This window comes from Silene latifolia, chromosome 8 (genome assembly GCF_048544455.1).
Source record: "Silene latifolia isolate original U9 population chromosome 8, ASM4854445v1, whole genome shotgun sequence".
Lineage (NCBI taxonomy): Eukaryota > Viridiplantae > Streptophyta > Magnoliopsida > Caryophyllales > Caryophyllaceae > Silene > Silene latifolia.
Window position 1 is genome coordinate 92,959,092 of NC_133533.1, and position 72,089 is coordinate 93,031,180.

Consider the following 72,089-nt stretch of genomic DNA (forward strand, 5'->3'; position numbering starts at 1 on the left):
TGAAGATGTTAGAGAGCCAAATTGCTCAATTGGCAAGAAAGAATACAACTCGAGCTCCGGGACAATTACCGACGCAGACTGATCAAAAGGAGATCCTTAATGCCATTACTTTGAGGAGTGGGTCTACCCTTGATGGGCCCGCTATGGTCGAGGACATTGCTGAAAAAGATGAGGCGGAACCGAGTCAGAAGAAAGCTGGAACGAACAGTGGAAGAAAAAGACGATTACCAGGTATATCAGTCGATCGACTGATATACCCAGTCGATAGACCATTTCGCGATATACAGTAGCTTCTGGTCCTGTAGAAGTCAGTCGATCGACTGACATACATGGTCGATCGACTGACAACGCTGCTGATGGTGAGTCTTTTCGTCCTCCAATGCCCAATAACTTGAGGGACCACTTGTTTCGGGATGCGACTGCTCTGAAAATAATGAGGCAAGACCCAAATGTTGATGGGTCAGTTCCGATTCCGAAGTACGACCCGATGTCGATTAATGGTTCATATTTGAGACGGTCTGAAGAAGGGTCAAGCTACAACAAAGAGAACGTGGTGGATTTTCAGCCTAAGTCCACTGATGCCGGAATGAGAGACCTAGAGGAGAGGTCTAAGTTGCTTCTTACAACCCCTTATTGTAGATACCCAGTATCTGCTGAGACTCCAACAAACACCCGATGATTATCGGACTACAACATGTTTTGGGATCGCAGCGTTTGATCGACAGTTTGTGTACGACTTTACGTCGGAAAACTTAAAACGATTTCGAAAACAAAACATTTCAAAACATTTCAAAAATACCTGGAGTGTTTAATGCACGACGACGGGGTCGCAATGACACTAACTAGAGTCAAAACCGACACCGGACCAAAAAACCGACTCAAAAATTCAAATCCTGACTCCAACAACGAGTCAAACCGAGTCAAACACAAAAACCAAAAATATCTCAAGCCTTCTATACTAAGTTTTCCCGGATTCATGTTGGTCAAGTACCAAATATGTGACTACAAAACCTAGGATAGAACAAATCATGATTGCGTTTGTTGTGATAGTGACAACACAACTCGAAGTGCCGCGACGTGGCTCGCGCCTCTTTGAGCAGCCCAGGTGGCCACGTCGCTCAAAACTCACACAACCACTCATTCTCCTATAAATACCCCTCAAATGCCACCCATTTGAGATTTACGCGAGTGTCCGCCCCCTCTTTTCTCCCTTAAAATTCTCGACTCGACTTCTTAAGTCACAACCCGACGCGTGTTTACGACCTACCGATCATAAACACAAGCCTTACACATTGTTTGGTACCGTCATCGTGCATTAAATAACTTGTCCAACCACTTTGACCACTACACCATCACTAAACTTTTAAAACACTCTTTTACTTACCAAAATGGTTTTAAACCGAGTTTTTTCCGATCAAACGAGTTATTACACTTACGTCGGTCACTCGCCATAACCAAACATGTAAGTATGAGGGTGTAAAATCTTATTTTATTATGTTTTCATTTGTTTCATGACTCTAACATGCTAAAACATGCATAACATGAACCAAAACATGGAATAAACGAGCCAAAACTGTTTTTTGGTCTGAGGCAGAAGCCCCTTAGGTCGCCAACTGGCTCGCGCCTAAATGGGGTGATCAGACCAGAGATCAACCGTGTGTGTTCTCGTCACTTACCTTAAACCATTTTTCATATTTGTAATCGGTTTTTACCATTTCAAGTATTTTCGAAACCCTTTTGTTTCATTTCACATGTTTTAACCATAAAGCATTCTTCACCCTTGGTTCTTCATACCATGACGGTTAAATCCGTGTTTCGGTGATAATATTTGGTTAATGACATTTAAGAGGTATTTTAAAGCCTTTTATTTCATTTCTTTACATTTTCAAACAAACATATTAGTCACCAACACGAAATCATCCTTGGTTCTATATATTATGCCGGATTTTAACCCGGGTACGATGATGAGTACCGACTAATTACATTCAAAATGGACTTAAAACAATTAGTCCATAATCATTTTCAAAACTATTCATGTCAAGCTTGTCAAATCGAACCCGACATCGAATATTATCAAACAATGATGATTATTCGAGTCTAGTTCTCCAAATCAACAAATGCGGTCTAAACGACCCTTTCAAAATCAAACCGGGTTAAAATACCCATTTTCAATACGTTTCATAACGTTTTCTAAACAGTCAGAACACGGCATACAGCCGTTGGCTAACCCGCGCCTTAAGCAGACCTTTTTCTTCTCATTTTCAAAACCGAGGGGAGGCCCCTTACACACGCCGGTGGCTCGCGCCTCTTATAGCCGTGCTGTGCAGGGCCTCCCCTTCCAGCATTAGTCTAGGACGATCCCGACTCCGGTTAACCCGGATATAGGACGGATCAGATGACTATTCGATTATTCAAAACCATATTTGCAAAATGCCTTACTAAGACAAATGGATCATGTTATGCACCCTAAACCTAATACGGTAAATGGATGTTTAATTTCCGTCTTGCATGCAAATCAACCATTAATCCAACTCGACATCTTATACTTGATACTTGGATTAAATCAACCGACTTTGAAAGCTCTCACATGTTAGGTTTAAAACATTGGACGCGCATTCATGCATTTAAACCATTTTATCAACTTTTGCATTCAACCAACCAAGATCGATCAGTAGAGGCCGCTAAACGCAGGCGGGATTGGGTGTCTGATTAAAGGGCTTCCCAATATGTACCTTCACCTCTTACTCAGAAACTTTGGATAGTGGACGACCTTATCCGGGCGTCGACGAGTCATTCTAGAGATAGGATGCTAAAGAGGGACGATTTCCTTATCTTTAGTACCTATGTCAAACGCTGCTTTGTGCTTCGATTTGACCGAGGTATAAAGTGGAATTCGAACGGGTTCCAGGCATCCCACAAATGCTTGGTTGCGACTCCGAACATCTCTAATCGTTTCGAGACCCTTACCGAGACGAAACCGACCGATCTAAAAACGATCCGGTCGAAAGCACCTTTACGCCGCCGAGCGTGGCTTTCAAAAAGACCGTTGCGCGTCCGCAGATCGAACCGGACCCGCAGGTGAGCCATGTCCACAGATTGGCGACTCCGCTGGGGAAAACTAGGACACTTACTTCTTTGTGATCCCTAGATGGTGAGACTCGAACGAGGTCTTGGTTGGAATGCATTAATTGATATTACGGTCACGGTCGGGTTCCTTGTCCTGGCCCACAACCTAACCTTTATCGACCAATTGGCTCGTCTCGTCGGCGTGAGTTATCTCATCACCGCGTTTTGAATCCCGATTGAGTCAAGCATACCATTGCCGTTACACATTTTTGTTTCGTCAAAGAGCTTTCATCACTCTCGAGCACGAGGCTAGGGCACCCTCCTTACACATTTTGTTTGGATTGGTATCCCTCTCGCAAATCGGGGTTTGATTGCTTGGTGTGTAACCCACCCTTTTAAGCCAAAACCCGTGTCAGCATGATGCATAATATAATGAAACTGTGAGTGCTTATGTGCTACTTGATCATAAGTCCTTCCGTGTCATTTTCAAACTTTCAAAAACACATTTTGCGCCGTTATAATGGCCATTTCAAACCTTGGTCTTTCGCCAACCGATGCACGCCTTTCTAGGCCGTCGTAATGACGATTTTCAAACTCGGTTTTGTATAACCATTTCCACACGCCTTTCTAGGCCGTCGTAATGACGATTTTCAAACTCGGTTTTGTATAACTATTTCAACACGCCTTTCTAGGCCGTCGTAATGACGATTTTCAAACTCGGTTTTGTATAACCATTTCAACACGCCTTTCTAGGCCGTCGTAATGACGATTTTCAAACTCGGTTTTGTACAACCATTTCAAAATCACCTTTTTACGCCGTCATAATCGTCGCGTCTAGACACGGATTTTAACTCGTTTCGCGCCGACAATGGCTCTTTCGAAACCCGAGAAAAGCACACGCCCTTTTTCTCGAAACACTTTCGGGATCCCGAGGACCATGCACCGTCCCCGAGACCTCTTCAAACATTTCAAACTCGATTTTCAAAACATACAATTTTGAATTTCAAAACCGTCATGGGAAGCAACACACCGATTTCCGAGACGACCCCAAACTCAAACCGTCTTTTGCAAATAAACTTAAGACAACCCTTTTTCAACTAATCGACTTGCGGAGATTTCTATCTTCGGAAGCCGCCCATTAAAGCGACAAATGAATCTTTTGAAAATTTCTATTTTCGAAAACTTCAGTCCACCATTCCAATTCCGCCTCGTGTCTATCGAGTCAAAGCAAACGTACTTATGGGTCTTTACTTATGAGTCGTCTCGCCACGAGACCCGTCCAATGGCGTTACGCCGTTATGTTGGACTCGTGTCTATGTTAGACTCGTGTCAAAGGTTCGGTCAAAAACCGTCACGTTATAAATCGAGTCAGCACCGAGGGACCACACATGGTCGCCCCGTCTTGTTGAGTCGATCTTGGTCTCGTCCTCTGTGTTGTCTGCGTTCAGTCTTGGAACCGTGTCGGATTGAGTTGTAATGTGAGCCGTTTTTCTGCCTCAGAGCCATGGCCCCGTCTTCAGCTTCGTCCAACAACAACAATGATAACAACGGAGATGTCACAACTGATTAGCTAGCCAGCCTACTTACCGCTCTTAAGGTCATCTTGGATCGCGTCGAGACCCGTATCGACGCCCTGGAGAACAAGGAAGTTGGGGAACATAATACCCCACCTCCCGACGAGACCGAGTAGAGGTGAAACTCTTGCGCGAACAACTCCTAGCCCCGGGTAACAACATCCACCTTGAAAATAACCGAAGGTTCGAACTCGTTGGGGACCGGTTACTGACAACTTCACCCCGACCGATGTGCCTAAGTTCAAGGGAGTGGAGGACCCACTCAACCACATCCGTGCTTTCAAAGACTACATGGCCATTAAGGGGGTCAAACAGGAACTTTTTACCAGGATCTTCCCATCCTCTTTGGAGCCAATTCCTCGCCAATGGTACTACTCCTTGGACCCGAAAAACCTTACCACCTGGGATGAAATCGCAGTTGAGTTTGCCAAACAGTATGCCGACAATGTCGAGATCCAGGCCAACACCCGTACTCTCGATGTGTTAACCCAAAACGACAAAGAGGGGTTCACTGAGTTCCTAACCCGTTGGAGGAGGGTGAGCACTCAGTTGGTTAGTAAGCCGAGGGAATCAACTCTGGTGAAAAAATTTGTCAACAACCTCCGCCCGGTTTATGCCAACCTGCTGAGGTATCAAAATATCAAAACTTTTCAAGATCTGCAGATTCTGGGGACACGTATCGAGGACGACCTCCTAAAGGGTGTCTTAGCAAAGACCACAGGCAGGGGTTATCAAGGATCCACCTCAACCGGATCTCGCCCTTACGGTCAGACAAACAAGATTGATGAGGTCAACCTCGTCGAACCATCTGCCAAGAAAATTGAACGCCCCTAGAGAGTGTTCACCAACATAGGGTCAACTTATGCGAGTGCCTTGAAAAGGCTCATGGACCAAGGAAAGCTACAACCGATCGGGCCCACCCCGGACCCGGCCGACGCCAAGAAATCCCGATTTTGGAACCCCAACGCCTACTGCCAATATCATCGAGGGAAAGGGCATGATACCGAAAATTGCTTCAAACTTAAGCACCTCATTCAAGACATGATTGAGAAGGGAGATTTGCCTATACCCCCACCAACTAAACCAAACAACAAGACGAATCCTCTGGGAATTCACGCCATCTCTGACGATGAGCCGACCCTAGACTGCTCTCATCTAATCTTGCCAATTGACGATGAGGTGAATGTTCTGGAAAAGGACCCTTTAGATGGAGTGTTCGTATTCAGTGCTGCCACTATGGTCACTATGTTTCAGGAAGTTGAGGAGGCCATTGCCAGCCTTTCTGAGAGAATCACCCGACTCGACGACGCCTACCGTCGACTCATCTTCAATCCCCCTAAGACCACGTCCGCGGAGAATTCCCCAAGCATTCAAAACTACCCACCCCAGGATGGATTGCTCCCGCGACCATTCTGGCATAGGCCCCACGAAAATCACCTTCAAAATAACCACCTTCATGAGAATTACCCTCAAAATAACTACCCTCAAAATAATTACCCCCACAAAAATCGCCCTCACAAAAATATTCCCCACAAGAACTACCCACCGAGGAATACCCCTCCGAGGTATCCTCGAGACCCTGAAATTAACGGCATATGGCGGGATGATGTTGAGGATGTCTATGTCGTCCCGGGAAAGGAGGAGCGGACGAAGGAAATCGGACATCTCACCCGGTCCGGACGTCCCTATCAGAATCCGAGCAACCCAGCGGTCGTTCCAACGACGAATGACCAAATCGTCCCAGAGGTGGACACTCAACCAAAGGCTCCCGAGAACTCAATCCTGAAACAGCTCCAGAAAGCAAAGGCCGAGATCTCAATTTGGCAACTGATCGCAACGTCTTTTGAGCATCGACAGGCCTTGCTGCAGGCCTTGGGAAAATTAACCGTGCCCTCCACCTCTTCCCCAGAAGAAATAGTGGCACACATGACGAGAGACGCCCCTGATATGAGCAACCCGGTCGTCTTCTCCGACGAGGATATCCCCCTGTTCGGAGCCAACCATAACCTGGCCCTGTACATCACTGTGCAATGCCTCCAAAAGAACATACCAATGGTCCTCGTGGATGACGGTTCCGCCGTGAATGTCATTCCTCTCAAAACTACCCACAGGCTGGGTATTAAGGAATCTGATTTAATCCCAACGAATCAAGGAGTACGCGCCTACGACGACACTCGTCGCAAGGTCGCTGGGCTTATCACTCTAGCCGTCGCAACCGGGCCACTGGAAAGACAAACCAGTTTCCAATTGGTCGACATCGACGCATCCTTCAACATGCTCCTGGGACGTCCCTGGATTCACGCCGTCAAGGCGGTCACATCAACACTTCACCAAAAGATCAGGGTCCCCTTCAACGGGAAAACGATCACGATTCCCGCTTCCCCAATCAAAGCGGTCATGAGAAGAGGGGTAGCCTCCCAAGCCATTGAGGAGGACGACAATGAAATTTGGGGTTTCCAAGCCGTGAATGCCATAACTGATGAACTAACAACCTCTGAATGTGACCCGTTCGCCAGCCTCACGATCAACCGTATCATGATGCGCCAGGGTTATTTCCCAGGTTTGCCGCTCAATCCGCTAAAGGACCCATTGCCTCCCTTGAAACGGGCTAAGGTCCCCAACATTCCCTTTGGACTGGGATACGAACCTACTGACAAAGATATCTAGGAGATGAACCTCCTAATCCGAAAACGCAAGAAGCACGGAGTCATCCTCCGTCCCTACCACCTGACTCTCAACGGATACTTTGTCCCCGAGGGAGAGTCCGAACTCTACCACGGCTTTCCGGAGCCTATCTATAACTCTGTGGCGAAGGCTAGATACCCGGGAGTGGAAGTCTTCCAGGACTGCTACTTTATTCCCGACAACATCAAAGCTGCATCAACCGAGTCCAAACCGTCACCATGCCTCGACGGACAAGCTGTCACACTACTCTTTGGGGAAGATAACATCAAACGCCTCGACTATGAGGACATCATCAACATCGCCCTGAAAGACAATCAGTTTGATCCAACTGCCTTGATCTCCGATACTGACCCGGAGAAAGCCACCTAGGGCTGGAGGAAGACCATCAAGTGGACCGATCGCCAAGGCCGCATTCTCAAGATCACAACTGGAGAAGGCCCTATGTTTAAGGAGGAAAGTGAAGAAGGATCTGAGTCTGAGTCGGAGTCAGAGTCTGTTATAGCTCCTAACACTCCGGAAGTCTCAGTCAAGGTCCCCTTCCCACTATTTTATCACAAAGTCGTGGCTGATTCAGAGGCTGAGTCCACTAAGGTCACCCCCACTCCAATGAAAGGTGACAACCTGGAGCCTGTTCCAGGGGCCACTTCTTCTGTCGTGTCGCCTCTGACTGGCCACGAGATGTCTGTCCTTTCCGAGCTTCTCGCTCGTGTCAACTTAATGAACGCTAAGTTTGCTTATGACTCGTCTCATTTTAACTGCAATGCAATTCTGAATGATTATGAGGAATTTGACGTGAGTGACTACCCACCTCACTTAGCCAAAGAAATTGCCAAATGGGAAGCCAGAACCCCCATCATTGAGGAAACTGAGCCTATTAACGTAGGAACCGACAATACACCTCAAGAACTTAGGATAGGGACAACCATGGACCCCTCGGAAAGACAACAGATCATTGACCTCCTCCACGAATACAAGGACGTGTTCGCCTGGTCTTACAAAGATATGCCTGGGATTGACAGAGAAATTGCAGAGCACCGGATACCCATCAAACCCGGGGCTAAACTCAGAAAGCGAAGCTACGCCGGATGCGTCCTGAGTGGGCCTTAAAAATCAAAGAAGAGGTGGACAAATAGTTCAAGGTCACTGGTTCATCAAAGTATCTGAATACTCTGACTGGGTGGCCAACATTGTGCCGGTACCAAAGAAAGACGGACGAATTCGGGTTTGCTTCGACTTCAGGGATCTGAACAAGGTGAGTCCAAAAGACGACTTCCCTTTGCCACATGTTGACATTCTGGTAGACAACACTGACGAACATGCTCTCCTATCATTCATGAACGGGTATACCGGGTACAACCAGATTAAAATGGCTCAGGAAGACATGCACAAAACTGCGTTCACTACACAGTGGGGTACATATTGCTACACGGTCATGCCTTTCGGCGACATCAACGTCGGAGCGACCTATCAAAAAACCGCTACCACTCTCCTACATGATATGATGCACAAGGACGTAGAGGTATATGTCGATGACATGATCGTCAAATCAAAAGAACGGGACGGCCACATCAATGCCCTCCGGAAATTCTTCGCTGGTCTGCGGAAATATAACATGAGACTAAATCCTCAGAAGTGTGCATTCGGGGTCACCTCCGGAAAACTCTTGGGACATGTCGTCAGCAAAAGAGGCATTGAGATTGATCCAACCAAAATCAAAGCCCTTCAACAAATGCCTCGGCCTAAGAACGAGAAGGAGATTCGGGGATTTCTCGGTCAGGTCCAGTACATCAGCCGGTTCATCGCCAAGCTCACTATGATTTGTGAGCCGATATTCAAGAAGCTTCGCGCCTCCGATCACACCGATTGGGAGGACGACTGTCAGAAGGCGTTCGACAGGATAAAGGAAATCCTATCCAAACCTCCCGTCCTCATGCCACCTTAACCGAGGATTCCTCTATCCATGTACCTGACCGTTACTGACACAGCCATGGGAGCAATGCTAGCACAAACAGATGGCAACGAGGAGCGAGCCATCTACTACATCAGCAAAAAGTTCATTGAGTACGAGACAAGGTATACCCAGCTGGAAAAGACATGCCTTGCCCTAGTATGGTCAACAAAGAAGCTGCGGCATTACATGCTCAGCTACTCGGTCCACATCTACTCCAAGATGGACCCGGTTAAATACATCTTCGAAAAACCCGTACTAAACGGAAGGTCATCTAGGTGGACACTCATGTCAGTCCGAATTCGATCTCAAGTTTGTACCTCTCAAGGTTATCAAGGAAGAGCAGCGTTCGATTTCCTAGCAGAAAACCCCGTCAACGAGGATCCAACGACCGACACATGGTCACTTCCTGACGAAGACATCCTTTGTGCCGACTCCGACGCATGGGACCTATACTTTGATGGTGCATCAAATCTGAGAGGCTTCGGGGTAGGAATCCTTCTAATATCACCGGAGGGAGAACACGTTCCGATCTCGGTCAAGCTAGACTTCGCCGTCACCAACAATGCCGCTGAATATGAAGCATGTCTCATCGGCCTACAAGCAGCCATCACACTTGGCATCAAGAGACTGAGGGTCCATGGCGATTCCTCACTCATCATCAATCAGGTATCCGGATCATGGAAAATCCGATCTGACAGCTTAGCTCCCTACCGAGCAAAGATCAATCAAGAGGCCGAGTTCTTCGACCAAGTCGACTACTTCCACTTGCCGCGAGAGGAAAATCAATTAGCTGATGCCCTGGAAAAACTTGCCGCGCTCGTCAACATACCTGACGGCATGACATCGATGCCCCTATGTGTCGAGAGACGGAGCGAGCCAGCTCACATTTGTGCCATTATCGACGACGAGGAAAGCCATGATGAACCTTGGTACCACGCCATCCTCAATTACAAAACCAAAAATGAATTCCCTCCCAACTCTGATCAAAGAGTACAAAGAGCCATCCGTTTACTTGCGTCACAATTCGTGATAAACCAAAATCAACTCTACAAAAGAACACCCCAAGGAATTCTCCTCCTTTGCATCAACCATCACAAAGACAAGAAGGTCATGGGAGAGGTTCACGACGGAGAATGTGGCCCTCACATGAGCGTAATGATGCTTACACGGAAAATCATGCGGCTGGGTTACTACTGGACAACCATGGAAGCCGATTGCCGTAACTACGTCAAACATTGCCACAATTGCCAAATCTTCGCCAACGTACAACACATACCACCATCCCTTTTATACACCATGACATCACCCTGGCCTTTCTCAACCTGGGGCATCGACATCATCGGGAAAGTCAACCCGATAGGCACCAAGGGGCATTGCTTCGTCCTCGTCGCCATCGACTACTTCACCAAATGGGTGGAAGCGCAGTCATATGCAGTCTTGACCGCCAAACAAGTGGCCAAGTTCATTCAAAACAACCTCATCTGCCGATATGGGGTACCCCATGAAATCATCAGCGATCAAGGCTCTCACTTCCGGGCGGAAACTCAGGCTTTGATGGACAAATACAAGATCAAACGACATCGATCATCCCCCTACCGTCCCCAAACTAACGGAGCGATGGAGGTAGCGAACAAAACTCTTGTTACCATTATCAACAAAATGCAAGACAACTACCGCGATTGGCCGAGCAAACTCCCATTCGCACTCTGGGGATACCGAACCTCCATCCGAACACCGACAGGCGCCACACCCTTCTACCTAGCATACGGTATGGAGGCGGTTCAACCGGTGGAGTTAGAGGTCCCATCTCTACGCATTCTATTGGAGAGTCAAGTCCCTGAGGCGAAATGGACCCGGCGAAGGTAGGAACAGCTCACTCTTCTAGACCAGCGGCGACTCAACGCCTTGCACAACGTCCAGCTATACCAACGACGTATACAACGGGCATTCAACAAGAAGGTCAAACCCCGAAACATCCGGGAGGGCGACTTGGTCCTCAAGTCAGTCCGAGCACCATTACCCGTCGATCCGAGGGAAAAATTCAAACCCAACTGGGCCGGGCCATACCTGGTCAAGAAAATACTTTCGGGGGGCGCAGTGAGACTGAGTGACCTACATGGGGAGGACTTTACAAACCCGACCAACCTAGACCAACTCAAGAAATACTACCCTTGAACCCTATCAACCAACAACCATTCCCACAATAAAAAAAAAACATCCCCATCAAAAAAGAAAGGGAAAATCATTCCCTTTCCCCACAAAAATACAAAAAATGAGCCTTTCTCCCTTTCCACAAAGTACCACTGTCCCAAGTGCAATTGTTTAGGACGATTCAAATCGAATTGCCTTCGCAAAATGGATGGAAGAAACAAACGTTCACAATATTCGACACGAGCAATCCTCTTATTTAATTAATAATGGAAGGGATTACAATTTCGACAACAAATAAAGCCCGACGAGTCTACAACTTGTCAAAGCTAAGGTGTCCACTAACACACCTCACATAGTAAAACTAACACAAAACACACAACAACTAGCTAGTACCACATAATAAAAACTCACAACAATAATACAACATAATAATAAAGTGGGTAATGGAGGTCTTCACTCTTCCATTCCACCCTTGCCTTTTCCTTCGGGGTACATCTTCCCCTTGTTCTTCTTGTTGGCCCGCCTAGCATGGACTTCCTCCTCGGAACGGATCCTAAACGGATCTAAGACGGCGACGGCCTCCGGTCTAGCACAAGACCCCATATTCGACCCAAGACGAGCCAATGCACGGCCCACCATACTCTTGGGGCCGGAACTCCTCCTCTTCGGTGGTCTCATCAGATCGGGAGTAGCTCCATCAACATACTCTTCAAAGAAGGCACGGTTGGCCTTGCCAACCTCTCGGTACTTCAAGTCGACAACCTCGTCCTTACGGAATTTGGATCTCTCTTCCAAGGACGGAGCACGTGACCATTTGACATAAGCGGGAGTCACCCATGTCGTGGCAACGGGGTTTGGTACCTCCCAAAGCGGCCGAGTGGCCCACTATCTTTCAAAGAACTCCACAAGCTCGAAGTTCCGGAAAACATTCTCATGGACAAGAGTATCTTGAGCAGGCACCTTTTGTTGACGCCCCATTTGCCTCATGAGCCTTTCGGGATAAATGAAGGAAACAACCTTTAAGCCCACCACCATCAAAGAACGAGGACTAGCACCCGAAGCGGGCAACCCCGTGAAGGACCTCAAGTGCCACCACGGCACCACCCAACGGATATGAGGACCACCCTCCTCCGCCAGTCTTGCGGCCCAATAGGCCTCGGTGGAAGCAAAACTATCCGGGTACAACTTCTTCCTCATAGTAAGGTGACGGAAGGAGTAAGAAGAAGGATTAACCGGAGGCTCTACATACCTTAGCCTCTCCAATAGCCACACTTGAAGGATCCTTGGCGATCCAAAAGAGGGAGCTTCTCCACAAGAGCCTTCCTTGTCCAAAGCTTGGATAATCTCTCCAAGCACCAACCACGATGGATCTCTACCATGCTCCATTTGCTCAATCACATGGATAAGGGTCATGCTACCATGGCATCTCGCCCCTCCTTCTTCAAGACATCAACAAAGAGGTACACATGGACAAGGCAAAATGCAAGAGCCCTTCTCCTAGCCACCTCCGAGACATTAGCATCTAACCGATTCGAGAAGATGTTAATAAGAGCCAACATATCCACACCATGTGGAGCAAGAAGAAAGTTGACTTGGCTTGTTGATAAGCCCAACATGGAACGGAATTTCTCCTTGTAGCACAACCGAATCGGAGGAAGCACCGGAGTACAACCCGGCCACCCACCAATGGCTCCAACTTCTTGGCAAAGAGGACAAATCTCGCCCTTCGGAAAACGAAAACATGATGTTTCGAATCCCAAAACCGAGAACATGCTTCAAGAAACGAAGGTTGAACCTTGACTTGACGAAGCACCAACAATTGACCAACTCCCATGCAATCGAGTTGATACTTCTCGGGAGGCGACAAATCCCGGCACCACTGTCGCAATGCGTTCTCCAAAGCATCCATGAAATATTTTTTTGGAAGAAGAGGAGGTTTTGTAGAGATGTTTTTGTGTTTGATCTTTGAAACAATGAAGCGCAAACGTCCCTATTTATACAAAATGATCGTGCGCACTTTTTCGGAAAAAAGGGAGAGTCGGCTTCCATCACCGAGCAGCTCGCGCCTCTTTGAGCCTTCTCCAGGATTCCCGCTGTTGAATTGTCTCTTTCAACATGTGTTTTCTCCTGACACCTCAAACCTCCCGCCAGGAACTTCGCGCCTCTTCGGGATGATCCGGGAAATTTTGTGTTTCTTTACACTCACATTTCTTTGTTTTTCGCGTTTTACGAAATCCGACACGGTTTCCATAACGCAGCTTTAAACATACGGGTTTTTCTTTCTTTTTTTAAGGGGGGAAGGGCTAGTCGCCCCGATCCGCGACGGTTCGTTTCCATGTCAGTCGAAATTCCGAAATTTTTTTTTTTCGTTTTTTCGCAAATCAAAAATCAAAATCGAAAATTGATAACACGAAATCAATTTTTCCTCAAAAATTCAAGCACTCACAAATTCGAGTCTTGACCTCAAAAGCCAAATGTACTCGCAAAAATCATTTCCGAAATTCTTTCCTGACGGTTTGAGTTTGAATTTTACGAGTCAATTTTCAAAAATTTCGATGCAATTTAATTCACGACACGAGTTAATTGCTCAAATTTTCAAATCAATTCCTTTTGAATTCCGAACGTGACGATTTTGTCACGGAATTTTCAAAATTTCAATTTTAACTTCAAGTCATCTTGGTTAATTTTGATTTTTCAAACAAATGCTTTACGTGATCAAATGCTTCTACGTGTTTGCGTTCATGCGTATATGCTATCTGTTGCTTGTTTTCTACACTAACGATGCAGGAACTGGTGCAAAGCAAAAGGAGAGTCGACAGCCAACAACGCTCCTCCGAAACATAACACAAAAAAGAAGCCAAAAATCACAAAACAAACCACAGTCCAAACACACATATATACAAACCGCCTTACGCAAAATACATCAACAAACGTCTATCATACAGACACTGGCCTAAAACAAACGTCTATCATACAGACACTGTCCTAAAACAAACGTCTATCATACAGACACTGGCCTAAAACAAACGTCTATCATAAAGACACTGGCCTAAGACAACGAACTGGGGGCTATCCGCCACCTACCGAACTAAGCACCCCTATCCTCTCAAACAGAAAGGAAAGGGAGCAACAGGGGAAACAGAGGAGCAACAGTGAAAGCAGAGCAGGTTACCATGACGATAACCCCTCACTCCTGCTCCGTGACAAAAAAGAAGACAATGTCTTGCAGATTTCGGACGATACGACAACCAGGGACCGTAGCTTAGCATGCTACCCCGATGTTGGACCTACTCAGCTGGACTCAACTGCAATCAAGGTCAACAACAGGGGATAACACACTCGTACTGACCCCCAATCATCAGTCATCTTGTCCATGAGCCACGACGAAAAGGACAAACCAGCCATATTGGCCGCCTATCCGAATCTCTACAGACAACGACCAACAATCGATAACCGATCGTTGGCCGGACTAAGGCCGCCAGGGAGAAACACAACCAAGCCTGTAACAAAAAACAGTCGGCTCTTCCCCTCCGGGATCGACTTCCTCCTCCAAAGCCTCAACAACGGACCCCATCGGTCCCAAATGATATCCTGCAATCAAAAAACAACGAAAAAAACGTCAGCCGAAATTTCGGCATTACGACGGCATGAAATGGACGAATCCAAAAACAACAAAAAACAACCTGCAATATAAAAAACAAGGGGCAATCCCGCCCCGAACCATTCACAAAAAAAAAACAACACAAAACGACTCGCCCCTCTTTTCAAGCAAAATACGAGTCAAAATCACAAAAATAGCATTTGAAGACCCATACAAGGTCTGCCAACAACCCAAAATACAGTCCCGACACAATGGGGATTTTTCTACGGTTCAAAAAGGCAATTCATACGCTAATTTGAGCCCAAACCGGTCAAAATTCAAAAACGACCGCAAAAAGGCAAACGTGATTTTATCACGCCTCAAGGTGACCTAAAATACCAATAAGGTCCATTTCAAGGCGAGATCGACTCAATTCAAGCCCGAATGACGCTTATTCCGGGACGTAAGACCGTCGCAAAAGGCAAAAATTCAATTTTGCCCACAAACATCCAATGAAGGTCCTTAAATGGCAAGCGCGGGTTTTCCCAACTACAATGCAACCTAGTGGGGCCCACTACCCAAGCAAATAAACTTGGCATTGTGAAATGAGACGGTTTCTCGCCTCAATCACGTTTTTCGAGCATAGGGAGCGGGAACGGGGACCAAAATGCAAACTAAAAGCACTCCTATACTCCTAAACAGGTTTCTAACCTAATGCAAACATCAATTTCACTCGAAATTGGCTCAATCAAAAACGCCCAATTCGATTTTTAGGGCAAAATCCGCCCTAATTCAATCTAGCTAACAATCAACAACTTTGAAAGGATTCAAGAGGAAATACTTACCTTGAGATGACATTTGTTGACAGAGGCACGGATGAAAGCAAGCTTTAAAGATCCGTCAAAGGCGATTTTGGGCGAGATTTCGAGGTTGAAGATGAATATTCACCCGCAACTCAACCTCGCGTCTTTTTAACAAAAAATAGGGAAGCCGGCTTGCATCGCCAGGTGGCTCGCGCCTAAACCAGGCCTCCCCTTTTCTTTTTCAGCGAAATTTGGGCTTTGGCCCAACTTCCCACAACAGACTTCAAAATTTTCGTTGACAATATTAAATATTGTCATTTTCTCGAAAACAAACAAAACAAATAGTGAAAATTTAAAACTCGCTATTTTCAAGCAAACGGCGATCAAAACCGCCAATTTCAAAATAATGGCAAAATCAAAATTCACCATTTTCCTTCAAATTTTCCAAAATAATGGCGAAAATTCAAAATCGCTATTTCAAGCAACGGCGGCACATAAACCGTCACTTCAATCAATAGTGAAGATTCCAAATTCACTATTTCTTTCAAATGTCAACGGCGGCACATAAACCGTCACTTCAATCAATAGTGAAGATTCCAAATTCACTATTTCTTCCACATGTCAACGGCGGCACATAAACCGTCACTTCAATCAATAGTGAAGATTCCAAATTCACTATTTTCTTTCAAATGTCAACGGCGGCACATAAACCGCCACTTCAATCAATAGTGAAGATTCCAAATTCACTATTTCCATCAAATGTCAACGGCGGCACATAAACCGTCACTACAAACGCAATAGCAAACTCAAATCTGCTATTTTCCTTCAAAATTAAAACAAACGGCGATCAAAACCGCCACTACAAATTCAAACCGAATGGTGAAAATTCCAAATTCATTATTCCTTCAAATGCCAGCAGGGGGCTTCCTCGCGGAACCCGCTCATTCCGAAAACAGTGATGGTGAGGATCCATACTCAATATTTCCCCAGGGACATCATGAGTTCGCTATTCTCAAAACAAGCCCAATCGACGCTGGCGAGCCTTTATCCGCACCCTATTCAGGGACACATCCCGAAGATGCCTCGGGTACATTTCCTTGACATGGCTGGCGAGCCTTACCACGCACCACGGCTGGCGAGCCTTACAACGCATCGCGGCTGGCGAGCCCTCCTCACATACGCACCATGGCTGGCGAGCCTTACAACGCACCATGTCTGGCGAGCCTTACAACGCACCGCCGCTGGCGAGCCCTCCTCACATACGCACCATGGCTGGCGAGCCTTACAACGCACCGCGGCTGGCGAGCCTTACAACGCACAATGGCTGGCGAGCCTTACAATGCACCACGGCTGGCGAGCCTTACAACGCACCATGGTTGGCGAGCCTTACAACGCACCATGGCTGGCGACCCTTACAACGCACCACGGCTGGCGAGCCTTACAACGCGCCGCGGCTGGCGAGCCCTCCTCACATACGCACCATGGCTGGCGAGCCTTACAACGCACCGCGGCTGGCGAGCCTTACAACGCACCATGGCTGGCGAGCCTTACAACGCACCATGGCCGGCGACCCTTACAACGCACCATGGCTGGCGAGCCTTACAACGCACCATGGCTTGCGTGCCTTACAATGCACCAAGGCTGGCGAGCCTTACAACGCACCGCGGCTGGCGAGCCCTCCTCACATACGCACAACAGCTGGCGAGCATTTGCCCGCACCCCTTCAAGGACACGTCCCGAAGATGCCTCGGGTACATGTCCTTGTCTCGGCTGGCGAGCCTTACAACGCACCGCGGCTGGCGAGCCCTCCTCACATACGCACCGCACCTGGCGAGCATTTATCCGCAACCATGTAAGGACATATCCGAAGATGCCTCAGGTATGACTCCTTGTTATGGCTGGCGAGCATTCGTACGTAGTCTAACGGACTTTAAACGACCCGCACGGACAGTCGACAGACTCTAAACTGTTCCCGACGACAAGTCCTTGGCTCGTACCCTCGAGTTGCATTGGCGTTGCCTTTCCCGACGGCAAGTCCTTGGCCCGAAACCTTTCGAGCCGCCTCGACGTCGTTTGGGTCTTCAGATTGTAATCTTCGATTGACCTGGGGACTCTACTTTGACTTTCGCCCTGTCCAAGCCTCAGTCAAAGTGGGGGCTCTGTAAATACCCAGTATATGCTGAGACTCCAACAAACACCTGATGATTATCGGACTACAACATGTTTTGGGATCGCAGCGTTTGATCGACAGTTTGTGTACAACTTTACGTCGGAAAACTTAAAACGATTTCGAAAACAAAACATTTCAAAACATTTCAAAAATACCTGGAGTGTTTAATGCACGACGACGGGGTCGCAATGACACTAACTAGAGTCAAAACCGACACCGGACCAAAAAACCGACTCAAAAATTCAAATCCCGACTCCAACAACGAGTCAAACCGAGTCAAACACAAAAACCAAAAATATCTCAAGCCTTCTATACTAAGTTTTCCCGGATTCATGTTGGTCAAGTACCAAACATGTGACTACAAAACCTAGGATAGAACAAATCATGATTGCGTTTGTTGTGATAGTGACAACACAACTCGAAGTGCCGCGACGTGGCTCGCGCCTCTTTGAGCAGCCCAGGTGGCCACGTCGCTCAAAACTCACACAACCACTCATTCTCCTATAAATACCCCTCAAATGCCACCCATTTGATATTTACGCGAGTGTCCGCCCCCTCTTTTCTCCCTTAAAATTCTCGACTCGACTTCTTAAGTCACAACCCGACGCGTGTTTACGACCTACCGATCGTAAACACAATCCTTACACATTGTTTGGTACCGTCATCGTGCATTAAATCACTTGTCCGACCACTTTGACCACTACACCATCACTAAACTTTTAAAACACTCTTTTACTTACCAAAACGGTTTTAAACCGAGTTTTTTCCGATCAAACGAGTTATTACACTTACGTCGGTCACTCGCCATAACCAAACATGTAAGTATGAGGGTGTAAAAATCCTCTTTTATTATGTTTTCATTTGTTTCATGACTCTAACATGCTAAAACATGCATAACATGAACCAAAACATGGAATAAACGAGCCAAAATCTGTTTTTGTCCGAGGCGTAGCCCCTTAGATCGCCAAATCGCTCGCGCCTAAATGGGGTGCTCGGACCGAGGAGATCAACCGTGTTTGTTCTCGTCACTTCCCTTAATCCATTTTCATATTTGTAATCGGTTTTTACCATTTCAAGTATTTTCGAAACCCTTTTGTTTCATTTCACATGTTTTAACCATAAAGCATTCTTCACCCTTGGTACTTCATACCATGACGGTTAAATCCGTGTTTCGGTGATAATATTTGGTTAATTACATTTAAGAGGTATTTTAAAGCCTTTTATTTCATTTCTTTACATTTTCAAACAAACATATTAGTCACCAACACGAAATCATCCTTCGTTCTATATACCATGCCGGATTTTAACCCGGGTACGATGATGAGTACCGACTAATTACATTCAAAATGGACTTAAAACAATTAGTCCATAATCATTTTCAAAACTATTCATGTCAAGCTTGTCAAATCGAACCCGACATCGAATATTATCAAACAATGATGATTATTCGAGTCTAGTTCTCCAAATCAACAAATGCGGTCTAAACGAACCTTTCAAAATCAAACCGGGTTAAAATACCCATTTTCAATACGTTTCATAACGTTTTCTAAACAGTCAGAACACGGCATACAGCCGTTGGCTAACCCGCGCCTCAAGCAGGCCTTTTTCTTTTCATTTTCAAAACCAGAGGGAGGCCCCTTACACCGCCGGCTGGCTCGCGCCTCTTATAGCCGTCTGGTACAGGGCATGTCCCCTTCCAGCATTAGTCTAGGACGATCCCGACTCCGGTTAACCCGGATATAGGACGGATCAGATGACTATTCAATTATTCAAAACCATATTTGCAAAATGCCTTACTAAGACAAATGGATCATGTTATGCACCCTAAACCTAATACGGTAAATGGATGTTTAATTTCCGTCTTGCATGTAAATCAACCATTAATCCAACTCGACATCTTATACCTGATACTTGGATTAAATCAACCGACTTAGAAAGCTCTCACATGTTAGGTTTAAAACATTGGATGCGCATTCATGCATTTAAACCGTTTTATCAACTTTTGCATTCAACCAACCAAGACCGATCAGTAGAGGCCGCTAAACGCGGGCGGGATTGGGTGTCTGATTAAAGGGCTTCCCAATACGTACCTTCACCTCTTACTCAGAAACTTTGGATAGTGGACGACCTTATCCAGGGCGTACGACAGTCATTCTAGAGATAGGATGCTAAAGAGGGACGATTTCCTTATCTTTAGTACCTATGTCAAACGCTGCTTTGTGCTTCGATTTGACCGAGGTATAAAGTGGAATTCGAACGGGTTCCAGGCATCCCACAAATGCTTGGTGGCGACTCCGAACATCTCTAATCATTTCGAGACCCTTACCGAGACGAAACCGATCGATCTAAAAACGATCCGGTCGAAAGCACCTTTACGCCGCCGAGCGTGGCTTTCAAAAAGACTGTTGCGCGTCCGCAGATCAAACCGGACTCGCGGGTGGGCCATGTCCACACTTATCCAGAAAGATTGGTGCCGACGAAGGAACAGGTATCGTTTAATAAATTTGAAAATGTTATTCGTAGCTTAAATGTACAAGTTCCTTTCCTTGAATTGGTTAATCAAGTGCCTGCTTACATGAAATTTATGAAGCAACTTTTGTCTAAGAAGAAGTCACTTGAAACTGTGCATACTGTCGCACTAACTGAGGAGTCGTGCTCTTATTTGACCCACACTGCACCTCATAAGCTAGAAGACCCAGGTAGTTTTTCAGTTCCATGTAGTATTGGCACCTTTTCTATTGAGAAGGCCTTATGTGACTTAGGAGCCAGTATTAGCGTCATGCCCTTGAGTCTTGCTAGAAAGCTGAAATTTACTAGGTTTGCATTCACCAACATGACAGTACAGATGGATGACCGATCTGCGGTTCAGCCAATAGGAGTCTTAGAGGACATTCCTGTGCAAATAGGAAAGTTTTTCTTCCCTGTTGACTTCGTTGTTCTAGATATGCCCGAGGATGCCCACATTCCTATCATTTTGGGTAGACCATTTTTGCACACTGCTGGTGCAGTTATAGATGTTGGTTCAGGGACTTTAACCTTCAAAGTAGGGAAGCACTCCATTGTCTTTGCCCTGACAACTAAAAAGAAAGACCCCATGTGGCCAGTAACTTGTAATACGGTTTCTAAAAAGAAATCCTATTTTGTGCTTTCTGATATGCCAGTCTTTACGCCTGTTTCTACTGTAACGCCTCCGCCCCAGATTGGGAGCAACTTGGAGGAATATTCTTCTGTTTTGGATTTTGCAGGAGCTGGTTTGGGGAAGGAAGAGCCGCATGTTGCTCCAGCTGCAAGGGAGCCAGTCGTTTTAAGAGGCGGCTTAGGATGTCTTAGCTATGGCACTGATGAGGAGCTTGAAGATGAGCTAGTCAAAGTGAGGGAGTCCGATTTGGATTCTGATGAGCCAGAAGAGGTCATTGATTGGGAAGATGTTGAAGGTGTTGATCCGTTGAGTTTTGCGGATGTTGGAGTTGAGAAGGGTGCGGCCGAGGAGATGAACACTGTAGAGGCTACTTCTTGTAGCCAGAAGCCGAGCAAGTGGGCTATTCCATGGCCGTTCTTGATCAACTACTAGTTGATCAATTGCTTTCCATTCATTTTATTGCTTTTTAAGACTATCTATTGTTTTTTGTGTGCGCGAGTCTTCGCATTTTAATAAGTTTGCTTAGGCTTTTATACACTTTAGACTATTGCTTTGGGTTTTGCGCAATTTTGGGCGTGTTATTATGTGTAATTGCAGGTTTATAGACCAAATTAGCTCGAGTTATTGAGCAAATTCGAAGAAATCAGAACTTAGAGCAGGTATTGCAGTCGATCGACTGGCCAGTATGGTCGATCGACTGAGCTGCGATTTCCAGGAGCTTCTGTTCCTGTTCACTCTGGTCGATTGACTGGGTGATGTGGACGATCGACCGCTGTCGCCGCTGTACTTATTTTCGATCATTCCCCTGCTGTGTTTGGTCGATTTGCGGAATTGAGGGAGTCTTTTCTCCGCTTTATTCTCCGCTTAATTTCTGTTTCCTTCCATTTTCTCATTTTCGCACATAATTTTACCGTCCCAATTTTTGCTTTCTCGGAATCACGCGCGGTATTATTTGTCTTTTCAGGTACTTATTGGTAGCACTGTTGGCTACTGAAACCTCCTAGCTCACGCTGGTTTGGGGAGGTTTTCTTTTGCTGCGCTTAAAGTCTTGTGAGTTTCTGAGTTCTTACTTCCTGTTTTGTTTAGTTTTACCGCAAAATCCCATTTCCTTTGTTTATCACATTACATGATTTTGCACAATGGGGACATTGTGCGATTTGGTTTGGAGAAGGGTTTTGCGTTGCATTTCATTTGCTTGCATTCACGTTTACATTTTTGTCTTGCATTGTTGTTTATTTTCCCTTATATATACAGAAAATTTCAAAAAAAATTGAAAATTTCAAAAATTCAAAAAAATTGCACGTTTATTTTTAGCATATAGGTCAAGTCGGAACGGTAGTATTTCAATGATGACATTGCATTTGCATCTGTTTATGCCTAAGTCGAGCTTAATTGACATGTTATTAGTAGAATCATATGCATAATCTACGAGTTTTCGTTAAATTTCGTGCTGAGCTTGAGACTTGACTTTGATTTTTGGCAAACTACATCATTTTCTGAGGTTTAGAGCCTATAACTGGTGACATTCATGACCAGTTTGTCTAGGATGTGAGTAGTACTCCTTATGAGACATGTTACATAAATGTGCATAAATATGAACTTAATCTGCTTAATACCTGTATGCATTCGGTCTGTGGTTTGTTAACACATGTGGAAGAGGTTTCCCTTTATTCTTTTTACCCATAAGCTCCACACTGCCAAAAATAGCCTTTTTGTCCCGTTAATTACATCCTACACTTAGCCTGCCCTTGTCAAGCTAGTAGTTTATGTTCTTGGGATTGTTACTACGTTTTTGGTGGCAATTGCTCATTTTGAGATGATGATTGGGAAGAAGAAAAAGGAATGAAGGAGAGAAAATAAGTAGAATTGGAAAAAAAAAAAGAGAGAAAAAATGATTCGAAAAAGAAAAAAAAAAAGATGCGTGCTGTACTGTAGAGGGCGGTCGATCGACTGGTCTCATTGGTCGATCGACTGCAGCCCGAGAAGAGAAAAGAAAAATCAATTCGCATGATTTAAAGTCTTTATTTTATGGCGATTTTTGTTCCCATGTCGCAATTATATCTTATGGGGAGTTGATTGATTATTATGGAGATTGTGAGATTTGTGCTTGATAATTAGCACCAGTTTTATTGTTTATTTTGAGCAAGAAGTTGGATGTTGTCATGTGGTTTTGAAAGGGTACTAGCTTGATCACCTATGCCTCCACATTCCCATAAATGTTTTGCCTCTTCTTACCCATTACCTCACTTATCCATATTTACCTCGGCATGTGTCATGGTCATCTGTTTGGTTGGAATGCATATGTACGGTTGTAGAGATCATTTTCATATTAGACTGCAGGCATGTTCTTATAGGTCGTAGTTAGGTGAGAGTCACTACAATATTACTTCTTTCTATCTTTTACATATACTCACCCGTATTTATTGAGTGATATGAGCGACCCGTGAGAGTCCGATTTGATAACTCTCTACAGTTGACGGTTCAGTAGGTTTTTAACGACTCCATAACTCATTTGCATGATTCATATTGCTAATTGATTGTTAGTTGTTGCATTAATTTGGTTTAGGCTATTCGGTTTGCATTTCGCTCTGAGATTGAACTCGTTCCATTAGGTTTTAGGATCGAGTCTAGTTCTTGCTTGGGGACAAGCAAGGGTTTGGTTTATGGAAGTTTGATGCGTGTCATTTATATGATGTTTTATACCTCATTTTACACGCATTTCAGAGCTCAATTGTGTAGTTTTATGCTACTATTTGCCCCATTTCGTCTACTTTCGTATTTTTATGTAATATTGCAGATTTATGCGGAAATGAGTAGAAATCAAGCCGAATCCGTCCCCGAGTACCTTGCATTGCATTTGACGTGAAATATTTACTCAAGGAACGAGCTTGGTGCGCATTTCGAGGCCTGGAAGACAAATCCACGAGAATTTAGAAGTCAAGTATCAGCTACTTCAGTCGATCGACCGCTGCCTTCAGTCGATCGACCAGAGCACGAGTCCAGAAGGTACTGTTTAGTGCAGACCAGTCGATCGACCGGTCACAGTGGTCGATCGACCACACCGCTAATCTGCGTGAATTAAAAGATCGAGAATTTAGAAGCCCATTGTGTTTTAGGTTTTGGAATAAAGTTACGTGATAATTCTATATAACGTAACCTGCTCACATTGATACAAGGATCGAGTTATGATTCAGTTTTCTATTCAAGTTTTAGCATTCAGTTTTTAGGAAATAATTAGGGTTTGGTTTTCGAATTTAATCATTCAATACAATTCCTTTCGTTCGTGTTTCTGATCTTCTGCCTGCAATTCTTCTGCTGGTATTCCTTTGTTCCATAATTTCAGTTTTATTGCTTTATTATCGTTCGTAGTATAGAAATTGCTAGTTAGTTTCCCCAAGGCCAAAATTATCGTTTTAAGTTATTTGTTTGTTCAATTATTTCAAGCATGAATTCAGTAGTTTATTTCATTAAACTTTTTGTTGTTTTCATAATAGTCATGAGTAGCTAAATTATTCATGCTAGGATGTAGGGAATCTGTAGGTTAGGCGGCGTTAAAATTAGTATGACCTGAAATTGCACGCCGGTCGATCGAATGGGTTCCCTGGTCGATCGACTGGCTACGCTGAGATTGTCTTCGTTTTAATTGATTTAAATTCTATATTTGACGAATCGAGTGCACGCGACTAGTTGAATGCTTAGGAAATGACTGACCCATTAGATCGAAAGATAGGGAAGGTTGTTAGACTACCAATTAAAATGACTAAACTATGCTAAGATCGAAAGATAGGTAAAGTTTAGGCTTTTTAGTCACTTTTCAGGACGAGAGTCAGTACTAGTGATATTAGGGACCTGTAGCGAGATCGAAAGATGCTACTTGTTAAGACTGGACCGAGAGGACTTCTTATTTTCCCGTCTCACGTGATTTATTTCAGACCTACCTAGTATGCTGCCGAAACTACAGTGAACCGACCATCTTAGTACCCCTTTTATTATTTGATTTAATTTATTTCTTTTATTAGCACGTTTAATTGCCATTAGTTATAGACCAAATCAAATCAAAACCTCCCCCACTTGTTACTTTAAAGACTTAATTCAGACAACTAGGGCACCTAGGGTTTTTAAAATACCGAAACCCTTGCTCCTCTTTTACTATAAATACTCCATACTTTACATCATTAAAAGTTAAGACCTTTGAGCATAACTTTGATATAATTTCAAAAAGCAAAAACCGTGTTTTAGAGCAAAACCCGCTTTGATATTGTTCGAAAAAGGTCGTGTGATTTATAAACTTGTGCATTCGTTCTTATTGTTATCGTTATAAGATAATAGTGCTTATTTGATTTATTACTTGTTCATTAACGTGAACCTTTGCAAGAATCATTAGTGCTTTCTTATTAGCGTAAGTTAGTCACTCGAGTATTTAACGGTACTCATTGAGTTACAGCTATAGTTAGTTGTACGAGTTGGGTTAGTAAATTTGTAATCCGTAGAAAGGTACTAAATTTATTAATCGAGAATAGTGGACGTAGGTTTCGATTTGTGAAACTCAACCACTTCAAAAACCGTGTGTCTCGTCTCTTTCATTCTTTCGTTTACTTTGTTTTAATCGTTCATTAGTTGATTAGTTAAAGTTTAATCAATAAACTTTAAATAATCAATTATATATACACATAATCGATAAAGCTTTCAAAAGTTTTAAATCCTCAATTCACCTCCCCCCCCCCCTTCTCTCGAGTATTTTGGATCTATAGACTCTTCAATAATCATCAAACCCCGAATTCCCAAATTAGGGTTTAACCAAAACTACCCAAACGCTATAAAAATGGTACGTAAGACTTACCCTTGATGCAAGGATCACAATGATATCAAGAACGAAAGAAACCGACTCCTCTAGCTCCGGGATTTGTCAATAAAGCGGAAGAACAAAGCAACGTAATATGAAATCTCTCTTTATCAGTAGATTAGGTTTGCAAAAGTGTTTAAGGAAGATGACGAAAAGTATTATATATTAATCCGCCTTATTAACAAAACCCGTCAAATATCACCCAAAGACCGACTTACTCAATCGAGTAAGTCTCGTACTTGATCGAGTGCCACTTACTCGATCGAGTGTCAAGGCTACTCGATCGAGTACCCTACAGGCAGACTACTGTTTCGTAACACAAACATACTTACTCGACAGAATAAGCCCCACTCGATAGAGTACCCAAAGACTCGTAAAACCGTAGTATTACACATTAATTATATTACATATATGTATTAAATTAATTAAGTCGAAATAATTATTATGGAATATTATACTTTTTGGAAATCTAGCTTGATTTATTTACTTTTTAATAGTTTTCAAAATATAATATACTTATATTATATATGTTTTTTTATTTACTTTTTAATAGTTTCCAAAATATAATATAATATAATATGCTTATATTATATATGATTATGTTAATATAATTAACAACTTTATACTAATTAATACCATAAGTGGGACATACTTATTTTAAGGAAAATTTCCATATTCCGTGTTCTCTAAATTTATACTTAACCAAAACTATATAATATTTACATTGAAGTCTCTTGTTCAGGTTCATCGCAGTCTTTATTAATTTAAAACTATATAGTATAATTTATTTGTATAAATTTAGTTATCAACAATTCTCCCTTGTGACGGTCACAATTTGCGACGGGCAAATGTGACCACTTTTTGATAAAATGTAACCACTTAAGTACTGTTCATAAAATGTCACCTAAAAAAAATGGTCATATTTTATCAAAAAGTAGTCACATTTGGCCCGTCGCAAATGTGAACAGTGTTTTTAATGACGGAATAAGACCGTCCACAAGGAGAATTTGCGTTTATTAGTTATATTGAAGTCCATTGGTTTTTACGTAATTAATACTCCCTCCCATCCGCACCAAAGGTTCTGATTGACACTGGTTTAAGACGTTTTGTAACGTCGTATATTTAATTCTGGCACATTATTAAAAATTCCAAAAATTTGATATTCTTATAAAGATTAAGCGACGATAAATCAAACAAGATCTCACATGACTATATTTAAATCTTATATATTAAAAATAATATCAAAGATTCCCTTATACCATCAATAACGCCTAAAAAGAATCAGAATCTTTTGGCCTTTGGCCTAAAATAAGAGAGTATATAATATTGATAGTATTGATGATAACACAGTTCAATTCTTCCAAAATCTATATTTCTCTTTTCCTCAAAAAAAAAATCTATATTTCTCTCATGTATCGGGTGTGTCACAGTTCCACCCACCCACCCACGCTATCTTCATTATCTCCACATCCTCGAAACTCAAAATATAAGAAAAACAGCAAACAATTACTTGTATTATTGCAGGTGCAGGGAAAAGAGGGAACAAATGGACAAACTCTCATGTCTCTTTCGTCTATCTCATCTCAGGTTTAATTAATTTTTATCATCTATTTAGTACTAATAAAATAAGAATCTACCCGAGAGTTTATTTAGGATTCATAATTGCTATCAGAATCGAAATAGGATGGATGATTAATCAACTGTAGGTCAGATTCGGAATAGGATTATTAATAAACTATAACTACTCCCTATATAAATCCCATAAGCTCCAACCAAATAATCCTGAATCCCAGATTTTCGTAAGAATGGATATATTATCTGCAGTCGCTAAGAGGAGGAAGTTATGTGGTGGTGGTGGTGCTGCTGTTGGGTTTTCAAATTGTGCAACCAAGGGTCTTTGTGCTTGTATTTTTAAGAAACCGTTATCATCGAGCTTTGATCATCTTACTGATGATCTCTTGGCAGAGATCCTGCTCAGGCTTCCAGCCAAGTTTGTTTTCCGCTGCAAGTCCGTCTCCAAGCGTTGGCTCTCTCTTACGTCTTCCTTGTCTTTCACTCGTTCCTTTATCCTTACCCGTTTTTCAAATGACATTAACAAGATGCTACTCTTCAAAGTTGCTACTAGATTACCATGTATTGGACAAGCTTACGCACTTCCACTCCTCCATGATTTCTCATTGCCCTTTGCCTTTGATTTCATTCCGCCACTTCGACCTGATAACTATGATATTAACCTTTACTACCAGCTTAACCCCAGGAAGGTCACAGATAGGTTGTTGACGGACATCCACTTGATTGATTCCTATGGTGGATTGGTCTTACTACGGGCTGTATTTAAAGACCCGCCTCTTGTGCCTTCATACCATGGAACTCTGCCTTATTATCATTATTATGTTTGTAACCCCATCACGAAACACTGGGTAGAACTGCCTTTGATATCAACACTCGATCTTGTTGGTTTTACTTGCTACCACTTACAAAAGGCACAAGGAGAAGGTCAAGATTCTAGGGTTTGGGCTGATATCGATTCCTATGAGAACCTCATTAAGCACAATGCAAGTTATGACCCTAACAAGATAGACTTCACTGTAGTTTCCATCAAACCGGATGAGCAGGCTCTTGTACATATTATTCACGTCCTCTCCTCTGCCGATGAAACAGGTGGGTGGAACATATTCTTTGTTCCTTTTTCTCCTGATTGGAGGAGCGCACCTTTTGGAGGTGAGCTCTTGTTCGTGAATGGAAAGTTTCACTGGTGTGGGGAAAACTCTATTGCTGCTTATGACCCATTCTGCAATCCTCTGCAGTGTGATTTCATTCCGTTGCCCCAAATGGATCCACTCGATACTGAAGCTACAAAATCATTCACTTTGGAGGCATTTGAAGGGCGTCTCAGATTGGTGACTTCGTTTGCGGCCTCAAGACTTGTGGCATGGGATCTTGAAGATTATGCTAATAAGGTGTGGGTTAAAAAAGTTGACGTTAGCTATGATCACCACCGTTTAATGTTTCAGTCATTCGTTGGTGCTGCTGCAAAAGACAAGGTTTACATGGAAGCTTTCCCTTCAACTATCATGCTCTTGGATGTGAGAAATAAATCTCTAGAGCATGTTTACGATCTTAGCAACTTGGATAGCTCTAATCAGTTGCTGTTTGTCAAACCATTCATATCAAGCCCATGGCCGACTCCCGTTCCACTACTCAAGCAGAAATAGATAGGTTCAAGTCACTCTGCGAGCATCCTCAACAAGTGAACTAGTGTTGTTGTAGAACCTTGTAAGTTCACAATATAAGAGTAGCTTCTATGTATTCCATTACGAGTACTTTTTTCTGTCTATTCTCCTGAATTTGTATTCTTGTTGAAATTTGGTGGTCAACATTATATATTTATTACACTAGTTTTGTAACCCGTGTAATTTGCGGGACTATTCTAATTATCTTTCATTTTTGAACTATGATAATATTTGATGGCATTTTGATATTTCCCCTCATGGGCGAGGTTTTAAAATAGGCTGACTTGGTATTTGGATCTTTGTAGTTGTTGCACGTATTGTCACGTGGTACAGCCGTACAGGTTAGCTATGTTAACTCTCTGATCAAGTTTCCTAGTCGAAATCACTTCTCTTTACGCAAATCTATGATCTCAATTAAGATACAAAACAATAGTAGACTCAAAACCTTAAAGATAATAATATTAGCAGCTGTTATCAGAGTAACTCACATACGAGTTATGTCCAAGAATTATGGTTTGACAATTTGAACACGGTACTTGTTTTAGCTGCTAAATGGTGGAAAGATATAAACTCTCTAACTTAAACATGTCATTAATTTTTTTTTAGCAGCTGTAAAAATAAGTGTCCTAACTAAACATAACTTATTGCGCAAGACAATGCGCAACTTTGTTAAAAGATCTAGGAATATAACTAAAAGCTAAGCAATGGAAACAAGAAAATAAGAGCTGGATATCATTAAGGATATCCCTCGTAAGATGATGTGACGCCTCCAGCCCCCTGAGTTGAGAAATCAGCTGAAGACAGTCAGACGACACCTCTAAATGTAGAATCCCACGGTCCATAGCCCACTTCAACACTTCCCTCAGTCCTAGAGCTTCAGCCTGTAATGGTGATTCTGCTCTAATGGTCATACCATGTGTGTACACAACATCACCATTCTCCTCATAAACAACCCAACCAATACCCGCATTAACCAAGGATTTCCAGCCAACATCCACCATAACCCTCAAGGAGACACAAGAATTAGCAGTGCCGACCACCCAGAAAGCCTTACTCTCACGGAGAGATAGAGTGGTGTCACCACACCCCTCATCGGCTGCCAAATCAAGTGAGACGGGTAACAGCTTTGTCTTACATATTGCCTTATCAACCGTATGTACAAGTTGTGAGCACATATTGAAGAAAAAAGTTGGGTGGAAAGTTTTACCATTGAAAAGAATCACATTGCGTATTGCCCACAAACTCCATAAAGTTGCCATAAATCTTACAAATCGAGCCTCTCCATCCTCAAGATTACTCAAATACTTTATCCAGTTAAGAATCCATGTTGTGATACTTAAGCTACCATCACTGTCTGTTCGAATACCCAGATCCAATGTAGCCCACACTCTTGTAGCAATACTACAATCCCGTAAGAGGTGTTCCATCGACTCCATTATCTCACCACCATTCAGACACATCCAACAAGAGTAATCTATTGAAATATTTCTTCTCGCAAAATTACTACCCACAGAAAGAGAGTTAGTAATAATGCGCCATACAAATATTTTCCAGGTTGTTGGACCCGGTAAGCGCCACAACCTCCTTTTGCAGAACAATTTGCCATCAATAGATAGTCTAGAACTATCCTTTTGTGAGCCCTTTTGCGGCATGTGCTTTTGAAAAAGAACCCCATAACCACTCTTCACCGTATACTCACCGGTGCTAGTATGAATCCAAAAGACCTCATCCCTAAGATGGGATACACAATAAGGCGTGGCGAGAATTTGATTAGCCTACTCATCTTTGAATAAGAAACGAAGCAAGTCTTCCCGCCACACCCCATTTCCATGTCGGAGATCCCCAATCCGTAGATCATATAAATGAGCGAAAGACAAGGATAACATCGCATCACTTGACTCAGGTTGTGCACCATTTACCCATTGTGACATCCAAACATTCAATGGAGAGTTTAGTCCTGGTTTCCATCCAATATTATCCATAAGCATCTCCAATCCATAAAGAATACTCCGCAACCCCCACGACCTTTGGGTCGCTGAGAATTGAGGGATCCCGTAACTCCCAATAATTTCCTCTTGAAGACTTGATAGAAGTAAGAGTCCTCTCCCGAGATAACCCTCCATGCATGTTTAGCAAGTAATGCCTGATTAACACACTCAATGTTTCTAATACCAAGGCCTCCTTCCTTTTTTGATAAACTTAGGAATTTTTGAGTACACCAATGGATAGTCCTACCTAATTTACATCCGGTCCACCAAAAATGTGCTAATAAAGAGTTCAGCTTATTAGACACACTTTCCGGCATTTTAAATACCGGTAGAAAGAAATTAGAAATGTTGGATAAGACGGATAAGATTAAGGTAAGTCTTCCACCTGATGAGAGAAAAACCCCATTCCACGAAGATATACGCCTCATAACCAAATCAATGAGGCCCTCAACTCCTTTTTGGAACCTTGGAAATCAGTTTGTAAACCCAAGTATTTATCTAAGCCTTTATTACCCTTGATTTGGAGAATACGCAAGCATTTTCGCGCTTTGAATAATCTAGTACTTGGGCTAAATAAAACACCCGCTTTATCAGTATTAATAACTTGTCCCGACACTCGACAATACTTATCTAGGAGCCCCCTCAAGAAACGCACAGAATTATCAGTATCATGGAGGAAGAAGACCGCATCATCCGCAAAAAAATAAGCGCGTCAATGGAACAACGCCACTGCATAAGGAGATACCCTTAAGATGGCCAGAAGATTGAGCAATAGACACACTACAAGAGAGAACCTCCGTATACAAGATGAACAAATAAGGTGATAAAGGGTCACCTTGCCGTAACCCACACTTAGGAAAGAAAGGCTGAAGTGGTGACCCATTCACAAGTACCTGATATGAAACCGTTGTAACACAATTCATGACCAAGCGGACCATTCTTTCCGGGAGCCCTACTTTTTGAAGCACATGTTCAAGAAAATCCCACCTTACGTGATCATACGCCTTACTCATATCAGCTTTAAAAGCAAAGCGTCCATACTTCCCCTTTTTGGGCGAGTTTATATTATGTAATGCCTCATGAGCCATGAGAATATTGTCGGAAATGTGCCGACCCGGAAGAAAAGCATCTTGATAATCACTCACCAAGTAATTCATAACCATTGCTACCCGATTAGTGATACACTTGGAAATGATTCTCATAATAACATTACTAAGACTTATTGGTCGATAATCCAGAAGGTGTGAATGATTAACATGTCATTAATTAAGCAATCAATTATCAATAGTATTTGATACTAGACCTGATTAACGGGTCAATCGGTCTGGTTTGGATTGAGTCAATTTGGATTCTTGTTACTCGGGTTTGCAATAGTTTGGGCTGGGTCATTTCGGGTTTGAGTCATTTTTGGATACTTATTATCTATTTATTTAGGGATAACGGTTAATATGAGATAATAGATATTCGGGTCGGATCAATTCGGTCCCTTGTTATCAAGTTATTCAGATCTAGTTCTTAGTTTTTTACATTTCAAGATTTTATTGCTCATAGATTTATTCCGATTATTCGGTTACCCTATTCATGGAGATCCATGTATTAGAATTGTTTAAGGTGTTAATGGATCTTGAAATGTTGTCAAAAATTTCCTTATTGATAACAACTCAGTGAACTCCCAAATAAATTTGATTTCGGCATTACCTTTACCAAAATGAAAAGTGAAGGGTAATGATTTTTAGAGTTGATCATGTCCGGGCTAGCCTGTACAGCCCAGACTGTCCGTCCCGTTACTTGAGCTCGGTCATGCAATTTCTTAAAATGAATGGTTAAGAAAAAGTTGGCCCGTTAAGTTAATAGACGGAGATGGACTAAGTAAAAATGTTCATGGACAGTCCATAAAGCAATTTAACCACCAAATCAATACTATATATTAATTCCAGAAATTAAGGAACTTCAATATAATTAAATAAATCTATACAAAATAATTATACTATATAGTTTTAAATCAATAGTACTGTGCGATGGACCTAAACAAGGGACTTCAATGTATTATATATTTTTGGTTGAAGTATAAATTTAGAGAACACCGAAATATGTTGATTTTTCCTTAAAATAAACATGCCTCACTATGATATTATTTTTTTTTCCGATAAAATGTAAGTATATTAAGGAAAAAAAAAACGTCACCATACATCAAATAATCAGGTGGTCACTAGACCCATCCCAACTACTCGACCAAACTATATAAAGCAAAGCCCCTCCAAGCCAACGGGACCAAAACCAATATCTACCACAAAACCAAATAGACCCAATCTACACAAGGCAACAAATTCAGACCAACCAAATCAGATCACAAAATCCCTAAAACATCGACTTCATCTTCAACCTATGCTTCCCTCAATCCCGCCTATTCTGAAATCTGGCCATTAGAGATCGATCCTGAGCCCCTAACTGAGCATCTGGGAGACTCAAAATCCGGCGAGAGATGTCAGTAACAATCTGATTAGCCAACTTATGTGGACGGATAAGGATAAGCTCATGTTTGCTCAGATTACGCTGTCGCCAAATGGAATACACACAAGCATTGAAAATCGCGTTGAGAACACCCTTCTTCGACTTGTACCTGTCATGTTCAGTCTCCAATTTGTGGTATCCCTGTACGGAAGAAGGATCCCTATTTTCTCTCCAATGGATGTAATGACCTGTCTACTGTAAGAGCACTCGAAGAAGAGGTGTGAAGTGCTCTCAATTCAAGTACCGCAAATACAGCAGGTATTTTCCTCACTAATGCCTAATTTATGCAATTTTTCATTAGTATTTAGGCTGGAGTGATGATAAATCCATGCTAATATCCCATGTTTCAGAATAGTTAACTTGTCCCATATGAGGTCAGACCATAGAGCCGTATCCCCTTTCTTTCTGAGAAGTTCATATCCTCTGGCAATAGTGTATTTCCTCCCTTTTTCTGTTATCCACCTTTGCTGCTGGTATGATTCCCTAAATAGGTCTTTGGTATGGCATATCTTCCTCCATGACCAACTGGAATTGCTGGTAGGAGTGTACTCTAGCCAATCCTTTCCCTTTATGTATATTTGATTGACCCATTTGACCCATAGATGGTCAGATTTCGATGCTAACCACCATACCAGTTTCCCCACAGCCGCCTTGTTCTATTGAATGTCATCCTTCAGTCCAAGACCCCCTTCCTTTTTAGGTTTGCATACCTTCTCCCATGAGACAAGGGGTGCCCTCATATAATCTAATCCCCTATCCCAAAGGAAATTACGGCATGTAGATTCTATTCTGGTGATCACTCCAGTAGGTTGTATAAATATGCTAGCCCAATAGTTGTGTAGCGTCTTAAGAACTGCCTGAACCAGAGTCAATCTCCCAGCATAGGAAAGTTTCCTTGCTCCCAAGTTCCTTATTCTCTTCATTATTTTATCAATCAAAGGTTTATAGTCTTTTGCATTGAGCCTTGTGGTTTTGATTGGAACTCCAAGATATTTAAAAGGCATAGCTCCTTCCACCATCCCTGATATTTGGAGAATTTCCCTCTTCAAACTATCTTTAATCCCATTAAAATAGGCATTAGACTTTCCTTTAATCATATTAAGGCCAGAGGATTTGGAGAAAGTAGCAAAAGTCCTGAGAATAGTAATGATTGAAGGGACATCTCCTTTGCAAAACAAGAGCAGGTCATCTGCAAACATTAGGTGTGTCAGTTTCATTGGTTTGCAAAGGGAATGATACCCGAAGTCTGCATTATCTGTAGTATGTGCAAGCACTCTTGAAAGATATTCCATGCACACAGTGAAAAGTAGGGGGAAAAGAGGATCACCTTGTCTTAAACCTCTCCGGCCTTTAAAAAATCCAAACACATTGCCTTTGAGATTAAGGGAATAGGTTGCAGTTGTGACATATTGCATAATCCACCCTTTAAATTGAACTGGAAAATTTAAGGCACTAAGCATCTGATCTAAAAATTCCCACTCAATGGTGTCATAAGCTTTCTGTAGATCCATTTTGAACAGGCACCTTGGAGAAACAGCCTGCCTCTCATATAGTCTGATAATGTCCTTGAAAATGAGGATATTCTCCATGATGCCCCTCCCCTGAATAAACCCTCCCTGATTTTGAGCAATCAGTCCAGGCAAAATTTTAGCCAACCTGTTGCATAAAAGTTTAGAGATGCACTTATATATGACATTACAACATGCAATTGGCCTATACTGGATAACACTTGTGGGTCTTTCAATTTTTGGGATCAGAGTAACCAAAGTGGCATTAGTTTGCTTCAGAATATGTCCTGACTCAAAAAATCCATGATAGCACTAGTGACCTCTTCTACCACTATATCCCAACTATCTTTAAAAAATTTGCTCGAAAATCCATCAGGGCCAGGTGCCTTGTCATCAGGAATATGGAATATGACATCTTTAACCTCTTCTTTGGTGACAGAGGCTAACAGGATCTACTTGTGGACATTAGTACACACATTGCCTTTTTTAACAATAGTCTTGTTGAGCTTTGTGATAGGAGCTCTTGTCCCCAGAAGCATCGGGTAATAATCCTAAAAGGCATTGTGGATCCCTTCTTGATCATTATAAGTGTTATTATTGTGTCCTATAATTTGACAGATATAATTATTGTGCCTTCTTGCTTTTATAACACCATGGAAATAGGCGGTGTTTGAATCCCCATCCTTTATCCAGTGAGCTTTAGCCTTTTGTTTGAGAAACTCCATCTTAGCAGCAAGCAAGGAGATTGAAACCTGGTGAGCATCATACTCCTGCTTCATTAACACCTCATCCCCTAGATTAGCAATAAGTTTCTCCTGAATTTGAGTCAGCCTGAGTTGAGTTATATGTTGGAGTATGTGTCCTCAACAATAGTGCGATCACATGTTTAAATATCATATTAAGAATACATAAGGGATGATTCATTATATAGTCAACTGATCAACATTTATTAGTAATGATCAGCTAACTAGAGTTAGACATTACTGTCGTTTGATGGTGGTGGTCAGTTGATCCCTTAGGGTTCGTTTGGATTGAAGGAATTAGAGAGAAGGGGAGGGGAGGGAAAGAGAGGGATTTAATTTCCTTTGTTTGGATAAAAAATATGGGAGAAAGGAAATAGAAGGGGAGAGAAATGAGATGATTTATTTTCCCTCCTATAGAACAAACTATAATCTTTCCAATGGTGGCAAGATTTGGAAAGAAAACATTATTTGGACTCTAATTATACCACCAACATCCTTCAATCCTCCATCCATTCTTCATCTCCCTCCTTCCTCCCCTTCCATTTCCCTTCATATTTTTTGTTATCCAAACACCCACATCTCATTTGCCCTCTCCTTCTCTCCCCTCCCTTCACCTCCCCTCACTCCCCCTCCCCTCCCCTTCCCTCCTAAAATTGTATCCAAACGGACCCTTAAGGTCACACCTAAAGGACAATTCCCTTAATAGACAAATTGATTAATTGTATGACGATACAAATTGATCAATTCCTTAAAATTGAACAATTCGTTTGTGAGAGAGAATATTGATATCTTATTGTAATGGGATTAAATAAGATTTATTTTAGTAATTGAATACTTTATTACTAAAATTGATTATTGTTTGAGAAACAATTGAGATGAGAATGAATGGTTAATTATAATTAAAAAATGTTGTGAATTATAATTAAGTAACCCATTTTATTTATGTGATCAAGTATCACTAGTCAATTTATTGTATGTAATTTAATTAATTTATAAAATGATATTTATGTGATAAATATGAATTAAATTAATTAATAACATGTATCATACTACATACGACATATTGTGTGACAATTGACAAATTGACAAAATAAATTGGTAGTCCATTTTATGGAGATTGAACCGAAATGGAGGGAGTATTAGCGGGTTATGGTTGTTTTATTTTATTTGATAAAATAGCATGATGATGCCTACCTACAAATAGCCTTACACCTATTCTTACACATCTTACACATCAATTTCTTGTGAAGACAAAAAGGAAAAAGAAAGATGCCCTCTTTGGACATACCCTACCCGGCCTCCACCTCCCCTTTATGAGAATTTTTTGTTCTCATTTTTCCATTCACTCATTCATTTTCATACTACATGCAAAAATACTTATTCTCTCCTACTCTCTCTAAAACAAGCTTTTAGAAATATTGATTTGTTCATCTAATATTATAACAACCATTGGATTACTAATGTAGTAATAAACATAATATTGGAATCATTTTAAGGATACTAGTTTATTAATCTAGTTAATTAGTATAAGGGATAAGTCTTGGGTGCAATCTAAAGAGGATCTCTACTTTGGGATTTTGGAGGATCGTCCAACATATTAAGCTCAAGAACAAATAAGGAAGATGACCTTATTTGTGCCCTATATTTCGGACCTATATACAATGTAAGGGACATTGTTTTTCCTCATAAATTTCTTATTTTGTTATGCATGCACTAGATCTAAAGAACAAATAATTAAGAATTTATTTAGTTCGCTATTAGAAGAGTCTAATAAAAGGTAAATAAACCTAACAACTAACAAGTGGTATCAGAGCATAGAATGTTGCATGCATAATCGGTTATTGTTTTTCCGAGTTAAAATGTTAACATATAAAACTAAAAATTTGGGATTTATTTTATAAAGCCACGAAATAATGATGCATGTTATATATTATGGTCCTAAAATTTGTTTAGGTAATTTTTATGATTTATGGAAATTTATTGCTCATTTTAATGATTTTTAGTGATTTTATTACATTTTTATGAGTAAAATGAACTTTTATTCACTAAAAATAGTTAAATCTAACTACTGGCCGTGATTTTTTTAGTATGACCTCAAATGAATATTTTATGTATTGCATGTAAATTTTCATATTAATGTGATTAATATTTCATGATTTATGTTTTTATGTGATAAAAATGGCATAAATAGAGGTTAAATGACTAAAAATGGCCAATATTAGTTTATGATATTGAAAATTTTATATGACCACACATGCATATTTTACAAGTATTATGTAAAATCTCGTATTAATTTGATTAATATTGCATGATTTATGATTTTTATGAGATAAAAATGGATTAAAAGAGGTAAAAATGGTTAAAAATAGTTAAACTTCGAACCAGGTCATGAAACTTTAATATGTTGTCACATGCATGATTTACATAGTATGTAAATTTTGAGATTAAATGATTTCATTTAGCATGTTTTATGAATTTTTAGTGTAAAAATGGCATAAACAGTGACTATATTAGCATAAATAGCTAAAACGAATTGCATGACATGAGAAAATTATTTTAGGTTGCATAAATATTCCACTTATCAGATCTAAATTTGTAATATTTATTGGATTAATTTTTAGATACATTAGATATTTTATGAGATAAAACCAATAATTTGCAACTATATTTTCTCAAAATTAATTCGTAAATTTTAACCATGATTTTTGATATTATGAGTGTCATGGAATTATTCCAGAATGTTCAAAAATTTAAAATTCAAAATTTTAAATTATTGTAATTTAATTTGGATTTATTTCATATATGTTATGATTTTAAGGTAAAAAATGAGCATAAAATTAAATCAAGTTGAATTATTGTCAAAAATTGAGTGATGACTAATTTTTGGGCCCTAAGAGTTTTAGGATAATTAACTTGAGCTTAAATGTTATTTGAGTGTTAATTTGTGATTTTAAGAAGTTATTATCACGCATTACCATAAAACCGGGTTATATATACGATATAAGTTAAATAGGGCGATTTGGCACATAATTTGGCAAGATAGATAAAATTATAATGCTGCATAATTCAATTGTTGAGTGTATTTTATTTATATAATTTTGAATTATGTAATTTTATCTTAGCATAGCCTTCGTTTTAATCGATATTACCCGTAATGAAAGGGAATATTGATTCGGTTGTAACTTAATTTGATCTCGTATCACTTTTATTTTTACTAATTTTTCATATTACAAATGTATAATAGGAATAGCTTTGTATTTTTATTATTATTTGTAATTATGGAATTTCTTCAAGACGGTACCATTCGGAAAAGTGTTCCGACGAAGAAGGTGTTCTTGGGAGGCGTGTCACTTGAAGATTCAAGGGACCAAAGGAGTTGGTTTCCGAATATGTAATAGATTATTTGATTTTCTATTTTAGGAAGGTCATAATAGGAATTTATTATTATTGCTTTGCATTTTTTTTAATATGTTACATGCATTGCCAAATCGCCATAACAACACATGCATATCATATCGAGTCATCGACTGTGTCAATTATAATTATCGTAGTTCACCGCTTTAGTTCACTTAAATCCTGATAGATAATAAATTGACAAGACCTCTCACTAAATAATAATTGAGAATTAGCCTTACCAAATAGTAGAAACCATGAGTCCCAATTTCATGGGGAAGTAGGCTCGGCTCACCTGGGTACTAAACTTGTTACGTTGGGTAAGTGGGTAATAAAATGCTATTACATCGAAATTTGGATTGAGCTCAACGGAAGTATTCGTGACCGTAGCCGCATGTGTTCCGGGCTAAAGATAAATATTAGAGTAATTTTTATCGACCGAGAGTTCTAGAAGTAGAATCGATTAAGAGTTAATCCACCGAGTTATATTGATAAGGGATGAATCGGCTCACCGTGCCCCAATTGATATGAATTTGGATCTCAGAATCATTTATAATAGTTGGGTAGAAGTCACTATATAAATGCTTAAAACTTGTTTAAAGTGTTTACAAGTATTATTAAAACGATAAATGTTAATTATTTCCTTCATCTCCGTTTTTGTAGTTATTTTTTCTTTTGCAATGGATTCATCTAATAATCCTACACCGATCACCATTAATTCATGGCTCCAATCATTAAATGAAAAATGCTCCTCGTATGACGATGACCCGATTAGAGAACTACGCTTTGGCATTGGTGAGGATGAAAATCTTTGTTTTTTTACTACTTCTACACCTCCCACTCCCATACTCATGCCCACCACATCCTTGGTAAGAGAATCATATGAGGATAATCTCACAAATTCAAAGGTATCCTTGTTTGAAGAAACAAGGACAAATATCAAATTGAGTCGGAGTTCTAGCAAGAATGTCCTTGCAACCGAAAGGAGTAATGATATTAATAAAGGAAAGGCAAAGAAGAATAAGAAACCCAAATCCAATTATGAATTGGAAGTTGATAGTGAGACTACCACAACCAAAATAAAAAAGGGTGCCCAATCCTACCATGAATGTTATTATTGTAATATCATGGGCCATTGGAAGCTTAATTGCTCCACGTATTTGGAAGATATCAATGTTGGACTTATCACTCCAAGTGGGACTTGGAAATGTTTCAAAGCTAAACAAGGGTGATGTAGATCTCCGACAAGGAAATGGAGCTAGGGTAGCCGCCACTTAAAGAGGGATTTATGTACTTGTTTTAGCTAACAACTTTGAGTTGTAATTTACATAATTGTTATTATGTACCCATTTTGTCTAAAAGCATTATTACCATTTCTATGTTAGACATAGAAGGATTTTTTTCTTTCTTTTGCGATAAAAAAAAAATTAATTGTTGTATTTTGTTGAATATGACTTGGCTGTGAGCCAAGCCCCTTCTATCAATGGTATTCATGTTTTAGACACTTCCAACTCAACTAAAGATATCTATAACATACAATCCAAAAGACTCATAACTAATAATTCAAATGATTTGTACATTTGGCCTTTTTCGATTAGGTTACATAAATAAGAAACACATTAAAAGGCTAGTGACGACTAGATTTTTGGACCATTTGATTTTCAATCATATGAAATATGCAAATCTTGTCTCCTTCGCAAAATGAATCGTACTCCCTTCAGTGGTAAAGGGACACGAGCAAGTAATTTATTGGGACTAATACATGCCGATGTATGTGTTCTAATGAGTATCACCGCAAGGGGAATTTATGACTATTTCGTCACTTTTAACAATGATTTAAGTAAATATGGGTATATTTACTTAATCAAATATAAAGTGAAGCATTTGAGAAATTCGAGGAATTTCTAAATGATGTAGAGAACCAATTGAACAAGGTACTAAAGCATTACTATTCGATCGTAGTGGTTAATATCTAAGTAATAAATTTGATTTATTAAATATGGATTATGACCTGGTGTCACTGCCCATAAGATCAAACTAATATGAGTCGGTTTGAGTTATTGAACTCAATTTTGGAAATTTGTAATCCAAAACGGACAAGTAATTCTAAACGGATGGTCAACCAGGAAATACCTGAAATAGAGAGTCTATTTAACAGTTGACATGGATAAGACTCGTATATAATGTCTACCGTAAAAGAGCTGGTCTTTTGTGCCCTTATATGTCAATCTAGACAAACCACTATTACTCCACCATATATGTTTGTGTCTCACAAAGCTATCTCTTTAGAAGATAGAGGTAGTTCTAAGAGATAGAGTGGGAGTAGATTAGATCGTCACAAACATGTCTTATAGTTAATGTGTCACTTTGTGAAAGTGATGGAATTATAATCTATAAAGATAGAATGGGAGTATAGCTCAGTGGGAGTTTAACACACATGTCTTGTTGTTAAAATGTTGCTTTTCGAAAGCAATGGTATTATGACCTTATCCTAAATCGACCTTGTGCATACGATTCATAGCATTACAATCCAAAGATTGTTACTCAAGAGTAGATTTAATTTAAGGCGAGGGTCTCTTTAAAGTAAATAGAGCTTTAGAGTAATTAAATGCATAGATTGACATGAAGATGTTAATCAAGATTAATTATGTAAGGAATTGCCGCATTTCATTTTGATGAAGAATGGCAAATGATATTAAAAATTCGCTTTTCTAAAATGGGAATTTAGAAAAAGGAACGTGTTTGGAACACAAAACCTTAGATACAGATCTAAGAATCCTAACATATTATGCGTAGCTATCTTAAGTGATTCCAAAATGGTCTTAAGCAAGCATTAAAGGATTATACTTTTCGTTCATGTGATAATTGTGAATGGTATCATTCACATGATTGAAGAATCATGATTATACATGAAGTTAAGTGGGAGTAAGAATTATTTTTCCGTGTCTTATATGTTAATAACATATTACTTATTGAGAATAATGTACCAACGCTCTCTTCTGTGAAAGAGTGATCGGGAGACTAGAAAAGGGTGCGATATATTCTAAGATTTCTGAATCTATGTGAGAGAATATTGGCATAGAGTTGAGTGTCTTATGATGATAAGATCTTTCAAATCTGTTTAAAATCAACAAGGTTGAATAGATTATTCATGGTGATGAAAGTGGAACTACTATGATGGAGTCATGGTCGTTCATTGAACCTATTAAGTTGTTGATCACATGAGATCGATTGCTAATGTTTCCGCCATTAGAACGATCATGTATGCCATTAAATGTACACGTCATGATGAATCATATGCTAAGAGCATAATTAACTCAATAACAAGTTAATTCATAAGATGGTCTTGTGAAAGCCTTAAAGAACATCCTTTGAGATTCTTGAGAAGGATTAAGGATTCGTTCATATGTTTGGATGACATACTAAGTTAAGTGTTGAAGGGTTGCACAAACTTTACTTTCCAAACCGAGAAGGATTTGTCGAAATCCTAGGTTGATTTTATTGACTAAGAGTAAGAGACTAGAAAAAGTGTTTTAGTTTCGTACATTGTAAATTCTACAAAAGGAATCTAATTAAATTGTGATAAAATGGTCAACGTAGGGAATGAGAGTAGATTCCTCTACTAAAGACTTTATCACAAGTTATGTGATAACAGTGGGAGCATCTTTCAAGTTAAAGAGCCCAAGTGTAGTAAGAAGACTAGACATAAAATTAGATAAATTCATGTCATTAGAGATGACATTGGATAGAAGAAGATAGCAAATGATAAAGTTGGAATGTTTGGATATAGGGTATATCCACTAGCCAAGCTTTTATTGCATTTTAACTAGTGTAAAAGGTACATTATAGATTATGAGATATGAAGTAGTAATAGTGTATTGACTATTTATATATGATAATCGCATTTATCGTTTGAGTTTTAATAAACTCGCCCATTACCTTGTTAAATCCAAATGGGTTGTAGAGACAAATTGAACCCCATTAAAGTGAACTTGATTAGCATGGTATTCGCCCCTAGTTACTTAAAAGAGGTGACGTCTCGAAGTGACTAGAGTGTGATGCGATTGATTGAAAGTTCAAGTGCCATAGAGTCATATGGGATGACTAGTCGATCACATACGCAGACTGTATGGGACACTCTGTCGGGCAGTGACCGCTTATAGAGTTCTGGTAATTCATAAAGCCTGGTCGTGGCAAGAGCTGCTATAGTTTTCTTATGAGTCAAGTCTTTTGACTAGAGACTATTCGCCCAAGTTGGCACAAATTTCTGATTAGCTTTGATTTATGCTTTACGACTGTCGTAAATAAGGTCAAATGGGTATATTTTGGGTTATGATGAACTGTGGCTGAACAAAGGGAATAGTGCGATATGAATTGTCCACCCCTTGTCAGGGTTGTTTGAAATCTCAAGGCCACTCGAGGAGTAGTGAAGTGGGAATGTGTGGCCACGCTCAGAAGGTATCTACGGTAGATAATTCCGGTCAAACAGTTACTCTCCAGATCGAGGAAACCACTCAAGATATGATCAAATGCAAGTACGGCTTGCGAGACACCTTGCATTGAGTGGGAGATTGTAATAGGACAAGAGAATTGGTGACGCACACTTGTCTCGGACAAGTGGGAGATTGTTGGAGTATGTGTCCTCAACAATAGTGCGATCACATGTTTAAATCTCATATTAAGAATACATAAGGGATGATTCATTATATAGTCAACTGATCAACATTTATTAGTAATGATCAGCTAACTAGAGTTAGACATTACTGTCGTTTGACGGTGGTGGTCAGTTGATCCCTTAAGGTCATACCTAAAGGACAATTCCCTTAATAGACAAATTAATTAATTGTATGACGATACAAATTGATCAATTCCTTAAAATTGAAAAATTCGTTTGTGAGAGAGAATATTGATATCTTATTGTAATGGGATTAAATAAGATTTATTTTAGTAATTGAATACTTTATTACTAAAATTGATTATTGTTTGAGAAACAATTGAGATGAGAATGAATGGTTAATTATAATTACAAGATGTTGTGAATTATAATTAAATGACCCATTTTATTTATGTGATCAAGCATCACTAGTCAATTTATTGTATGTAATTTAATTAATTTATAAAATGATATTTATGTGATAAATATGCATTAAATTAATTAATAACATGTAACATACTACATGTGCCATATTGTGTGGCAATTGACAAATTGACAAAATAAAATTGTAGTCTTTTTTATGGAGGTTGAACCGAAATGGAGGGACTATTAGTGGGTTATGGTTGTTTTATTTTATTTGATAAAATAGCATGATGATGCCTACCTACAACTAGCCTTACACCTATTATTACACATCTTACACATCAATTTCTTGTGAAGACAAAAAGGAAAAAGAAAGATGCCCTCTTTGGACATACCCTACCCGGCCTCCACCTGCCTTTTATGAGAATTTTTTGTTCTCATTTTCCATTCACTCATTCATTTTCATACTACATGCAAAAATACTTATTCTTTCCTACTTCTCTCTAAAACAAGCTTTTAAAAATATTGATTTGTTCATCTAATATTATAACAACCATTGAATTACTAGTGTAGTAATAAACATAATATTGGAATCATTTTAAGGATACTAGTTTATTAATCTAGTTAATCAGTATACTAGTTTAAGGGATACGTCTCGGGTGCAATCTATGGAGGATCTCTACTTTGGGATTTGGAGGATCATCCAACATTTTAAGCTCAAGAACAAATAAGGAAGGTGACCTTATTTGTGCCCTACATTTCGGACCTATATACAATGTAAGGTACATTGTTTTTCCTCATAAATCTCTTGTTTTGTTATGCATGCACTAGATCTAAAGAATAAATAATTAAGAAGTTAATTAGTTCGCTATTAGAGGAGTCTAATAAGAGGTAAATAAACCTAACATTATATCCGCATTGTTCTCAATATCTGAAAAGTGATCTTTATTGATCTTTTTAAGCTCAGGTTTCAACATCTTCAATTTTCTTACAACCCTGAACATCTTAGTGCCATCAACCCATTTCTCCCATACATTAGATACACACTCCTGAAAACCAGTAGTAGTACTCCACATATTAAAGTACTTGAATGGCCTATTCTGACTCCCTCCCATACTCCTTTTACTCACCAGACATGGATTATGATCAAAGAGGCTCTCTGGTAAAAAGTTAGCCGAATAATCAGGAAAAGTAGCCAACTATTCCTAATTAACAAAGAATCTATCCAACCTGCTATAGACCCTTGTCTCTGGTGGCTTTTTATTATTCCATGTATAGAAAGCTCTTGTAGCTGGAATATCCATGAGACAACACTCTTGTAAACAATCATAAAAAGGTACAGTTTCAGCATCTGAAACCTGCCCACCAAGTCTTTCATTTCCCTGAAGCACACAATTGAAATCTCCCCATATAGCCCAAGGTCCATGAACCTGTCTTGCAATGTTTCTGAGATTCATCCAAAGGGATTCCCTTTCCCCAACTCTATTAAAAGCATAGATAATGGTATGATAAAATTGCATATGGTCAAATTTATTTGTCACGTGTAAATGAATAAATTGTGCATCATATTTTAAAAATTGAACCTCAAACATATGAGGCTTCCACACAACCCAAACCCTGCCTCTAGGATGATAAGAGTTATTAGTAGAGACACTCCAGTGTGAGAAAATATTATTGACTATATTATGAAAACTTTTTGATTTGACTTTGGTTTCTAACAAACCAAAGAACCCAACATTATTTGCATGAAAAAAATTATTTACAACCCTTTGCTTCACTTCTTTATTCATCCCTCGTATATTCCAAAATCCAAAGTTTATTGATGAATATCAGGAGGGTCATTACCATTAATACCAATACCTTTCTTGGGTGAACAGTCCTCCCTCAAATCCTCCATCTGATGTGGAGAAGTTTGAATCTTCCTGCTAGGATTCCCACTTCTCTGTCTTATGATATTAATTAGTATAAAGATATTAATTATTTTAACATAAACAAATATAATATAAGTATATTATATTTTGGAAACTATTAAAAAGCAAATAAATCAAGCTAGATTTCCAAAAAAATATAATATTTCATAATTATTTCGACTTGATTAATTTAATGCATATATGTAGTATATTTATTTCGAATAGTGAGAGTAAAAAAATAACCTGGGATATAGTAATCACTTATTGGATACTTAAAAAAAATAAAAGTAATTTTGTTAGTAGTGAAAAGAATTGTAGTAACATTGGATATAGTAATATGATAGTAATCACACATTTAAATAGTCAAAGTAACAATATTAGCAGTGGGCGGAAGTAGCGAATGTAAAAGAAGTAACAACGAAAATAGTGAAATTATCAATATTAATGTACAAGTAGTGAAAGTAACAATAATTAGTTAACAATAATTATGGCGGGAGTAGTGAAAGTAAAAGTAGTAATAACAAATATAATAAAATTAACAATTCTAAGAACAAAAGGAAGTATATAGGAAAAATTAGCTAAGCAATCGATTTAAGTAAAATATTAATAGCGAGAGTAGTGAAGTTGTCTTATAGTTTATTTCATTGTAATTTTAAGATATATTCCGTATCATAGAAAAATATATTAATGATAAATTTATGAGTTATGCAACTTTAAAATAGTTTTAGTTAATTGAAAATATATTTTAATGCTAAATCGAGGTAGCTCGGCTGAAGCCGAGCACCCATACTAGTAAATTAACAAAGAAAAAACAAAATCGGAATCCCAAATCACCCATACCCACTTACTGATTGTTTTTTTTTTGATAATAAAACTAGATTTATCCTCTAAGGTAGAACCAACTTATCTCATCCTTTCGAATGATAAAGGTAGGTTGAAGCCACCAGCTTTCAAACCACCTCGAAAGAGTTGGACATGAATGTCCAATAAAAGCCATAAAGTCGGCAACTTTGTTTGCTTCACGAAACAATGCTTAATTATCACTTCCTCAAAGAACTGACGATCTAATTTTACATCCTTGATAATACTAGAAATTTCCCAAGGAATTTTCCAAGTACTACGGATTGAGTTGATAACATATAAATTATCACCTTCTACAATTAACTTCGAGGTTCCTAAGTATTTAGCTGCTAAAATGCCTTCTTTTAAAGCGAGAGCTTCAGCAACAAGAATACTATTAGATTCGCACTTTTTTGCTCCTAGCAAAACGACTTTACCATTATGATCTCTTATAACATATCCTAGAGCAGCTTTATTACCATCTATTTTTGATCCGTCAAAATGTAGCTTTAAAACCCCATTTTTAGGTTTCTCCCACCAAATTTCTTCCTTACTAATAGTATTTCTAACGGACACGTCTTTATCATGATTGTTAAGATCCTTATGTCTAGTCTCGTTCCAAATTTTGATGCTATTATTACATAAAAGGACAATTTTGCTTATATTAAAATGAACATCATTAAAAATAATGTCATTTCTATGGAACAATGCATTCCACCAAATAAATACAATCTTAATGAAATCGGCTTTTGGATTAAACTTTTAAGATGATTAAGTTTCCCTATAAAGCTCTGACTTGCAATATTATCGTATATTGCCAAAACATTATTAAAGGTAATGATATTCATGTCTTGGATGACTAATGCAATCAAGGAACACTTGAAAAAGAAATGATTTTTATCTTCAATTGGACGATTGCACAAAACACATTGAGGTGGGACAATTATATGATTTCTTAGAAGCCTACTTTTCGTAGGAACACCATCAACACAAGTTTTCCAAAGGAAAAAATTCAATTTTGGAGGAACATTTAGTTTCCAAATCCAGTAAAATTCACATTTGTCAATATTTCTATCGAACAAGCCTTGTGCTAACCATGTCGGTGTTTTGGTCGAGAAATTTCCATCCACATATAGCCCCCAAAGAAGGGTATCTGGAATATCATTGTGTGGCAATAGAATATTAACTATCTGGTTAACAATATCATTATTTACTGTATCTGATAACTTACTGACATCCCATTGTTTATCAAGGGTTATGAAATCTCTAAACAAAAGACAAATCAAGGTTACTATGACCATCTATATTTCTAGTAAGGGGATGAGAAAAAACCCAATTGTCAGTCCAAAATTTTATATTGCTACCATTACCTATATGCCATCTCCACCCCTTTCTAAACATGTCCCGAATACTCATGAGTTTACGCCATTGCCAGGAGCAAACTGTATTAGGCTTATGTTCAAAAAGTGAACAGTTTCTCAAATATTTCTTAGTTACCACTTTGACCCATATATTATCCTTTTCCATAAGAAGTTTCCATAAAAGTTTCTGAAGAATTAAGAACGATAAACACCTAAGAAGGGGAGATGGTGAATTAGGTGTACCTTTTAAATATTTTCTCTTTTACTTGGTTAGAGGCTAACACAAGTAAGATCTATTAAAGTCCTAGTTTGAGAAACTTAATGGATTGTAAGTTCACAAACGGTACAAAGAGTCTATGCAACAAGATGAGTAATCATTGCACAAAGATTGGCATTGGCGAGATTAATGAATAAAAGTGGAATGATAAGAGAACGTAAAAGTAAATAAACAAACAAGACGATGTTTAAAAATTGGTTCAACTCATACTTCGGAGTCTATGTCCAACCGTTATTTTATTGCTTGTTTAGAAATTTACTCAAACTTAAATAACCCATTATAATGAAAATAACTCGCCAACCTACTCCGGTTACAATTGCTTAAAGCTACTTCGCTTCAAGACTTTCCCTTGCTTAAAGCTACTCCGCTTCAAGACTCTAAGTTCTATCTCATAGGTTTACAAAGTCAGAATCTCAGTGGTTCACTTAAGAACATGGAGATTACAATTAAGACCGAAATACGAGAATTATTGAACATATTCTTTTATGCAACAGTGAAGCGAACTGATACTTGGAGATTTTATAGCTTTGAAAAACAACTGAAGACTTTTGAAAATAGAAAACGGTTTTGAAAATGAATAAAAAACAAAGCTTAAATGCTGAAAACATTTGCTAAGTGTTTTACAATGAATGCTCTTTAAAAGTCTTACAATAAATGATAAAATAGGATGGATATTTATAGAAGGAAGAAGTGTGTAAGAGAACGATCTTAACACTTTTTTCACTCTAATGTCGTCCATGAGTTTGTAAGATGTATTATCATTTAAAAATATAGAAGAACAATCAGATTTGTGAGGCTCAAGGTGGCTGTATATTTCCTAGGCAAGGAGTGTTTCCCATAAATAATGGAAACTCACAATTTCATCAAAAATGAAAAAAAAGCAAACGACCTATTTTTAACATGAAAAACCACTTGCATTAATAAGATTAGTATCTTTAATTTAACTTGAAAGCATATTCTTTTTCTTCTATTTGTTCTTCAGATTTGAGAAATGATATTCCTTTTGAACACAATAAAATTTAGAAAGGTTTTGAACACTTGTAATTTTTTCCGAAAATTCTCCATTTAGTACCAGAAACCATGGTGCAACAGTCACAAGAACTATTGCATGGTTTTGTAATCACTAATGCTTAAAGAGGATATGTTTAACTACCTCATTTACAACATTTATTCTAGGCAATGGGCATGCTTGACTTATCTTTATTCTTGATCATCGTTGGGATTCTTTAAACACTTATTGGATGCTTTAATTTGCTAAACAATCTAACTAAGAAGCAAACAATTAAATGACAATGAAACTTGGCATCATCAACCAAGTGTGTTCTAACAAATTCCCCCTTTGATGATGGAAAGTTCTAAATATGTGTTTAGTTCCCCCTAAGCCCATGGTGAGTCGGTCTTTAAACTAAATAATAAGAGGCATCAAGTAAACATGATCAAGGTAAATGGGGGTCAACATGCTTGGCCTAAGTAGACATTTCCACGTTGAAGGTTAGCCTAAGAGTCGTTAGTTAACACATAAACACATAATTTAACTACTTCCCTCTCTTAACATCATCAAGTGAAGGACATAAACATGTTCAAGTAGAACAAAAATTAAACCAAAGGCAATTGTTCGAAATAAGAGAGAAAAACAGTCCATGATTTGCATAAGAGTTAAAAACAAAGAGCCAAAAGGTTAGGAGGGCAAGGGTAGGCACGTATGCCTTATTTATCATCGGGAGCATCTCCTCCAAGAGCTTTGACATGCTCAATGAGATCTTTATTAGTGGTTTTGAGCTCAGCAACTTCTTCCCTAAGGGTCTCATTGTCGACAACCAACTTGGACACCATGTTCACAAGCTTGTCCAACTTTGCATTTACTGCACCCATTTCAACTGTTGCACCAGACATAACCTTACCCGAGTACATGCAAACCAACTTCCAATTCCTAATTAATAGCCAAAGCCATTTGAGAGAGTAAACCCATGGTCATTTCATCACTCAACTTCTCAATACCGGGGATACTTTTCATGACTAGTTTCCTTTTCATAAAGATAATGGACAACCACACACCATAAGGAATCACCGTTTTCTTGTCAAATTTCCCTTTTTGAAGGACGGGGGCTATCTCATTATTACGGTGAAGGATGAGTTGGGGAAGGTTGATGGGACGGCGTTTGAGAATGTGGTGGAGAAGAAGCATCTCAAGTAGAGAGCATCTTCTCTTACTGTTGTTGCTTGGTAAGATGGCTCGGTGAACAAGGTTAAAGGTGAAACGATGGGGGGCACGAAGTTCATGAGCATAAATGTTGGTTGGTCCATTTTCATTATCGGGTCGAAGGGTTCTCACAACCTCACTAGCCATAACTTCATCAATATCACCCAAGTACTTTTAGGAAAGGAGGTAAGACCCACGGCTTCAACCTCAAGGTAAGAGGCTAGTTGGTCAATGATCAAGACAAAGGGTTTTTGGTTGATGAAGGCCGAAAGAGGGCCTGATGTAACATCAACCTTGAAGAGTCTATCACACAAATAAATACTCAAGAGGGGGGGGGGGTGAATTGAGTATTTAAGAACTTATGCCCAATTTTTATTTTTTATCAAAACAATTAATTACTTAAAGTTTATTGATTAAACTTTGACTAATTAACTAAGTGATTATGAACATAATTAAATGAACGAAAAGGAAAACCGCAAGGACACACGATATTTGAAGTGGTTCAGCTTCACACGTCGAAGCCTACGTCCACTATTCTCGATTAATAATTTTAGTACCTTTCTCCGGATTACAAAATTATCAACCCAACTCGTACAACTAACTCTAGTTGTAACTCAATTTGAATATCACTAGATATTCGGTTTTAACTATCTTAAGTTACTAAGAAAGTGCTTGATTGTTCTTCTAGTGTTCACAATATGAACGAGTAAGAAACAATATTTAAGCGCTATTATCTTATGACGATACTTAGATCGGAAATAATTGCAATATAATATAGCACACGACTTTTCAAAAATAATTTTGACTTGCAAAAAGAATAATAAAATTAAAAATGTTTGCAAAGAATGTTTTGTTCAAATATTGAAAAGTTGTTTAAATGAATTATTATGTGTAGTATTTATAGTAGAGAGGAGATCTAGATTTTCATCTAAGAAACCCTAGATACCGTGTGGATTGTTCCACAAGGAAGAAATTAGGTTAAATTTTATTTAATCATTTAGAACTCATAAAATCTTGGAAGATAGGAAAGAATAAAAATAAAAATAATATATGGAGATAAGAAATTTCAAACAAATATTATTTTGATTTACCATGATTCTTATCCAGGAAAGAAAAAGATCTTAATCCATTTATTTATTCTAACAACATCTTAGTAAAATATATGGAATAAATATAAAGAGAAAAAATATTTTTAACAAATATTTTATCAAAGATCTTTACCTAAACCCTAGATATGGAAAGGATCTCATGTAGGTTAAGGAAGGAATAAGATATATGTTTTTCCTATTTTAATCCAACAATAATTTAGGTAAAATATATAAAATAAATATAAGGAGATAAAATATCTCTAACAAATATTTATTTATGATTTTTATCATAAACCCTAGATACTATATAGATCACGTGTGAAGTATATAGTAAGTAGGAGATCTAATCTTATTATTTAACCTAATAATATCTTAGTAGAAGATTTGGAATAAATCTAAATATCTATAAAGATATAAAATATCTTTAATAATAATCTTATTTAGATTTACTCTAATCTTTACTTGCACAAGGAGTATCACATGAGTAGGAGATGACCCATAAGCCTGTTACATCCAACATGAAACCCTAGTAAGATATTAGGTTAAATAAATTAGGGTTTAGATATGAGTAAGTAGAAAACCCTAGTTAGCCACCAAGTAACAACCCATAAGTTGTCACATAAGTCGACCAAACTAAAAGGTAATTATCTATTCATAACCCAATTTAAGTCCAAACTTCAATCTACTATAAAATAGGTTTTTCATTTAAAGAATATAAAGATAAGATTTGAAAAACTATTTTCAAAACAATTTAAAACTCAAGTCGTGCGTTTTTAATATTGCAGCTCAATGTTATAATTAAATCACCTATAACACTGAGTCTTGTAGGTAATGTTATAACCATAACAGCTATAACTTTACTTACCAAAATCATTTCTTTAAATACCGTTATAAGACGATGACCTACGCTATCTAATCTTCCTGGAGATCTTCAATGTAAGATCATCTCTATATCTTGACCATAAGCTCTTCATCTTGAGCTTGCTATAGACTTGATCGAGCGTTTTGCTTGATTGATCATCATACTTGAAACTTGTTACAGTTACTATGACGCTTTAAGAATCTTCAATGTTATAACTCAAGATGGTATAACATAACTTGAATGATGCTTCACAAATCTTCAATGTTATAGCCAAGGTTGCTATAACATTACTTGCTAAACTTGTAAACTGAAGTTAATCTATTAAAGACTAAACAAACGATTACGAGCAAGAGTATATATAACATGAAGCACACACTTGTCTTTATCAAAACTAATCATATGTAATTATATGGTCCAACAAATTCCCCATTTTTGATGATGACAAGTCTCTTACGATTTGTGACTAAGTGTAAGTTCCCACTCAACATAATACTATAAAAGTCATAGTCAGTTGAACGCAGGAACAATCCACTTATATACAAAGTATAGCATCTAAGGACCTTAAGAGATTAAAGGTTCTGACAAGGAGCAAGCTTAGGCAAATACTTAAGTCACACAATCATTTTCTTCTCCCTCTTGACATCATCAAAAAGACGAGAACAGACGTAAAACGACTATAATGATATCAACCGAGGCAAGAAATATATATTAATCAAAGCACATATTATAGCATAAGAAAGATTTCAACATAAGCAAGCTTGAAATAGAGAGTGTGTAATACACACCAAGATGAGTATAGATTTTGTATGAGAGAATGAAAAGAGTCACTCACGTAACTACGACCTACAAAAACATGCATGCAATCTAACATGATAGATATCTCTAGTAACCGTACATATACACTCCAACCAAGCGAGGTGCAAAACACATGTCGAGAACTTACAAGGTAATGTTAGGTGAGGTAATTGGGTAATAAGGGGCAAAATAATTTGGATATGTGGAGGTAAAAGCCAAGCTAGAACCGAACACAATCAAAAGTAGCCATATTTCACTTTCCAACCCAACATGAAAGATGATGCACCATGCCAAGTATGGCGTAAACTCACTCACATCAACAAGTAGTTCTCCTCAAGTAATATGTAAATGATAAGAATAGAAGTAATACGAGATTCTTGCTTTTCCATCTTTTGTATCAGTTTTCTGGTTTTTTTTTTCGGTCCATCTTTTTCTTCTTCCTTCCAATATCCATCACAAAATCAACAAAATTGACCACAACAAGATTTTCAAACTTAGCAACAAGACAAGCTTGACAAGGGTAGGCCATATGGAATGTAGTAGAATAAATGGGTCAAAACGAGACAAATTTGGCTAATGTGAGGTTAGTAGGTAAACCGTAAAGGAAGGATCGCTTTTCCACATGTGTCACCACCACAAACCCGAGTGTATACAGGTAATAAGAGACAAATTTCATGCTTATGCAATTAGATGTTACATGCCATGTAAGGAGTACTACTCACACCATAAATAAAACCAATCATGAATGTCATTGGTTTATAAAGCTCTAAACCTTAGAATGTATATGTGATGAACAAGAATTATGGTTTGTATACAACACAAAATATAACAGACTAGCAAACAGAATATTTTCATAAGACAATAAGATACTATATAAGAATGTACTTGCGGCGGAAAATACGAACACAGTCATACAATCTCGTCAAATCTAGTCAATCATACAAGAAATAAAATATTTATGACAAGTTTAGTTGCCACCAATTGAACCAGTTTCCAACCGTAAAATCTCAAAACTTTCTCTAGCCAATGTTTTGGTAAAAATGTCAGCCCATTGTCTTTCTGTACTACAAAATTCCAGTCTTATGTTGCCCTTATCTAGATGATCACATAGAAAATGGTGTCTAATGTCTATATGCTTAGTTCGTGAGTTCTGCGCAGCGTTCTTAGATATAATTATAGCACTCGTGTTATCACATAAAATAGGTATACATCCGACATTAACACCGTAATCACATAATTGTTGCTTAAGCCATAAAAGTTGAGAACATACCAACCCAACGGCATGTATTCGGTTTCAGCAGTAGATAACACAACGTAATTTTGCTTCTTTGACCCCCAACTAATAACACACGGTCCAACAAACGTGGCTATGCCGAAAGTATTTTTTCTGTCAAGTGAACAACCTGCATAATCTGCATCTGAATACCCTATGAGATCGAAATTACACACAAGAAGATACCATAGATATAATTTAGATGCACCAATTAAATACTTCAAGATTCTCTTAACTGCAACCATATGCGATTCCTTAGGGCACGATTGAAATAGAGCACAAACGCATACACTAAACATTATATCGGGACGACTTGCAGTTAAATAAAGAAGTGAGCCAATCATACCTCGATAAGTCATCTCATCGACAGACTTACCGTTTTCATCCAAAGTCAACTTCTTATCTGTACCTATAGGAGTTGGCTTAGAATTAGAATTTTCCATACCAAATTTCTTGATTAGCTCCTTGATGTATTTATGTTGGTGTATCATTATTCTTTCAGTAGTTTGTTGAATTTGGAGTCCAAGGAAGAACTTGAGTTCTCCCATCATGCTCATCTCGAATTCTAAGGTCATTAATTCTAAAAAATACTTACATAGACGATTAGTAGTTGAACCAAAGATAATATCATCAACATAAATTTGTACAACTAATAGATCGGAATTTTCAGTTTTCAAGAATAAGGTTTTATCGACAGATCCTCTTTTAAAACCACTTTCGAGAAGATATTTTGACAATCTGTCGTACCACGACCTTAGAGCTTGTTTCAAACCATACAAGGCTTTATCTAGTTTGAAAACATGGTTTTGAGACTTGCTATCGAAAAATCCCGGAGGTTGTTCAACAAAAACCTCCTCATTCAAATAACCATTAAAAAAGTTGTCTTAACGTCCATTTGATATAGTTTAATTCCTTTATGAGCAGCAAATGCTATCAATAGTCTAATAGCCTCAAGTCTGGCTACAGGAGCGAAGGTTTCATCATAGTCAATTCCTTCTTGTTATTTGTACTCTTGTACAACCAATCTAGCTTTATTTCGTACAATAACTCCTGTATCGTCCAACTTGTTTCTAAAAACCCATCTAGTACCAATAACAGTTCGATCTTTAGATCTTGGAACCAAATGTCAAACTTTATTCCGTTCGAACTGTTGAAGCTCTTCTTGCATAGTAACGATCCAATATGGTTCTGCAACTGCTTCTTTAATATTTGTTGGCTCAATGGTTGAGAGAAAGGAGTAGAACGAGCAAAAGTTATTAAGTCTTCTACGAGTTCGAACACCCTCATTCAGACTTCCTCGGATGGTTTCCATTGGATGAGAGTCCTTATATCTCCATTTCTTAGAAACAGGAGGCACATCTTCATCTGAACTAGTCTCACCTTCTTTAATTGATTGGGGGTTCAAGCCTTGTTCCCCCAGAATCCAATCCTAGGGTTATAACAGAATCAGTTATAACATTGGATCTTGTTTTTTTGATTTGGATTTAATGTTATAGCATCATCAACTATCACTTCAGCTTCCAATTACTTGGATTGAGAAGAGGTTATAGTATCATCAACTATATTCTCAGTTCTCTTTCCTTTATCATTCGAAGGGCTTCCTTGTTCATCATTTGTGCCCTTAATTTCTTTATCTACCTCATCCAACTCTGGAAGACCATCTCTGGATAGTCGGAAATAAGGTTCGTTCAAATTTTCTTCTTAATCCTGTTCAGCTTTATCAAACATATTATTCTCATAAAAAACAAAATGAATACTTTCTTCGAGGCATAAGGTTCTCTTATTAAAAACCTTATATGCTTTACTATGATTAGAATAACCAATAAACACAACTTCGTCACTTCTGGGATCGAATTTGTTTAATCTATTTTTACCATTATTATGGACAAAACATTTACCCCTGAAACAACTTAGATGTGATATGTTGGGTTTACGTCCCCTAAGAAGCTCATAAGGAGCCTTCTTGAGAATGAGTCTAATCAAAGCTCGATTATGAGCATAGCATGTAGTGCTAACAACTTCAGCCCAAAAATTACGAGGTAGTCCACTACACAAAAACATAGTGCGTGCCATATCCTCTAACGTCCTATTCATACATTCAACAACACCATTTTGTTTTGGGGTTCGTGGTGCTGAGAATTTGTTCCCAACACCATTCTCCCTACAACATTATATAAAAGCATGGTTATCAAATTCGGTGTCATGATCCGTACGAATGAAAACTAATTTTGATTTGTACTTATTTTGGGGAAGCTTCATTAGACTGCAAACTCTTCGAAAGTTTCATCCTTTGAATTGAGAAAAATTGGCCAAACATATCTAGAGTAGTCATCAACTAGAACGAAGACATACCTGGATCCACCTCTACTTCTTACCTTCATTTGACCGCATAGATCCACATGCACGAGTTGTAGTAGTTCATTGGTACTTACCATTATCTTAGGTTTGAACGATGATCTCACATGTTTGCAACGAGCACATGAGTCACATAATGTTTCTTGATCTAATTTGATTGAGGGAAGTCCTTCAACCAATTCCCATCTCTTTAGCTTATTCAACGTTGTTGAATTTATGTGAGCAAGATGTCCTTCAAGTACAACACTACTTGTTCCTTCAATTATTATTTGACAAGAGTCCGAATTAAAGATAACTTTATTTCCTTTGTCGCATAATTGAGAGATACTCTGTAAATTGTGCTTGAGACCACTAACGAGATAAACATCACTAATAGCATGAGAAGAGCATATTCCGACTTTACCAACACCGATAACCTTGCCCTTCTTATTATCACCAAATGTGACCTTACCTCCATCGAAGGGCTCAAGTGAAAGGAATAAATTTACATCTCCAGTCATGTGCCTTGAGCATCCACTATCAAGGTACCATAGGTTATTCTCTTTCACTACAACCTGCAAAATAATTAGAAACAGTTTTTAGGTACCCAAGCTAGGTTGGGTCCTTTGACATTAGTCACTCTAAAAACTAAATATTTTCTAACCCAAACCCTTTTTAAAACCTTACATTTTGGAAGCGAAAGAGTTTGTCTGGGAACCGTCTTGGGTTGAGTTCTGGGTTTCTCATGTCGTGGTCTTTCAGGTTATTTTGGAGGAGCTTTTGTTTTAAAGGGCCTTTTAGATTTGGGTGTTTGTTCTGATTTGGTAGCCTTCTTAAAATCAAAGCTCATATCATAGAACCAACGATAATCATGGTTACGTTCTTCGTTTGTACTTGGTTCAGATGGGGTAGGTTCACTATCCTCAAAAACGGTGTCAGAAGCTTTAACAAAGTTGATTCCTTTTCTTAAATCCTGAGCATATTTGATACAGTTTTCTTGGATATGTCCAGTATGACCACGGTAATTATATATCAAATATTCTGGTAGATTTGAATATTTTTTCCTTCTGAAATCTCTTTCGGAAGGGGTTGATTTGCATTTAGAGTGATCTCTATGACCATAGCACTCGTGCCCTAGTCCCATTTTCATGTTATTATCTGATTTCTCAGTTAGGAAATTTAGAACACGTGTGCTACCTTCCTATTTTTCGTGAACCTTTCAAGCATGCAAAAGTATTCTTTTAAGGACTGTATCTCTTTATTGCATTTGGAATGGTCTAACTCTACGACCTTGGGAGGATGAGTCTCTTTATAGTTGTAACGAAAGTTTTGGAATCTATCATTAAGAACTCGTACCATCTCGGTATGCGTTATTTTAGTATTTGATAGAACGTTTTTAGATTCCTTTAATTGCTGAGTTATAGATTCAATCTCCTTCTTTTGATCTGAGATCACGGCTTCTCTAGCCGTAGCCTTTGACTCAAGAAGCTCTTTGACTTTCCTCAATTCCAAGGTTATAGCTTCACTAGCTGTAACTTTGGCTTGAAGATGCTTAATGTTGAGTTTGAGGTCTGAGATTATATCTTCATTAGCTATAGCTTTAGACTCAAGAGCCTTCTTCTTAGCATTTGTCACATCTGAAGTTGTAGCCATATTAGTTGTAACTTTAGATTTAAGCTTTTTGGCCTTTGCTTTAAGGAGATGATTCTCTTCAGCAATATCGAGAATTTGTTCTTTCAAGTCTTTCAATTCCAATTCTTGTTCGTGACATTTATCAAGAGATTGCTCAAAGTATTCAATTAAGGCATTCTTAGGTAATTTCTTAACACTTTTCTTAAGTTCAAGATAGCTTACCTCTTCTTCTTCTTCTTCTTCAATCGGAATCTACTAGAAAGCAGCAATAGAAGTCCACGCTATTATTATCTGAAAATAGGTCAAGACTTACGTTGCTTAGACATAGGTTAGCAACTTCTTCTTCTTCTGATGCTTCGTCATCCTCAGTGTCGAGATCTCCCCAGTATAATGCCATCATCACTTGCTTGAGTTACTTCCTGGTCTCCTCACGTTTTGCTTTGTCTTTAATTTTCTCCCATGTGGGACAATCCTTAATCATATGACTGGATTCTCCGCACTTGAAGCATCCTCTGTTAGAAAACGTATTTTTAGACTCAGAAGTTTTCTTATTATAGGACTTGTTGTTGTTGTTGAACGATTTTTCTTGCTTATTTCTGAAAATACATTTATTAAATCGTTTAGCAAATAGAACCATTTCGTCCTCTATTTCAACATGTTCTTCTTCCTTAGCAGAAGCTTGTAAAGCCATGCTCTTACTATTACTGGACTCGGCCTCATCATCATCCAAGACGAGTTCATGAGCCATGAGAGCCCCAATAAGTTCTGAATAAGGTAGAGAGGTGAAATCTCTAACTTCTTCTATAATCGTGACCTTGGGACGTCATTTCTTGGTTAGACTCCTAAGTACTTTTCTAGCAATATCAAAGTTTTACCAAGATTTTTGAGCTCATTGACTTTAGTAGAAAATCGTGCTAACATGCTATCAAGAGATTCATTCTTTTCCATTTTAAAAAGTTCATATTTTTGAATCAGCGAGTCAATACGATATTTCCTAACAGCTGGCGTTCCTTCATAGGCCAACTCAAGACCATGCAATATTTCCTTGGCCGAAGTGCAAGAAGAAAAACGATCGAATTCGGTCGATGCCATGCTATTTTGTAACAGGCTTATCGCTTTTGAGTTTTTCTCAGCCTTCTTGTGTGGACACGGCCCACCTGCGAGCCCACTTCGATCTGTGGACGCACATCGGTCTTTTGAAAGCCACGCTCGGCGGCGTAAAAATGTTTTCGACCGGATCGTTTTAGATCGGTCGGTTTCTTCTCGGTAAGGGTCTCGAAATGATTAGAGATGTTCGGAGTCGCCACCAAGCATTTGTGGGATGCCTGGAACCCGTTCGAAATCCACTTTATACCTCGGTCAAATCGAGGCACAAAGCAGCGTTTGACATAGGTACTAAAGATAAGGAAATCGTCCCTCTTTAGCATCCTATCTCTAGAATAACTCTCGTACGCCCTGGATAAGGTCGTCCACTATCCAAAGTTTCTGAGTAAGAGGTGAAGGTACGTATTGGGAAGCCCTTTAATAAGACACCAAATCCCTCCCGCGTTAGCGGCCTCTACTGATCGATCTTGGTTGGTTGAATGCAAAAGTTGATAAAACGGTTTAAATGCATGAATGCGCATCCAATAATTTAAACCTAACATGTGAGAGCTTTCTAAGTCGGTTGATTTAATCCAAGTATCAAGCATAAGATGTAGAGTTGGATTAATGATTGATTTGCATGCAAGACGAAAATTAAACATCCATTTACCGTATTAGGTTTAGGGTGCATAACATGATCCATTTGTCTTAGTAAGGCATTTTACAAATATGATTTTGAATATTCAAATAGTCATCTGATCCGTCCTATATCCGGGCTAACCGGAGTCGGGATCGTCTTAGACTAATGCTGGAAGGGAATAGGCCCTGTATCAGACAGCTACATGAGGCGCGAGCCAACCGGCGATACAAGAGGCCTCCCTCTGGTTTTGAAAATGAGAAATGGAGGGCCTGTTTAGGCGCGGGTTAGTCCATGGTTTATGTGCCGTGTTCTGACTTTTTTAGAAAACGTGTTGAAAATGGGTATTTGAACCCGATTTGATTTGAAGGGGTCGTTTAGACCACATTTGTTGATTTGAAGAACTAAACTCGAATAATCATCATTATTTTGATAATATTCGGTGTCGGGTTCGACTTGACAAACTTGACATGAATAGTTTTGAAAACAATTATGAACTAATTGTTTTAAGTTTATTTGAATGTAATTAGTCGATACTCATCATCGTACCCGGGTTAAAATCCGGCATGGTATGTAGAACCAAGGATGACTTTGTGTTGGTGACTAATGTGTTTGTTTGAACATGTAAAGAAATGATGAAAGGCTTTAAATTACCTCCAAAATGTAAAGAAATGAAATAAAAGGCTATAAAATACCTCTTAAATGTTATTAACCAAATATTATCACCGAAACACGTATTTAACCGTCACGGTATGAGGAACCAAGGGTGAAAAATGTTTTATGGTTAAAACAAATGAAATAAAAAAAAAGGGTTCGAAAATATTTGAAATGGTGAAAACCGATTACAAATATGAAAATGAATCAAAGGGAAATGACGAGAATAAACACGGTTGATCTCTGACCTAGACACCCCATTTAGGCGCGGGTAAGCTGGTGACCTAAGGGGCTTATGCCTCAGACCAAAAATCAGTTTTGGCTCGTTTATTCCATGTTTTGGTTCATGTTATGCACGTTTTAGCATGTTATAGTCATGAAACAAATGAAAACATGATAAAAGAGGATTTTTACACCCTCATACTTACATGTTTGGTTATGGCGAGTGACCGACGTAAGTGTAACAACTCGTTTGATCGGAAAAAACTCTATTTAAAACCGTTTTGGTAAGTAAAAAGAGTGTTTTAATGTTAGTGACAGTGTAGTGGTCGAAGTGGTCGGTCAAGTGATTTAATGCACGATGACGGTACCAAACAATGTGTAAGGCTTGTATTTACGATCGGTAGGTCGTAAATACGCGTCGGATTGTGACTTAAGAAGTCGAGTCGAGAATTTTATGGGAGAAAAGAGGGGGCGGACACTCGCGTAAATCTCAAATGGTTTCATTTGAGGGGTATTTATAGGGAAATGAGTGGTTGTGTGAATTTTGAGCGACGTGGCCACTTGGGCTGCTCAAAGAGGCGCGAGCCACGTCGCGGTTCTTCGAGGTGTCTTGTCGCTTTCACAAAAAACGCAATCATGATTTGTTCTATCCTAGGTTTTGGATGAACATGTTTGATTTTTGACTATGTAAGATTCCGGGAAACCTTAACATAGAAGGTTTGAAAAGTTTTGTTTTTTGTGGTTGACTCGGTTTGACTCGTTGTTGGAGTCGGGATTTGAATTTTTGAGTCGGTTTTTGGTCCGGTGTCGGTTTTGACTCTAGTTAGTGTCATTGCGACCCCGCCGTCGTGCATTAAACTCTCCAGGTATTTTTGAAATGTTTTGAAATGTTTTATTTTAGAAATCGTTTTAAGTTTTCCGACGTAAAGTTGTACACAAACTATCGATCAAACGCCGCGATTCCAAAACATGTTGTAGTCCGATAATCATCGGGTGTTTGTTGGAGTCTCAGTAGATACCGGGTATCTATAGAGCCCCCACTTTGACTGAGGCTTGGACAGGGCGAAAGTCAAAGTAGAGCCCCCAGGTCAATCGAAGATTACAACCTGGAGACCCAAGCGACGTCGAGGCGGCTCGAAAGGATTCGGGACAAGGACCTGCCGTCGGGAAGGGCGACGCTAAGGCGACTCGAGGGTACGAGCCAAGGACCTGTTGTTGGGAACAGTTTATAGTCTGTCGACTGTCCGTGCGGGTCGTTTAAAGTCCATTAGACTACGTACAAAGGCTCGCCAGCCATAGAAATGAGTCATACCTAGGGCATCTTCGGATATGTCCTTGCGCGTCTGCGGACAAAGGCTCGCCAGCTGTGGTAAGGAAATGTACCCGAGGCATCTTCGGGATCTGTCCTTGAACGTCTGCGGACAAAGTCTCGCCAGCTGTGATGCGTAGTAAGGCTCGCCAGCCATGATGCGTAGTAAGGCTCGCCAGACATGGAGGTCGATTATTGGTCCGCGAGAATAGCCGCGTCAAATGGGCTTGTTTTGAAAGTAGCGAACTCGTGATGCCGCCGTGAACTTGAAAGTAGCGAACTCGGAATGCCGCTGTGAATGAGAATAGCCACGTCGAACGGGCTTGTTTTGAAAGTAGCGAACTCGGGATGCCGCTGCGAATGAGAATACCCGCGTCGAACGGGCTTGTTTTGAAAGTAGCGAACTCGTGATGCCGCTGTGAATGAGAATAGCCACGTCAAATGGGCTTGTTTTGAAAGTAGCGAACTCGTAATACCGCTGTGAATGAGAATAGCCGCGTCGAACGGGCTTGTTTTGAAAGTAGCGAACTCGTGATGCCGCTGTGAATGAGAATAGCCGCGTCGAACGGGCTTATTTTGAAAGTAGCGAACTCGTGATGCCGCTGTGAATGAGAATAGTCGCGTCGAACGGGCTTGTTTTGAAAGTAGCGAACTCGTGATGCCGCTGTGAATGAGAATAGCCGCGTCGAACGGGCTTGTTTTGAAAGTAGCGAACTCGTGATGCCGCTGTGGATATAGTGAATTTGAATTTTCACTGTCACTGTTTTTGAAGTGAGCGGGTCCCGAGAGGAAGCCCCCTGCTGGTGTTTGAAGAAATAGTGAATTTGGAATCTCCACTACTCTTTTTTGGGATTTGAAGTGGTGGTTTATGTGCCGCCGTTGAATTTGAATTTTGGAGGAAATAGCAAAATTTAAATTTTGCTATTACGTTTGAAGTGACGGTTTATGTGCCGTCGTTGACATTTGGATGAAATAGTGAATTTGGAATCTTCACTATTATTTGTAGTGACAGTTTATGTGCCGCCGTTGACATGTGAATGAAATAGTGAATTTGGAATCTTCACCATTAATTGAAGTGACGGTTTATTACATGTGAATGAAATAGTGAATTTGGAATCTTCACTATTAATTGAAGTGATGGTTTATGTGCCGCCGTTGACATGTGTGGTGAAAATAGTGGAATTCAATTTCCAGCTATCATTTTGACAATGACAGTTTTAATCGCCGTCGTTTGAAATTTGAAGAAATAGCGGACTTGAATCCTCGCTATTACTTTTTGAAATTTTGAAGGAAAATAGTGAATTTTGATTTCACTATTATTTTTGGAATTGGCGGTTTTGGTCGCCGTTTGTTTGAAATTTTCGAAAATAGTGAATTTAACTTTCACTATTTGCTTTTGTTTTTGAGGAAATAACGATTTTTAACATCGTCAATGAAAATCCTATGTGGAAATTGGGCTAAAGCCCAAAATTCGCTGAAAGAGTAAGGGACGCCTGATTGAGGCGCGACCCACCTGGCGAACCAAATGGGCTTCCCTTTTATCTGTAAAAAGACGCGAGGTTGGACTGCATCTCAATCCTCATTCATCTTCAACCTTCGACACAAAAACCCGCAAAAATCGCCATTGAAGGACCTTTGCTAGCTTCCACTCGTGCCATCAACAATAATGTCATCTCATGGTATGTATTTCCTCTTGAATCCATTTAAATTTGTTGGTCTTTAGCTTGATTGAATTAGGGCGGGAATTTTACCCTAAAAAAATCGAATTGGGCGTTTTTGATTGAGCCCATTTCGAGTGAAATTGATGCTTGCATTAGGTTAGAAACCTGTTTAGGAGTATAAGGGTGCTTTTAGTTTGCATTTTGGTCCCCGTTCCCGCTCCCTATGCTTGAAAAACGTGAGTGAGGTGAGAAACCGTCTCATCTCGCAATGCCAAGCTTATTTGCTTGGGTAGTGGGTCCCACTAGGTTGCATTGTAGTTGGGAAAACCCGTATTCGCCATTATGGACCTTCGTTGGGGTATTGTGGGCAAAATTGGAATTTTTGCCTTTTGTGACGGTCTTATGTCTGACAAAATAAGCGTCTCTTTGAGCTTGAATTGAGTCAGCTTGCCTTGAAATGGACCTTATTGGTAGTTTAGGTCACCTTGAGCCGTGATAAAATCACGTTTGCCTTTTTGCGGTCGTCTTTGAATTTTTGACCGGCTTAAGCTCAAATTAGCGTAGAAATTGCCTTTTTGAGCCGTGGAAAAAAATTTCGTTGTATTGGGAATGTATTTTGGTTTGTTTTTTTGGATTGTTTTGTTGCTGTTGGATTTTGGGCGGGATTGCCCTTGTTTTGTTTTGCAGGCTGCTGTTTTTTTGTTGTTTTTTTTTTGGATTTGTCCATTTCATGCCGTCGTACTGCCGAAATTTCGGCTGACGTTTTTGTTTGTAGGAGAGTGTTCGGTACAGGCTGAGTCCCTTGCTGCGACTCTCGAGGAGTTGTTCGGGGCCGGGCCGGTTAGTACTCCAGCTAGCACACCCGCCGTGGTTGTTGAGGACGTTACCGAGGAAGTGGGACCTCCTGAGCAGACCATTGGGGGCCACAGGGGTCGTCGAGGAGCCCTTTGTTGGGGCTACTAGCACTGGGAGAGCTCAGGCTGGGGCTGAGGCGAGTACCTCCGGGAGGAGGGTTTCTACGAGGCAGCGTCGTCCCCGGGCGACCAGACGGACGTTGCAGGACGTTGCCAGGGTTGTTGAGATGGGCCCTACCCACCACGTCGAGTCTCGCGGCCATAAGAGACGGAGGGCGGAGACAGCCGAGGATGATGCCGACGTCGCGAGCTGGAGAGCCAGAAGGGCTACAGCCCCGCGGGGGTTGCTCTTGCGGGCGGCGCCTGCTTGGGCCGAGGGTTTCGACGGCAGCCAGTTGCTGCTTCGACTGGACAGACACCTCTCTTACCGTGCTCACGAGGGCTTGGTGAGTCGTGTCCCTCGATTGAACTTTTGTCATTTTTGAATTGTCGGGCCTGAATCGACGTTCTGACGTTGTTTGTTTTTGATTTTAGGAGATCGGCACCATGAGGACTTTCTCGGGCTTCTCCACCTGTCTGGGCTTCTACGACGTTCTCCGAGCCGGGGCGAGGGCGCTGATAGAGAGGTCGGCTTTTGGGCCGTTGGTTGCCGCTTGGCGGGACATTCACATGTCTTCGATTAGAGCGAACATGTGTCTGATCCGCGCCATGTTGGATCGGTACTGGGACACGACGTCGTCGTTCCACATGGAGTTTAGGGAGGTCGGCGCGACTTTAGAGGACTTCGCCATGGTATCCGGACTTCCCTGTTGCGAGTTGCCCATTGAGTTTACCGAGACGCCGGAGAGAGTGTCCTCTCCTGCGGTTACTGCTTTGATCGGTACTGCTTTGCCGGAGCCTTCCGACGTCACTCCGTACTTGTTCGCGAGTACGTACGTGAAGGACCACTTCACTGGGAGGGTGGCCGGGGTTACTCCGGCGCCGTTGGAGAGTCCGGAGGCGGAGATTGAGGCCGACACGAAGGAGGCAAGGCTATGGTTGTGGTACTTCTTAGGTGCCACGTACTTTGGTGACAAGGGTGAGCGCTTGTCGACCAAAGTGCTTCCTCTCCTTACTGACCTCGACACCTTGGGTCAGTTTGACTGGGTTACGCTGGCTCTGGCGAGTTTCACCCGGTACTTGCACGCGGCGGTGCGCCTGGAGTCAGTGGGGGCGGGTAGTGCCCCTGCTTTGGTTGGTCCCGGCCTCATTTTTGAGGTACGAGTATTTTTTGTAGTTTTTTTTGAGTTTGATTTTGATTTTGGCAATTTTTGAGAAATTGGCTGATTTGTGTTTGCAGTGTTTGATTACAGGCTTGGTTGTACGCTTACTTTACCCCTCTGCGTCCGGCGACTACGGACGGTGTTCCCTCGACTTACCCTGCCGTGAGGGGCTGGGCGGTGGCTCGGAAGAAGTCGATTAAGTCGACTTACGAGGACTGTAGGCGTCGCGTGAACAAGCTCCGGATTGCTAAAGTAAGTTCCTGTTCTCTTCTCCCCCTTCTTTGTAGAAATAGATAGAGATAGGATGACTAGGTAGCTTAGGAAGCCCCCAGTTAGCTGAGTAGATTTGTTTTGAATGCAGTTTGTTGGGCGGCCCTGGGAGCACTACACGGGTGTGCCGGCTGCCATCAGGGAGCGTTTGCGGCCTCGCAGCTCCCTGCGTCTGTACTTGGAGATGGCGATTGAGCCGGTTTGGTACCTGGGCGAGCGTTTAGTTCGTCAGTGCCTCACCGAGACTTTCGTCGTACCGGTCGACCCACCTAGGGTGTTGTTCCAGGAGTCGACTCCTGATGAGGTGGAGGAGCACCTTCACGGTCAGGGAGGTGAGGAGCTGCTGATGTGGGACGTTGACTACGACACCTTTCGGTTGTCGAGACTTGCTTAGTACCCGATCGAGGTATGTTTTCCTCTGTCCTTTTGTTTTCATTGCCTCTATTAATAGGAGGGTTTGTCATCTTTGATGTGGACCCAAATGTCAGGGAGTTGACCTGCTGATGAGGACTCAGCCCCCAGCTTTCCCGACTAGAATCACTTTTCAGGGGCCGGGTGGCGAGCAGCTTCGGTTGCGCTTACCGGAGCCTGCGGTTGCCGAGGTGACCGAGGCTGGCATGGAGTGGAGGTTGATCGTCTTGAGGGTGAGTTCCTGATTCGAACACTTTCCTTGATCGTACTTTGCCTTACATTGTATTGAAGGACATTTTTGACTTGCAGGTGACGACCGTTAGTCATCAGAACTTGTGGCGGATGGCCAACCGCTGGCGGGCGCCTGCTGGTGACCTGGGTGCGAGGGAGGCTAGGCTTTCTCAGGTACTTTGTGTGTGTTGTTTTTGTGTATTTTGTGTTGTATTTCACGTTTTTAGATCTTGAGGATCTGTCATTGTGTTTTGTAGGGTACTGCGGATCCGGCGGAGCTTGCTCGGGTCCGTGCTGAGTTGGAGGCAGCCAGGTCGACGATCGAGGGCCAGGAGCTGGGGATCATTCGTTGGGACCAGGACTTGAGGCGTCGTGAGGGCTCAGTTGGCTGCGGCGGAGGAGCTCCGCGTCTTGATGGAGCAGGAGACGCTGGAGAGTTCTCCGGAGAGGGAGTCTGAGCAGGTGGTGGTGTCTGCGTTAGCGGCGACTCTTAGTGAGACTAGGACTGGTCCGACGGGAGACGTTGAGTAGTTGTTGTTGTTTGTCCGTATTTTGGATCTTGTCTGTACATATTTACATTTTGCGTGAGGCGGTTTGTATATATGTGTTTTTGGATTGTGGCTCATTTTGTGATTTTTGGCTTTTTGTGTTGTGTTTCGGAGGAGCGCTGTCGGCTGTTGATTCTCCTTTTTGCTTTGCACTAGTTCCTGCATCGTTAGTGTAGAGAAACATGCAACAGATAGCACATATGCATAAACGCAAACACGTAGAAGCATTTGATTGAAAACACGTAAAGCATTTGATCGAAAACCAAAATTAACCAAGATGACTTGAAGTTAAAATTGAAATTTTGAAATGAATTTTGAAAATTCCACGACAAATCGTCATGTTCGGAATCTAAAAGGGAAATGATTTGAAAATTTGAGCAATTAACTCGTGTCGCGAATTAAATTGCGTCGAAATTACTGAAATTAATTCGTGACTTAAAAAATTCAAACTCAAACCGTCGAGGATGAATTTTAGAAAAGGATTTTTGCGAGTGTATTTGTCTTTTGATGTCAAGACTCGGATTTGTGAGTGCTTGATATTTTGAGGAAAATTGACGTCGTGTTATCAATTTTCGATTTTTTGATTTTTGATGGAAAATTGCGAAAAAGCGAAAATTTTTCGGGATTTCGGCTGACATGGAAACGATCCATCGCGGATTGGGGCGACTAGCCCTTCCCCCCTTAAAAAAGAAAGAAAAATCCGTATGTTTTAAAGCTGCGTCTTGGAAACTGTGTCGGATTTCGTAAAACGCGAAAACAAGGAAATGTGAGTGTGAAGAAACACAAAAATGTCATGGATCATCCCGAAGAGGCGCAAGCTTCCTGGCGGGAGGTTTGAGGTGTCAAGAGAAAACACAAGTTGAAAAAGACAAGTCAACAGCGGGAATCCTGGGGAAGCCTCAAAGAGGCGCGAGCCCCCTGGCGATGGAAGCCAGCTTTCCTCCTTTTCTGAAAAACGCGCTGATCATTTTGTATAAATAGGGACGTTTGAGATTCATTGTTTCACCATCCGAAACACAAAACCATCTCTATAAAACCTCTTCTTCTTCCACAAAAATATTTCATGGATGCTTTTGAGAGCGCATTGCGACAATGGTGCCGGGATTTGTCGCCTCCCGAAAAGTATCAACTCGTTTGCATGGGAGTTGGTCAATTGTTGTTGCTTCGTCAAGTCAAGGTGCAACCTTCGTTTCTTGAAGCATGTTCTCGGTTTTGGGATTCGAAACATCATGTTTTCGTCTTCCCGAAAGGTGAGCTTTATCATCTTGCCGAAGAAGTTGGAGCCATTGGTGGGTGGCCGGGTTGTGTTCCGGTGCTTCCTCCGACCCGGTTGTGCTACAAGGAGAAATTCCGTTCCATGTTGGGCTTGTCAACAAGCCAAATCAACTTCCTTCTTGCTTCTCATGGTGTGGATATGTCGGCTCTTATCAACATCTTTTCAAATCGATTAGATGCTAATGTCTCGGAGGTGGCTAGGAGAAGGGCTCTTGCATTTTGCCTTGTCCATGTGTACCTCTTTGTTGATGTATTGAAGAAGGAGGGGCCAAAATGTTATGGTAGTGTGACCCTTATTCATGTGATTGAGCAAATGGAGCATGGTAGAGATCCATCATGGTTGGTGCTTGAAGAGATTATCCAAGCTTTGGACAAGAAAGGCTCTTGTGGAGAAGCTTCTTCATTCGGATCCCCAAGGATCCTCCAAGTGTGGCTGTTGGACAGGCTAAGGTATGTAGAGCCTCCGGTTGATTCTTCTTCTTATTCCTTCCGTCACCTTACCATGAGGAAGAAGTTGTACCCGGATAGTTTTGCTTCCACCGAGGCCTATTGGGCCGCAAGAGTGGCGGAGGAGGGTGGTCCTCATATCCGTTGGGTGGTGCCGTGGTGGCACTTGAGGTCCTTTACGGGGTTGCCCGCCTCGGGTGCTAGTCCTCGTTCTTTGATGGTGGTTGGGTTGAAGGTTGTTTCCTTCATTTATCCCGAAAGGCTCATGAGGCAAATGGGGCGTCAACAAAAGGTGCCCGCTCAAGATACTCTTGTCCAAGAGAATGTTTTCCGGAACTCCGAGCTTGTGGAGATCTTTGAGAGATGGTGGGCCACCCGGCCGCTTTGGGAGGTACAAAACCCCGTTGCCACGACATGGGTGACTCCCGCTTATGTTAAGTGGTCACGTGCTCCGTCCTTGGAAGAGAGATCCAAATTCCGTAAGGACGAGGTTGTTGACTTGAAGTATCGAGAGATTGGCAAGGCCAACCGTGCCTTCTTTGAGGAGTACGTTGATGGAGCTACCCCCAATGTGATGAGACCACCGAAGAGGAGGAGTCTCGGCCCCAAGAATATGGCAGGCCGTGCATTGTCTCTTTTTGGGCCGAACATGGGGTCTTGTGCTAGACCTGAGGCCGTCGCCGTCTTAGATCCGTTGAGGATCCGTTCCGAGGAGGAAATCCATGCTAGGCGGGCCAACAGGAAGAACAAGGGGAAGATGTACCCCGATGGAAAAGGCAAGGGTAAAATGGAAGAGTGAAGACCTCCATTACCCGTTTTATTATTATGTTTTATTATTGTTGTGAGTTTTTATTATGTTGTACTAGCTAGTTAATGTGTGTTTTGTGCTAGTTTTATTATGTGAGGTGTTTTAGTCGACACTTTAGCTTTGACAAGTTGTAGACTCGTCGAGCTTTATTTGTTGTTAAAATTGTAATCCCTCCCATTATTAATTAAATAAGAGGATTGCTCGTGTCGAAAATTGTGAACGCTCGTTTCTTTCATCCATCTCGTAAAGGCAATTCAGTTTGAATCGTCCTAGACATTTGCACTTGGGAAAGTGGTATTTTTTGGAAAGGGAGAAAGGCTTATTTTTGTATTTTTGTGGGAAAGGGAATGGTTTTCCTCCCCTTTTTTTTTGATGGGAATTTTTTGTATGTTGGGATGGTTGTTTTTGATTGTGGGGATGGTTGTTTTTGATTGTGGGATGGTTGTATCCTCCTTGTGTAAGAAAGGACTGCCTACGTATTCACCTGAAGAGGTGAAATGAAACCATGATCCTAGTTCGAAATGTTTTATGAATTTTAATTGGGTTTTGTGGTTATATCCCTCAGGTATAAGAGGGACTGCCTACGTAATCACCTGAAGAGGTGAAATCAAACCATGCTCGTAGTTCAGGGGGTTTGTTTTAGTGCAAATGGATGTTGCCTTTGACAGATCAAAGGACCTTTGAAACGGGCAAGGTGCCGCAACTTAGACTCGATAAAACATGCAATTTCAAATCAGAACACGTTGAGGAACTTGACTTGAAAAGGGTTGAAGGTGGTTGCTAGTTGTAAAACTAGGCTAGGTCGTTGGTTGCTACGGTTTAAGGGTAGTATTTCTTGAGTTGGTCGGGTTTGTAAAGTCCTCCCCATCTAGGTCACTCAGTCTCACTGCGCCCCCCGAAAGTATTTTCTTGACCAGGTATGGCCCGGCCCAGTTGGGTTTGAATTTTCCCCTCGGATCGACGGGTAACGGTGCTCGAACTGACTTGAGGACCAAGTCGCCCTCCTGGATGTTACTGGGTTTGACCTTCTTGTTGAATGCCCGTTGTATACGTCGTTGGTATAGCTGGACATTGTGCAAGGCGTTGAGTCGCCGCTCGTCTAGAAGAGTGAGTTGTTCGTACCTTTGACGGGTCCATTCCGCCTCAGAGACTTGACTCTCCAGTAGGATGCGTAGAGAAGGGACCTCTAACTCTACCGGTTGAACCGTCTCCATACCGTATGCTAGGTAGAAGCGTGTGGCGCGTGTCGGTGTTTGAATGGAGGTTCGGTATCCCAGAGTGTGAATGGGAGTTTGCTCGGCCAATCGCGGTAGTTGTCTTGCATTTTCTTGATAATGGTAACAAGAGTTTTGTTCGCTGCCTCCACCGCTCCGTTGGTTTGGGGACGATAGGGGGATGATCGATGTCGTTTGATCTTGTATTTGTCCAGCAAAGCTTGAGTTTCCGCCCGGAAGTGAGAGCCTTGATCGCTGATGATTTCATGGGGTACC

At 40.3% G+C, this 72,089-nt stretch overlaps 2 protein-coding genes across 2 annotated transcripts; one reads left to right on the forward strand and one right to left on the reverse strand.

Annotated features, from left to right (window-relative positions):
* Positions 1-27,335: 27,335 nt before the first annotated feature.
* On the forward strand, positions 27,336-29,453 carry LOC141597080 (F-box protein At2g16450-like). The gene is made up of 2 exons (XM_074417417.1): positions 27,336-28,623; positions 28,770-29,453. Exons 1-2 carry the CDS (start codon positions 27,768-27,770, stop codon positions 28,772-28,774), a joined length of 861 nt encoding a protein of 286 aa, XP_074273518.1. The 5' UTR covers positions 27,336-27,767; the 3' UTR covers positions 28,775-29,453.
* A 4,897-nt stretch (positions 29,454-34,350) lies between these two features.
* On the reverse strand, positions 34,351-48,406 carry LOC141595528 (uncharacterized). The gene is made up of 5 exons (XM_074415492.1): positions 47,835-48,406; positions 45,597-45,837; positions 45,262-45,404; positions 35,836-36,033; positions 34,351-35,350 (listed from the first exon to the last, which is right to left on the reverse strand). Exons 1-5 carry the CDS (start codon positions 48,404-48,406, stop codon positions 34,351-34,353), a joined length of 2,154 nt encoding a protein of 717 aa, XP_074271593.1.
* Positions 48,407-72,089: the final 23,683 nt, after the last annotated feature.

Excerpts from the sequence above, each read along its gene's own strand:
- LOC141597080 (XM_074417417.1), top strand. The coding sequence starts at position 27,768 with ATGGATATATTATCTGCAGTCGCTAAGAGGAGGAAGTTATGTGGTGGT.
- LOC141595528 (XM_074415492.1), bottom strand. The coding sequence starts at position 48,406 with ATGGTCATAGTAACCTTGATTTGTCTTTTGTTTAGAGATTTCATAACC. Across the intron at positions 36,034-45,261 it reads GAGAACAATGCGGATATAAT|GCTGACTCAAATTCAGGAGA; the intron begins GTTAGGTTTATT and ends AACTCAACTCAG. Across the intron at positions 35,351-35,835 it reads GGTGTTATAAAAGCAAGAAG|GTTGGCTAAAATTTTGCCTG; the intron begins GCACAATAATTA and ends TTTATGCAACAG.